Consider the following 72,089-nt stretch of genomic DNA (forward strand, 5'->3'; position numbering starts at 1 on the left):
CTGATTTGCCTTTCCAGGTTGCTTGGTTGGCCAAAAAGGGCGTATGCGTTTTTTCCTGAATATATTCAGGAAAAAACGCATACGCCCTTTTTGACCAAGGGCATCATTGTCGAGGTTTTGCCGCTTTTCCTGTGCTTTAAAGGCGATTCGAATCTACCTCCTGAAATCTGTTTCCTGCAATTCTGCCTTGCTTTCAAATCCTCTTCGTTGCCTTCCCTCAATATATTTGTGGACGAGAGTTATCATTTCTAAGTCTGCAGGTTTGTGAATTGTAGTGCCCCTGAGCTCCATTCTTCAACTCGCTTTCTTGGGAGCTGGCCGCAAAAGCGCAGGATTGCTTCAGGCCGTCTTCTGGTTCCTGGTGGCAGGCTGAGCCTGTGGTTAATTCTTCTTCCTGATGGGAAAATAGAGTGACCTGTGCCTGTCCCAACACCTAGAGCTAGTCTCTCATTGGTTCCCCCTCTTCCCGTTCATCCTCAGGACAATTAGCAACCTGTACGGAACAGGAGGATAAAGGTGCTGATTCTCCAAGGAGGGAGATTGCTAGTAAAGTGGCTGGAATGGCGAACCGGAGCACAAGGAGATGAGAAATGAGGTGCGTTTTAGAAACCTTTCCCGATCACACGGTGTACCATCTTCGGGGTTTCTCATGCATGTTTTCAATATAGGACGATGCCCTTGAACCTGGAGATTTGGGACCCATGGGATGGGTACCACGCCGTATTACTTTAAAGGGTCTGCGTTTGCTCACCCAACCTCACCAAACCTCTCAGCCCCAAGAGTGTCCACCCTTATGTCTCAATCAGCTGTGGGTCTAGATATGGTCAATCCAGGTGGCATCACAGCTCCTGAACGAATTTTGTAAGAATTTCTCTCTCTTTCACTGTCTTTGTTTCACGGGTTTTGAAAAGTAATTGATTTTTATAATGGGGTTTAGCTGCTTTTCACTGCTGTGTTTATGCCGCTTTACACCCATTTGACTCACTTACAGAGAGATATCAATACATAGGTTTGAAGATACTTACTAGTCAGATATATTCTTGGGCGGTGAATAGGGGGTGTTGAGTCCAGTTTACTGAGCAAGGAGTAGGTCTTGTCTATTACATATTGGGTTTCTGGAACGGTATCTGAGCTAATTTGAAACCCTTGTTTTATGCATCACCCCACCTCACCTTTCCCGTTAAGCAGCCATAGTGTGTTTTCTAAACGTGTGACTCTGTTCTGTTTTGTAATTCAGTTCAAGGGTAGCGGTTTTGACATTCCCTCTGTAAGTGATATCTCATGATAAGTGTCTTTTTCTGTGTGACTTATTTCACTTAGAATCGTCGTACCTAAATCCACTCATCATGCTGCTACTAGCCTTATGACGTTGATTTCATGGCTGAGTGATATTCCATTGTACATAAGGACCACAACTTCTTTATCCATTCTTCTCTTTCCTGGGATATTTAAGGTGTAACGAAGTGGAGGTTCTTGTCAACAGAGCAGCCCAAAACTTTGGGGTGCCTGTGTCTTGCTGATTTTTAGTTTTCCCAATTTATACGCCCATGAGAGGAAGTGCCCTATGGTCTCTAAGCTGAGTTTTTTAGATGTTTCAGGACACACCGTACACTTCTCCAGTGTGGCTGTTGGCAATTTACATCCCGCCCATCAGCGTAGCAAGGCTCCCATTTCTCCAAGGCCTGTCCAGCATTTCTGGTTTTGACACTTTATTCAGCATGGCCCTTTTGACCGATGGGAAGCGAGACTTCTTTGTAGCGCTGATTTGCCTTTCCAGGTTGCTTGGTTGGCCAAAAAGGGCGTATGCGTTTTTTCCTGAATATATTCAGGAAAAAACGCATACGCCCTTTTTGGCCAAGGGCATCATTGTCGAGGTTTTGCCGCTTTTCCTGTGCTTTAAAGGCGATTCGAATCTACCTCCTGAAATCTGTTTCCTGCAATTCTGCCTTGCTTTCAAATCCTCTTCGTTGCCTTCCCTCAATATATTTGTGGACGAGAGTTATCATTTCTAAGTCTGCAGGTTTGTGAATTGCAGTGCCCCTGAGCTCCATTCTTCAACTCGCTTTCTTGGGAGCTGGCCGCAAAAGCGCAGGATTGCTTCAGGCCGTATTCTGGTTCCTGGCGGCAGGCTGAGCCTGTGGTTAATTCTTCTTCCTGATGGGAAAATAGAATGACCTGTGCCTGCCCCAACACCTAGAGCTAGTCTCTCATTGGTTCCCCCTCTTCCCGTTCATCCTCAGGACAATTAGCAACCTGTACGGAACAGGAGGATAAAGGTGCTGATTCTCCAAGGAGGGAGATTGCTAGTAAAGCGGCTGGAATGGCGAACCGGAGCACAAGGAGATGAGAAATGAGGTGCGTTTTAGAAACCTTTCCCGATCACACGGTGTATCATCTTCGGGGTTTCTCATGCATGTTTTCAATGTAGGACGATGCCCTTGAACCTGGAGATTTGGGACCCATGGGATGGGTACCACGCCGTATTACTTTAAAGGGTCTGCGTTTGCTCACCCAACCTCACCAAACCTCTCAGCCCCAAGAGTGTCCACCCTTATGTCTCAATCAGCTGTGGGTCTAGATATGGTCAATCCAGGTGGCATCACAGCCCCTGAACGAATTTTGTAAGAATTTCTCTCTCTTTCACTGTCTTTGTTTCACGGGTTTTGAAACGTAATTGATTTTTATAATGGGGTTTGGCTGCTTTTCACTGCTGTGTTTATGCCGCTTTACACCCACTTGACTCACTTACAGAGATATATCAATACATAGGTTTGAAGATACTTACTAGTCAGATATATTCTTGGGCGGCGAATAGGGGGTGTTGAGTCCAGTTCACTGAGCAAGGAGTAGGTCTTGTCTATTACATATTGGGTTTATGGAACGGTATCTGAGCTAATTTGAAACCCTTGTTTTATGCATCACCCCACCTCACCTTTCCCGTTAAGCAGCCATAGTGTGTTTTCTAAACGTGTGACTCTGTTCTGTTTTGTAATTCAGTTCAAGGGTAGCGGTTTTGACATTCCCTCTATAAGTGATATCTCATGATAAGTGTCTTTTTCTGTGTGACTTATTTCACTTAGAATGGTCGTACCTAAATCCACTCATCATGCTGCTACTAGCCTTATGACGTTGATTTCATGGCTGAATGATATTCCATTGTACATAAGGACCGCAACTTCTTTATCCATTCTTCTCTTTCCTGGGATATTTAAGGTGTAACGAAGTGGAGGTTCTTGTCAACAGAGTAGCCCAAAACTTTGGGGTGCCTGTGTCTTGCTGATTTTTAGTTTTCCCAATTTATACGCCCATGAGAGGAAGTGCCCTATGGTCTCTAAGCTGAGTTTTTTAGATGTTTCAGGACACACCGTACACTTCTCCAGAGTGGCTGTTAGCAATTTACATCCCGCCCATCAGCGTAGCAAGGCTCCCATTTCTCCATGGCCTGTCCTGCATTTCTGGTTTTGACACTTTATTCAGCATGGCCCTTTTGACCGATGGGAAGCGAGACTTCTTTGTAGCGCTGATTTGCCTTTCCAGGTTGCTTGGTTGGCCAAAAAGGGCGTATGCGTTTTTTCCTGAATATATTCAGGAAAAAACGCATACGCCCTTTTTGGCCAAGGGCATCATTGTCGAGGTTTTGCCGCTTTTCCTGTGCTTTAAAGGCGATTCGAATCTACCTCCTGAAATCTGTTTCCTGCAATTCTGCCTTGCTTTCAAATCCTCTTCGTTGCCTTCCCTCAATATATTTGTGGACGAGAGTTATCATTTCTAAGTCTGCAGGTTTGTGAATTGTAGTGCCCCTGAGCTCCATTCTTCAACTCGCTTTCTTGGGAGCTGGCCGCAAAAGCGCAGGATTGCTTCAGGCCGTCTTCTGGTTCCTGGCGGCAGGCTGAGCCTGTGGTTAATTCTTCTTCCTGATGGGAAAATAGAGTGACCTGTGCCTGTCCCAACACCTAGAGCTAGTCTCTCATTGGTTCCCCCTCTTCCCGTTCATCCTCAGGACAATTAGCAACCTGTACGGAACAGGAGGATAAAGGTGCTGATTCTCCAAGGAGGGAGATTGCTAGTAAAGTGGCTGGAATGGCGACCCGGAGCACAAGGAGATGAGAAATGAGGTGCGTTTTAGAAACCTTTCCCGATCACACGGTGTACCATCTTCGGGGTTTCTCATGCATGTTTTCAATGTAGGAAGATGCCCTTGAACCTGGAGATTTGGGACCCATGGGATGGGTACCACGCCGTATTACTTTAAAGGGTCTGCGTTTGCTCACCCAACCTCACCAAACCTCTCAGCCCCAAGAGTGTCCACCCTTATGTCTCAATCAGCTGTGGGTCTAGATATGGTCAATCCAGGTGGCATCACAGCCCCTGAACGAATTTTGTAAGAATTTCTCTCTCTTTCACTGTCTTTGTTTCACGGGTTTTGAAAAGTAATTGATTTTTATAATGGGGTTTGGCTGCTTTTCACTGCTGTGTTTATGCCGCTTTACACCCACTTGACTCACTTACAGAGAGATATCAATACATAGGTTTGAAGATACTTACTAGTCAGATATATTCTTGGGTGGTGAATAGGGGGTGTTGAGTCCAGTTCACTGAGCAAGGAGTAGGTCTTGTCTATTACATATTGGGTTTATGGAACGGTATCTGAGCTAATTTGAAACCCTTGTTTTATGCATCACCCCACCTCACCTTTCCCGTTAAGCAGCCATAGTGTGTTTTCTAAACGTGTGACTCTGTTCTGTTTTGTAATTCAGTTCAAGGGTAGCGGTTTTGACATTCCCTCTATAAGTGATATCTCATGATAAGTGTCTTTTTCTGTGTGACTTATTTCACTTAGAATCGTCGTACCTAAATCCACTCATCATGCTGCTACTAGCCTTATGACGTTGATTTCATGGCTGAGTGATATTCCATTGTACATAAGGACCACAACTTCTTTATCCATTCTTCTCTTTCCTGGGATATTTAAGGTGTAACGAAGTGGAGGTTCTTGTCAACAGAGTAGCCCAAAACTTTGGGGTGCCTGTGTCTTGCTGATTTTTAGTTTTCCCAATTTATACGCCCATGAGAGGAAGTGCCCTATGGTCTCTAAGCTGAGTTTTTTAGATGTTTCAGGACACACCGTACACTTCTCCAGAGTGGCTGTTAGCAATTTACATCCCGCCCATCAGCGTAGCAAGGCTCTCATTTCTCCATGGCCTGTCCTGCATTTCTGGTTTTGACACTTTATTCAGCATGGCCCTTTTGACCGATGGGAAGCGAGACTTCTTTGTAGCGCTGATTTGCCTTTCCAGGTTGCTTGGTTGGCCAAAAAGGGCGTATGCGTTTTTTCCTGAATATATTCAGGAAAAAACGCATACGCCCTTTTTGACCAAGGGCATCATTGTCGAGGTTTTGCCGCTTTTCCTGTGCTTTAAAGGCGATTCGAATCTACCTCCTGAAATCTGTTTCCTGCAATTCTGCCTTGCTTTCAAATCCTCTTCGTTGCCTTCCCTCAATATATTTGTGGACGAGAGTTATCATTTCTAAGTCTGCAGGTTTGTGAATTGTAGTGCCCCTGAGCTCCATTCTTCAACTCGCTTTCTTGGGAGCTGGCCGCAAAAGCGCAGGATTGCTTCAGGCCGTCTTCTGGTTCCTGGTGGCAGGCTGAGCCTGTGGTTAATTCTTCTTCCTGATGGGAAAATAGAGTGACCTGTGCCTGTCCCAACACCTAGAGCTAGTCTCTCATTGGTTCCCCCTCTTCCCGTTCATCCTCAGGACAATTAGCAACCTGTACGGAACAGGAGGATAAAGGTGCTGATTCTCCAAGGAGGGAGATTGCTAGTAAAGCGGCTGGAATGGCGAACCGGAGCACAAGGAGATGAGAAATGAGGTGCGTTTTAGAAACCTTTCCCGATCACACGGTGTACCATCTTCGGGGTTTTTCATGCATGTTTTCAATATAGGACGATGCCCTTGAACCTGGAGATTTGGGACCCATGGGATGGGTACCACGCCGTATTACTTTAAAGGGTCTGCGTTTTCTCACCCAACCTCACCAAACCTCTCAGCCCCAAGAGTGTCCACCCTTATGTCTCAATCAGCTGTGGGTCTAGATATGGTCAATCCAGGTGGCATCACAGCTCCTGAACGAATTTTGTAAGAATTTCTCTCTCTTTCACTGTCTTTGTTTCACGGGTTTTGAAACGTAATTGATTTTTATAATGGGGTTTAGCTGCTTTTCACTGCTGTGTTTATGCCGCTTTACACCCATTTGACTCACTTACAGAGAGATATCAATACATAGGTTTTAAGATTCTTACTATTCAGATATATTCTTGGGCGGTGAATAGGGGGTGTTGAGTCCAGTTCACTGAGCAAGGAGTAGGTCTTGTCTATTACATATTGGGTTTCTGGAACGGTATCTGAGCTAATTTGAAACCCGTGTTTTATGCATCACCCCACCTCACCTTTCCCGTTAAGCAGCCATAGTGTGTTTTCTAAACGTGTGACTCTGTTCTGTTTTGTAATTCAGTTCAAGGGTAGCGGTTTTTACATTCCCTCTATGAGTGATATCTTATGATAAGTGTCTTTTTCTGTGTGACTTATTTCACTTAGAATCGTCATACCTAAATCCACTCATCATGCTGCTACTAGCCTTATGACATTGATTTCATGGCTGAGTGATATTCCATTGTACATAAGGACCGCAACTTCTTTATCCATTCTTCTCTTTCCTGGGATATTTAAGGTGTAGCGAAGTGGAGGTTCTTGTCAACAGAGTAGCCCAAAACTTTGAGGTGCCTGTGTCATGCTGATTTTTAGTTTTCCCACTTTATACTCCCATGAGTGGAAGTGCGCTATGCTCTCTAAGCTGAGTTTTTTAGATGTTTCAGGACACACTGTACACTTCTCCAGAGTGGCTGTTGGCAATTTACATCCCGCCCATCAGCGTAGCAAGGCTCCCATTTCTCCATGGCCTGTCCTGCATTTCTGGTTTTGACACTTTATTCAGCATGGCCCTTTTGACCGATGGGAAGCGAGACTTCTTTGTAGCGCTGATTTGCCTTTCCAGGTTGCTTGGTTGGCCAAAAAGTGCGTATGCGTTTTTTCCTGAATATATTCAGGAAAAAACGCATACGCCCTTTTTGGCCAAGGGCATCATTGTCGAGGTTTTGCCGCTTTTCCTGTGCTTTAAAGGCGATTCGAATCTACCTCCTGAAATCTGTTTCCTGCAATTCTGCCTTGCTTTCAAATCCTCTTCGTTGCCTTCCCTCAATATATTTGTGGACGAGAGTTATCATTTCTAAGACTGCAGGTTTGTGAATTGCAGTGCCCCTGAGCTCCATTCTTCAACTCGCTTTCTTGGGAGCTGGCCGCAAAAGCGCAGGATTGCTTCAGGCCGTATTCTGGTTCCTTGCGGCAGGCTGAGCCTGTGGTTAATTCTTCTTCCTGATGGGAAAATAGAATGTCCTGTGCCTGCCCCAACACCTAGAGCTAGTCTCTCATTGGTTCCCCCTCTTCCCGTTCATCCTCAGGACAATTTGCAACCTGTACGGAACAGGAGGATAAAGGTGCTGATTCTCCAAGGAGGGAGATTGCTAGTAAAGCGGCTGGAATGGCGACCCGGAGCACAAGGAGATGAGAAATGAGGTGCGTTTTAGAAACCTTTCCCGATCACACGGTGTACCATCTTCAGGGTTTCTCATGCATGTTTTCAATGTAGGACGATGCCCTTGAACCTGGAGATTTGGGACCCATGGGATGGGTACCACGCCGAATTATTTTAAAGGGTCTGCGTTAGCTCAGCCAACCTCACCAAACCTCTCAGCCCCACGAGTGTCCACCCTTATGTCTCAATCAGCTGTGGGTCTAGATATGGTCAATCCAGGTGGCATCACAGCCCCTGAACGAATTTTGTAAGAATTTCTCTCTCTTTCACTGTCTTTGTTTCATGGGTTTTTTAAAGTAATTGATTTTTATAATGGGGTTTAGCTGCTTTTCACTGCTGTGTTTATGCCGCTTTACACCCACTTGACTCACTTACAGAGAGATATCAATACATAGGTTTTAAGATTCTTACTAGTCAGATATATTCTTGGGCGGTGAATAGGGGGTGTTGAGTCCAGTTCACTGAGCAAGGAGTAGGTCTTGTCTATTACATATTGGGTTTCTGGAACGGTATCTGAGCTAATTTGAAACCCTTGTTTTATGCATCACCCCACCTCACCTTTCCCGTTAAGCAGCCATAGTGTGTTTTCTAAACGTGTGACTCTGTTCTGTTTTGTAATTCAGTTCAAGGGTAGCGGTTTTGACATTCCCTCTATAAGTGATATCTCATGATAAGTGTCTTTTTCTGTGTGACTTATTTCACTTAGAATCGTCGTACCTAAATCCACTCATCATGCTGCTACTAGCCTTATGACGTTGATTTCATGGCTGAGTGATATTCCATTGTACATAAGGACCACAACTTCTTTATCCATTCTTCTCTTTCCTGGGATATTTAAGGTGTAACGAAGTGGAGGTTCTTGTCAACAGAGCAGCCCAAAACTTTGGGGTGCCTGTGTCTTGCTGATTTTTAGTTTTCCCAATTTATACGCCCATGAGAGGAAGTGCCCTATGGTCTCTAAGCTGAGTTTTTTAGATGTTTCAGGACACACCGTACACTTCTCCAGTGTGGCTGTTGGCAATTTACATCCCGCCCATCAGCGTAGCAAGGCTCCCATTTCTCCAAGGCCTGTCCAGCATTTCTGGTTTTGACACTTTATTCATCATGGCCCTTTTGACCGATGGGAAGCGAGACTTCTTTGTAGCGCTGATTTGCCTTTCCAGGTTGCTTGGTTGGCCAAAAAGGGCGTATGCGTTTTTTCCTGAGTATATTCAGGAAAAAACGCATACGCCCTTTTTGGCCAAGGGCATCATTGTCGAGGTTTTGCCGCTTTTCCTGTGCTTTAAAGGCGATTCGAATCTACCTCCTGAAATCTGTTTCCTGCAATTCTGCCTTGCTTTCAAATCCTCTTCGTTGCCTTCCCTCAATATATTTGTGGACGAGAGTTATCATTTCTAAGTCTGCAGGTTTGTGAATTGCAGTGCCCCTGAGCTCCATTCTTCAACTCGCTTTCTTGGGAGCTGGCCACAAAAGCGCAGGATTGCTTCAGGCCGTATTCTGCTTCCTGGCGGCAGGCTGAGCCTGTGGTTAATTCTTCTTCCTGATGGGAAAATAGAATGACCTGTGCCTGCCCCAACACCTAGAGCTAGTCTCTCATTGGTTCCCCCTCTTCCCGTTCATCCTCAGGACAATTAGCAACCTGTACGGAACAGGAGGATAAAGGTGCTGATTCTCCAAGGAGGGAGATTGCTAGTAAAGCGGCTGGAATGGCGACCCGGAGCACAAGGAGATGAGAAATGAGGTGCGTTTTAGAAACCTTTCCCGATCACACGGTGTACCATCTTCGGGGTTTCTCATGCATGTTTTCAATGTAGGACGATGCCCTTGAACCTGGAGATTTGGGACCCATGGGATGGGTACCACGCCGTATTACTTTAAAGGGTCTGCGTTTTCTCACCCAACCTCACCAAACCTCTCAGCCCCAAGAGTGTCCACCCTTATGTCTCAATCAGCTGTGGGTCTAGATATGGTCAATCCAGGTGGCATCACAGCCCCTGAACGAATTTTGTAAGAATTTCTCTCTCTTTCACTGTCTTTGTTTCACGGGTTTTGAAACGTAATTGATTTTTATAATGGGGTTTAGCTGCTTTTCACTGCTGTGTTTATGCCGCTTTACACCCATTTGACTCACTTACAGAGAGATATCAATACATAGGTTTTAAGATTCTTACTAGTCAGATATATTCTTGGGCGGTGAATAGGGGGTGTTGAGTCCAGTTCACTGAGCAAGGAGTAGGTCTTGTCTATTACATATTGGGTTTCTGGAACGGTATCTGAGCTAATTTGAAACCCGTGTTTTATGCATCACCCCACCTCACCTTTCCCGTTAAGCAGCCATAGTGTGTTTTCTAAACGTGTGACTCTGTTCTGTTTTGTAATTCAGTTCAAGGGTAGCGGTTTTGACATTCCCTCTATAAGTTATATCTTATGATAAGTGTCTTTTTCTGTGTGACTTATTTCACTTAGAATCGTCATACCTAAATCCACTCATCATGCTGCTACTAGCCTTATGACATTGATTTCATGGCTGAGTGATATTCCATTGTACATAAGGACCGCAACTTCTTTATCCATTCTTCTCTTTCCTGGGATATTTAAGGTGTAGCGAAGTGGAGGTTCTTGTCAACAGAGTAGCCCAAAACTTTGAGGTGCCTGTGTCATGCTGATTTTTAGTTTTCCCACTTTATACTCCCATGAGTGGAAGTGCGCTATGCTCTCTAAGCTGAGTTTTTTAGATGTTTCAGGACACACTGTACACTTCTCCAGAGTGGCTGTTGGCAATTTACATCCCGCCCATCAGCGTAGCAAGGCTCCCATTTCTCCATGGCCTGTCCTGCATTTCTGGTTTTGACACTTTATTCAGCATGGCCCTTTTGACCGATGGGAAGCGAGACTTCTTTGTAGCGCTGATTTGCCTTTCCAGGTTGCTTGGTTGGCCAAAAAGTGCGTATGCGTTTCTTCCTGAATATATTCAGGAAAGAACGCATACGCCCTTTTTGGCCAAGGGCATCATTGTCGAGGTTTTGCCGCTTTTCCTGTGCTTTAAAGGCGATTCGAATCTACCTCCTGAAATCTGTTTCCTGCAATTCTGCCTTGCTTTCAAATCCTCTTCGTTGCCTTCCCTCAATATATTTGTGGACGAGAGTTATCATTTCTAAGACTGCAGGTTTGTGAATTGCAGTGCCTCTGAGCTCCATTCTTCAACTCGCTTTCTTGGGAGCTGGCCGCAAAAGCGCAGGATTGCTTCAGGCCGTATTCTGGTTCCTGGCGGCAGGCTGAGCCTGTGGTTAATTCTTCTTCCTGATGGGAAAATAGAATGACCTGTGCCTGCCCCAACACCTAGAGCTAGTCTCTCATTGGTTCCCCCTCTTCCCGTTCATCCTCAGGACAATTTGCAACCTGTACGGAACAGGAGGATAAAGGTGCTGATTCTCCAAGGAGGGAGATTGCTAGTAAAGCGGCTGGAATGGCGACCCGGAGCACAAGGAGATGAGAAATGAGGTGCGTTTTAGAAACCTTTCCCGATCACACGGTGTACCATCTTCAGGGTTTCTCATGCATGTTTTCAATGTAGGACGATGCCCTTCAACCTGGAGATTTGGGACCCATGGGATGGGTACCACGCCGAATTACTTTAAAGGGTCTGCGTTAGCTCAGCCAACCTCACCAAACCTCTCAGCCCCACGAGTGTCCACCCTTATGTCTCAATCAGCTGTGGGTCTAGATATGGTCAATCCAGGTGGCATCACAGCCCCTGAACGAATTTTGTAAGAATTTCTCTCTCTTTCACTGTCTTTGTTTCATGGGTTTTTTAAAGTAATTGATTTTTATAATGGGGTTTAGCTGCTTTTCACTGCTGTGTTTATGCCGCTTTACACCCACTTGACTCACTTACAGAGAGATATCAATACATAGGTTTTAAGATTCTTACTAGTCAGATATATTCTTGGGCGGTGAATAGGGGGTGTTGAGTCCAGTTCACTGAGCAAGGAGTAGGTCTTGTCTATTACATATTGGGTTTCTGGAACGGTATCTGAGCTAATTTGAAACCCTTGTTTTATGCATCACCCCACCTCACCTTTCCCGTTAAGCAGCCATAGTGTGTTTTCTAAACGTGTGACTCTGTTCTGTTTTGTAATTCAGTTCAAGGGTAGCGGTTTTGACATTCCCTCTATAAGTGATATCTCATGATAAGTGTCTTTTTCTGTGTGACTTATTTCACTTAGAATCGTCGTACCTAAATCCACTCATCATGCTGCTACTAGCCTTATGACGTTGATTTCATGGCTGAGTGATATTCCATTGTACATAAGGACCACAACTTCTTTATCCATTCTTCTCTTTCCTGGGATATTTAAGGTGTAACGAAGTGGAGGTTCTTGTCAACAGAGCAGCCCAAAACTTTGGGGTGCCTGTGTCTTGCTGATTTTTAGTTTTCCCAATTTATACGCCCATGAGAGGAAGTGCCCTATGGTCTCTAAGCTGAGTTTTTTAGATGTTTCAGGACACACCGTACACTTCTCCAGTGTGGCTGTTGGCAATTTACATCCCGCCCATCAGCGTAGCAAGGCTCCCATTTCTCCAAGGCCTGTCCAGCATTTCTGGTTTTGACACTTTATTCAGCATGGCCCTTTTGACCGATGGGAAGCGAGACTTCTTTGTAGCGCTGATTTGCCTTTCCAGGTTGCTTGGTTGGCCAAAAAGGGCGTATGCGTTTTTTCCTGAATATATTCAGGAAAAAACGCATACGCCCTTTTTGGCCAAGGGCATCATTGTCGAGGTTTTGCCGCTTTTCCTGTGCTTTAAAGGCGATTCGAATCTACCTCCTGAAATCTGTTTCCTGCAATTCTGCCTTGCTTTCAAATCCTCTTCGTTGCCTTCCCTCAATATATTTGTGGACGAGAGTTATCATTTCTAAGTCTGCAGGTTTGTGAATTGCAGTGCCCCTGAGCTCCATTCTTCAACTCGCTTTCTTGGGAGCTGGCCGCAAAAGCGCAGGATTGCTTCAGGCCGTATTCTGGTTCCTGGCGGCAGGCTGAGCCTGTGGTTAATTCTTCTTCCTGATGGGAAAATAGAATGACCTGTGCCTGCCCCAACACCTAGAGCTAGTCTCTCATTGGTTCCCCCTCTTCCCGTTCATCCTCAGGACAATTAGCAACCTGTACGGAACAGGAGGATAAAGGTGCTGATTCTCCAAGGAGGGAGATTGCTAGTAAAGCGGCTGGAATGGCGAACCGGAGCACAAGGAGATGAGAAATGAGGTGCGTTTTAGAAACCTTTCCCGATCACACGGTGTACCATCTTCGGGGTTTCTCATGCATGTTTTCAATGTAGGACGATGCCCTTGAACCTGGAGATTTGGGACCCATGGGATGGGTACCACGCCGTATTACTTTAAAGGGTCTGCGTTTGCTCACCCAACCTCACCAAACCTCTCAGCCCCAAGAGTGTCCACCCTTATGTCTCAATCAGCTGTGGGTCTAGATATGGTCAATCCAGGTGGCATCACAGCCCCTGAACGAATTTTGTAAGAATTTCTCTCTCTTTCACTGTCTTTGTTTCACGGGTTTTGAAACGTAATTGATTTTTATAATGGGGTTTGGCTGCTTTTCACTGCTGTGTTTATGCCGCTTTACACCCACTTGACTCACTTACAGAGATATATCAATACATAGGTTTGAAGATACTTACTAGTCAGATATATTCTTGGGCGGCGAATAGGGGGTGTTGAGTCCAGTTCACTGAGCAAGGAGTAGGTCTTGTCTATTACATATTGGGTTTATGGAACGGTATCTGAGCTAATTTGAAACCCTTGTTTTATGCATCACCCCACCTCACCTTTCCCGTTAAGCAGCCATAGTGTGTTTTCTAAACGTGTGACTCTGTTCTGTTTTGTAATTCAGTTCAAGGGTAGCGGTTTTGACATTCCCTCTATAAGTGATATCTCATGATAAGTGTCTTTTTCTGTGTGACTTATTTCACTTAGAATGGTCGTACCTAAATCCACTCATCATGCTGCTACTAGCCTTATGACGTTGATTTCATGGCTGAATGATATTCCATTGTACATAAGGACCGCAACTTCTTTATCCATTCTTCTCTTTCCTGGGATATTTAAGGTGTAACGAAGTGGAGGTTCTTGTCAACAGAGTAGCCCAAAACTTTGGGGTGCCTGTGTCTTGCTGATTTTTAGTTTTCCCAATTTATACGCCCATGAGAGGAAGTGCCCTATGGTCTCTAAGCTGAGTTTTTTAGATGTTTCAGGACACACCGTACACTTCTCCAGAGTGGCTGTTAGCAATTTACATCCCGCCCATCAGCGTAGCAAGGCTCCCATTTCTCCATGGCCTGTCCTGCATTTCTGGTTTTGACACTTTATTCAGCATGGCCCTTTTGACCGATGGGAAGCGAGACTTCTTTGTAGCGCTGATTTGCCTTTCCAGGTTGCTTGGTTGGCCAAAAAGTGCGTATGCGTTTCTTCCTGAATATATTCAGGAAAAAACGCATACGCCCTTTTTGGCCAAGGGCATCATTGTCGAGGTTTTGCCGCTTTTCCTGTGCTTTAAAGGCGATTCGAATCTACCTCCTGAAATCTGTTTCCTGCAATTCTGCCTTGCTTTCAAATCCTCTTCGTTGCCTTCCCTCAATATATTTGTGGACGAGAGTTATCATTTCTAAGACTGCAGGTTTGTGAATTGCAGTGCCCCTGAGCTCCATTCTTCAACTCGCTTTCTTGGGAGCTGGCCGCAAAAGCGCAGGATTGCTTCAGGCCGTATTCTGGTTCCTTGCGGCAGGCTGAGCCTGTGGTTAATTCTTCTTCCTGATGGGAAAATAGAATGACCTGTGCCTGCCCCAACACCTAGAGCTAGTCTCTCATTGGTTCCCCCTCTTCCCGTTCATCCTCAGGACAATTTGCAACCTGTACGGAACAGGAGGATAAAGGTGCTGATTCTCCAAGGAGGGAGATTGCTAGTAAAGCGGCTGGAATGGCGACCCGGAGCACAAGGAGATGAGAAATGAGGTGCGTTTTAGAAACCTTTCCCGATCACACGGTGTACCATCTTCAGGGTTTCTCATGCATGTTTTCAATGTAGGACGATGCCCTTGAACCTGGAGATTTGGGACCCATGGGATGGGTACCACGCCGAATTATTTTAAAGGGTCTGCGTTAGCTCAGCCAACCTCACCAAACCTCTCAGCCCCACGAGTGTCCACCCTTATGTCTCAATCAGCTGTGGGTCTAGATATGGTCAATCCAGGTGGCATCACAGCCCCTGAACGAATTTTGTAAGAATTTCTCTCTCTTTCACTGTCTTTGTTTCATGGGTTTTTTAAAGTAATTGATTTTTATAATGGGGTTTAGCTGCTTTTCACTGCTGTGTTTATGCCGCTTTACACCCACTTGACTCACTTACAGAGAGATATCAATACATAGGTTTTAAGATTCTTACTAGTCAGATATATTCTTGGGCGGTGAATAGGGGGTGTTGAGTCCAGTTCACTGAGCAAGGAGTAGGTCTTGTCTATTACATATTGGGTTTCTGGAACGGTATCTGAGCTAATTTGAAACCCTTGTTTTATGCATCACCCCACCTCACCTTTCCCGTTAAGCAGCCATAGTGTGTTTTCTAAACGTGTGACTCTGTTCTGTTTTGTAATTCAGTTCAAGGGTAGCGGTTTTGACATTCCCTCTATAAGTGATATCTCATGATAAGTGTCTTTTTCTGTGTGACTTATTTCACTTAGAATCGTCGTACCTAAATCCACTCATCATGCTGCTACTAGCCTTATGACGTTGATTTCATGGCTGAGTGATATTCCATTGTACATAAGGACCACAACTTCTTTATCCATTCTTCTCTTTCCTGGGATATTTAAGGTGTAACGAAGTGGAGGTTCTTGTCAACAGAGCAGCCCAAAACTTTGGGGTGCCTGTGTCTTGCTGATTTTTAGTTTTCCCAATTTATACGCCCATGAGAAGAAGTGCCCTATGGTCTCTAAGCTGAGTTTTTTAGATGTTTCAGGACACACCGTACACTTCTCCAGTGTGGCTGTTGGCAATTTACATCCCGCCCATCAGCGTAGCAAGGCTCCCATTTCTCCAAGGCCTGTCCAGCATTTCTGGTTTTGACACTTTATTCAGCATGGCCCTTTTGACCGATGGGAAGCGAGACTTCTTTGTAGCGCTGATTTGCCTTTCCAGGTTGCTTGGTTGGCCAAAAAGGGCGTATGCGTTTTTTCCTGAATATATTCAGGAAAAAACGCATACGCCCTTTTTGGCCAAGGGCATCATTGTCGAGGTTTTGCCGCTTTTCCTGTGCTTTAAAGGCGATTCGAATCTACCTCCTGAAATCTGTTTCCTGCAATTCTGCCTTGCTTTCAAATCCTCTTCGTTGCCTTCCCTCAATATATTTGTGGACGAGAGTTATCATTTCTAAGTCTGCAGGTTTGTGAATTGCAGTGCCCCTGAGCTCCATTCTTCAACTCGCTTTCTTGGGAGCTGGCCGCAAAAGCGCAGGATTGCTTCAGGCCGTATTCTGGTTCCTGGCGGCAGGCTGAGCCTGTGGTTAATTCTTCTTCCTGATGGGAAAATAGAATGACCTGTGCCTGCCCCAACACCTAGAGCTAGTCTCTCATTGGTTCCCCCTCTTCCCGTTCATCCTCAGGACAATTAGCAACCTGTACGGAACAGGAGGATAAAGGTGCTGATTCTCCAAGGAGGGAGATTGCTAGTAAAGCGGCTGGAATGGCGAACCGGAGCACAAGGAGATGAGAAATGAGGTGCGTTTTAGAAACCTTTCCCGATCACACGGTGTACCATCTTCGGGGTTTCTCATGCATGTTTTCAATGTAGGACGATGCCCTTGAACCTGGAGATTTGGGACCCATGGGATGGGTACCACGCCGTATTACTTTAAAGGGTCTGCGTTTGCTCACCCAACCTCACCAAACCTCTCAGCCCCAAGAGTGTCCACCCTTATGTCTCAATCAGCTGTGGGTCTAGATATGGTCAATCCAGGTGGCATCACAGCCCCTGAACGAATTTTGTAAGAATTTCTCTCTCTTTCACTGTCTTTGTTTCACGGGTTTTGAAACGTAATTGATTTTTATAATGGGGTTTGGCTGCTTTTCACTGCTGTGTTTATGCCGCTTTACACCCACTTGACTCACTTACAGAGATATATCAATACATAGGTTTGAAGATACTTACTAGTCAGATATATTCTTGGGCGGCGAATAGGGGGTGTTGAGTCCAGTTCACTGAGCAAGGAGTAGGTCTTGTCTATTACATATTGGGTTTCTGGAACGGTATCTGAGCTAATTTGAAACCCTTGTTTTATGCATCACCCCACCTCACCTTTCCCGTTAAGCAGCCATAGTGTGTTTTCTAAACGTGTGACTCTGTTCTGTTTTGTAATTCAGTTCAAGGGTAGCGGTTTTGACATTCCCTCTATAAGTGATATCTCATGATAAGTGTCTTTTTCTGTGTGACTTATTTCACTTAGAATGGTCGTACCTAAATCCACTCATCATGCTGCTACTAGCCTTATGACGTTGATTTCATGGCTGAATGATATTCCATTGTACATAAGGACCGCAACTTCTTTATCCATTCTTCTCTTTCCTGGGATATTTAAGGTGTAACGAAGTGGAGGTTCTTGTCAACAGAGTAGCCCAAAACTTTGGGGTGCCTGTGTCTTGCTGATTTTTAGTTTTCCCAATTTATACGCCCATGAGAGGAAGTGCCCTATGGTCTCTAAGCTGAGTTTTTTAGATGTTTCAGGACACACCGTACACTTCTCCAGAGTGGCTGTTAGCAATTTACATCCCGCCCATCAGCGTAGCAAGGCTCCCATTTCTCCATGGCCTGTCCTGCATTTCTGGTTTTGACACTTTATTCAGCATGGCCCTTTTGACCGATGGGAAGCGAGACTTCTTTGTAGCGCTGATTTGCCTTTCCAGGTTGCTTGGTTGGCCAAAAAGTGCGTATGCGTTTCTTCCTGAATATATTCAGGAAAAAACGCATACGCCCTTTTTGGCCAAGGGCATCATTGTCGAGGTTTTGCCGCTTTTCCTGTGCTTTAAAGGCGATTCGAATCTACCTCCTGAAATCTGTTTCCTGCAATTCTGCCTTGCTTTCAAATCCTCTTCGTTGCCTTCCCTCAATATATTTGTGGACGAGAGTTATCATTTCTAAGACTGCAGGTTTGTGAATTGCAGTGCCCCTGAGCTCCATTCTTCAACTCGCTTTCTTGGGAGCTGGCCGCAAAAGCGCAGGATTGCTTCAGGCCGTATTCTGGTTCCTGGCGGCAGGCTGAGCCTGTGGTTAATTCTTCTTCCTGATGGGAAAATAGAATGACCTGTGCCTGCCCCAACACCTAGAGCTAGTCTCTCATTGGTTCCCCCTCTTCCCGTTCATCCTCAGGACAATTTGCAACCTGTACGGAACAGGAGGATAAAGGTGCTGATTCTCCAAGGAGGGAGATTGCTAGTAAAGCGGCTGGAATGGCGACCCGGAGCACAAGGAGATGAGAAATGAGGTGCGTTTTAGAAACCTTTCCCGATCACACGGTGTACCATCTTCAGGGTTTCTCATGCATGTTTTCAATGTAGGACGATGCCCTTGAACCTGGAGATTTGGGACCCATGGGATGGGTACCACGCCGAATTATTTTAAAGGGTCTGCGTTAGCTCAGCCAACCTCACCAAACCTCTCAGCCCCACGAGTGTCCACCCTTATGTCTCAATCAGCTGTGGGTCTAGATATGGTCAATCCAGGTGGCATCACAGCCCCTGAACGAATTTTGTAAGAATTTCTCTCTCTTTCACTGTCTTTGTTTCATGGGTTTTTTAAAGTAATTGATTTTTATAATGGGGTTTAGCTGCTTTTCACTGCTGTGTTTATGCCGCTTTACACCCACTTGACTCACTTACAGAGAGATATCAATACATAGGTTTTAAGATTCTTACTAGTCAGATATATTCTTGGGCGGTGAATAGGGGGTGTTGAGTCCAGTTCACTGAGCAAGGAGTAGGTCTTGTCTATTACATATTGGGTTTCTGGAACGGTATCTGAGCTAATTTGAAACCCTTGTTTTATGCATCACCCCACCTCACCTTTCCCGTTAAGCAGCCATAGTGTGTTTTCTAAACGTGTGACTCTGTTCTGTTTTGTAATTCAGTTCAAGGGTAGCGGTTTTGACATTCCCTCTATAAGTGATATCTCATGATAAGTGTCTTTTTCTGTGTGACTTATTTCACTTAGAATCGTCGTACCTAAATCCACTCATCATGCTGCTACTAGCCTTATGACGTTGATTTCATGGCTGAGTGATATTCCATTGTACATAAGGACCAGAACTTCTTTATCCATTCTTCTCTTTCCTGGGATATTTAAGGTGTAACGAAGTGGAGGTTCTTGTCAACAGAGCAGCCCAAAACTTTGGGGTGCCTGTGTCTTGCTGATTTTTAGTTTTCCCAATTTATACGCCCATGAGAGGAAGTGCCCTATGGTCTCTAAGCTGAGTTTTTTAGATGTTTCAGGACACACCGTACACTTCTCCAGTGTGGCTGTTGGCAATTTACATCCCGCCCATCAGCGTAGCAAGGCTCCCATTTCTCCAAGGCCTGTCCAGCATTTCTGGTTTTGACACTTTATTCATCATGGCCCTTTTGACCGATGGGAAGCGAGACTTCTTTGTAGCGCTGATTTGCCTTTCCAGGTTGCTTGGTTGGCCAAAAAGGGCGTATGCGTTTTTTCCTGAGTATATTCAGGAAAAAACGCATACGCCCTTTTTGGCCAAGGGCATCATTGTCGAGGTTTTGCCGCTTTTCCTGTGCTTTAAAGGCGATTCGAATCTACCTCCTGAAATCTGTTTCCTGCAATTCTGCCTTGCTTTCAAATCCTCTTCGTTGCCTTCCCTCAATATATTTGTGGACGAGAGTTATCATTTCTAAGTCTGCAGGTTTGTGAATTGCAGTGCCCCTGAGCTCCATTCTTCAACTCGCTTTCTTGGGAGCTGGCCACAAAAGCGCAGGATTGCTTCAGGCCGTATTCTGCTTCCTGGCGGCAGGCTGAGCCTGTGGTTAATTCTTCTTCCTGATGGGAAAATAGAATGACCTGTGCCTGCCCCAACACCTAGAGCTAGTCTCTCATTGGTTCCCCCTCTTCCCGTTCATCCTCAGGACAATTAGCAACCTGTACGGAACAGGAGGATAAAGGTGCTGATTCTCCAAGGAGAGAGATTGCTAGTAAAGCGGCTGGAATGGCGACCCGGAGCACAAGGAGATGAGAAATGAGGTGCGTTTTAGAAACCTTTCCCGATCACACGGTGTACCATCTTCGGGGTTTCTCATGCATGTTTTCAATGTAGGACGATGCCCTTGAACCTGGAGATTTGGGACCCATGGGATGGGTACCACGCCGTATTACTTTAAAGGGTCTGCGTTTTCTCACCCAACCTCTCAGCCCCAAGAGTGTCCACCCTTATGTCTCAATCAGCTGTGGGTCTAGATATGGTCAATCCAGGTGGCATCACAGCCCCTGAACGAATTTTGTAAGAATTTCTCTCTCTTTCACTGTCTTTGTTTCACGGGTTTTGAAACGTAATTGATTTTTATAATGGGGTTTAGCTGCTTTTCACTGCTGTGTTTATGCCGCTTTACACCCATTTGACTCACTTACAGAGAGATATCAATACATAGGTTTTAAGATTCTTACTAGTCAGATATATTCTTGGGCGGTGAATAGGGGGTGTTGAGTCCAGTTCACTGAGCAAGGAGTAGGTCTTGTCTATTACATATTGGGTTTCTGGAACGGTATCTGAGCTAATTTGAAACCCGTGTTTTATGCATCACCCCACCTCACCTTTCCCGTTAAGCAGCCATAGTGTGTTTTCTAAACGTGTGACTCTGTTCTGTTTTGTAATTCAGTTCAAGGGTAGCGGTTTTGACATTCCCTCTATAAGTTATATCTTATGATAAGTGTCTTTTTCTGTGTGACTTATTTCACTTAGAATCGTCATACCTAAATCCACTCATCATGCTGCTACTAGCCTTATGACATTGATTTCATGGCTGAGTGATATTCCATTGTACATAAGGACCGCAACTTCTTTATCCATTCTTCTCTTTCCTGGGATATTTAAGGTGTAGCGAAGTGGAGGTTCTTGTCAACAGAGTAGCCCAAAACTTTGAGGTGCCTGTGTCATGCTGATTTTTAGTTTTCCCACTTTATACTCCCATGAGTGGAAGTGCGCTATGCTCTCTAAGCTGAGTTTTTTAGATGTTTCAGGACACACTGTACACTTCTCCAGAGTGGCTGTTGGCAATTTACATCCCGCCCATCAGCGTAGCAAGGCTCCCATTTCTCCATGGCCTGTCCTGCATTTCTGGTTTTGACACTTTATTCAGCATGGCCCTTTTGACCGATGGGAAGCGAGACTTCTTTGTAGCGCTGATTTGCCTTTCCAGGTTGCTTGGTTGGCCAAAAAGTGCGTATGCGTTTCTTCCTGAATATATTCAGGAAAGAACGCATACGCCCTTTTTGGCCAAGGGCATCATTGTCGAGGTTTTGCCGCTTTTCCTGTGCTTTAAAGGCGATTCGAATCTACCTCCTGAAATCTGTTTCCTGCAATTCTGCCTTGCTTTCAAATCCTCTTCGTTGCCTTCCCTCAATATATTTGTGGACGAGAGTTATCATTTCTAAGACTGCAGGTTTGTGAATTGCAGTGCCTCTGAGCTCCATTCTTCAACTCGCTTTCTTGGGAGCTGGCCGCAAAAGCGCAGGATTGCTTCAGGCCGTATTCTGGTTCCTGGCGGCAGGCTGAGCCTGTGGTTAATTCTTCTTCCTGATGGGAAAATAGAATGACCTGTGCCTGCCCCAACACCTAGAGCTAGTCTCTCATTGGTTCCCCCTCTTCCCGTTCATCCTCAGGACAATTTGCAACCTGTACGGAACAGGAGGATAAAGGTGCTGATTCTCCAAGGAGGGAGATTGCTAGTAAAGCGGCTGGAATGGCGACCCGGAGCACAAGGAGATGAGAAATGAGGTGCGTTTTAGAAACCTTTCCCGATCACACGGTGTACCATCTTCAGGGTTTCTCATGCATGTTTTCAATGTAGGACGATGCCCTTCAACCTGGAGATTTGGGACCCATGGGATGGGTACCACGCCGAATTACTTTAAAGGGTCTGCGTTAGCTCAGCCAACCTCACCAAACCTCTCAGCCCCACGAGTGTCCACCCTTATGTCTCAATCAGCTGTGGGTCTAGATATGGTCAATCCAGGTGGCATCACAGCCCCTGAACGAATTTTGTAAGAATTTCTCTCTCTTTCACTGTCTTTGTTTCATGGGTTTTTTAAAGTAATTGATTTTTATAATGGGGTTTAGCTGCTTTTCACTGCTGTGTTTATGCCGCTTTACACCCACTTGACTCACTTACAGAGAGATATCAATACATAGGTTTTAAGATTCTTACTAGTCAGATATATTCTTGGGCGGTGAATAGGGGGTGTTGAGTCCAGTTCACTGAGCAAGGAGTAGGTCTTGTCTATTACATATTGGGTTTCTGGAACGGTATCTGAGCTAATTTGAAACCCTTGTTTTATGCATCACCCCACCTCACCTTTCCCGTTAAGCAGCCATAGTGTGTTTTCTAAACGTGTGACTCTGTTCTGTTTTGTAATTCAGTTCAAGGGTAGCGGTTTTGACATTCCCTCTATAAGTGATATCTCATGATAAGTGTCTTTTTCTGTGTGACTTATTTCACTTAGAATCGTCGTACCTAAATCCACTCATCATGCTGCTACTAGCCTTATGACGTTGATTTCATGGCTGAGTGATATTCCATTGTACATAAGGACCACAACTTCTTTATCCATTCTTCTCTTTCCTGGGATATTTAAGGTGTAACGAAGTGGAGGTTCTTGTCAACAGAGCAGCCCAAAACTTTGGGGTGCCTGTGTCTTGCTGATTTTTAGTTTTCCCAATTTATACGCCCATGAGAGGAAGTGCCCTATGGTCTCTAAGCTGAGTTTTTTAGATGTTTCAGGACACACCGTACACTTCTCCAGTGTGGCTGTTGGCAATTTACATCCCGCCCATCAGCGTAGCAAGGCTCCCATTTCTCCAAGGCCTGTCCAGCATTTCTGGTTTTGACACTTTATTCAGCATGGCCCTTTTGACCGATGGGAAGCGAGACTTCTTTGTAGCGCTGATTTGCCTTTCCAGGTTGCTTGGTTGGCCAAAAAGGGCGTATGCGTTTTTTCCTGAATATATTCAGGAAAAAACGCATACGCCCTTTTTGGCCAAGGGCATCATTGTCGAGGTTTTGCCGCTTTTCCTGTGCTTTAAAGGCGATTCGAATCTACCTCCTGAAATCTGTTTCCTGCAATTCTGCCTTGCTTTCAAATCCTCTTCGTTGCCTTCCCTCAATATATTTGTGGACGAGAGTTATCATTTCTAAGTCTGCAGGTTTGTGAATTGCAGTGCCCCTGAGCTCCATTCTTCAACTCGCTTTCTTGGGAGCTGGCCGCAAAAGCGCAGGATTGCTTCAGGCCGTATTCTGGTTCCTGGCGGCAGGCTGAGCCTGTGGTTAATTCTTCTTCCTGATGGGAAAATAGAATGACCTGTGCCTGCCCCAACACCTAGAGCTAGTCTCTCATTGGTTCCCCCTCTTCCCGTTCATCCTCAGGACAATTAGCAACCTGTACGGAACAGGAGGATAAAGGTGCTGATTCTCCAAGGAGGGAGATTGCTAGTAAAGCGGCTGGAATGGCGAACCGGAGCACAAGGAGATGAGAAATGAGGTGCGTTTTAGAAACCTTTCCCGATCACACGGTGTACCATCTTCGGGGTTTCTCATGCATGTTTTCAATGTAGGACGATGCCCTTGAACCTGGAGATTTGGGACCCATGGGATGGGTACCACGCCGTATTACTTTAAAGGGTCTGCGTTTGCTCACCCAACCTCACCAAACCTCTCAGCCCCACGAGTGTCCACCCTTATGTCTCAATCAGCTGTGGGTCTAGATATGGTCAATCCAGGTGGCATCACAGCCCCTGAACGAATTTTGTAAGAATTTCTCTCTCTTTCACTGTCTTTGTTTCACGGGTTTTGAAACGTAATTGATTTTTATAATGGGGTTTGGCTGCTTTTCACTGCTGTGTTTATGCCGCTTTACACCCACTTGACTCACTTACAGAGATATATCAATACATAGGTTTGAAGATACTTACTAGTCAGATATATTCTTGGGCGGCGAATAGGGGGTGTTGAGTCCAGTTCACTGAGCAAGGAGTAGGTCTTGTCTATTACATATTGGGTTTATGGAACGGTATCTGAGCTAATTTGAAACCCTTGTTTTATGCATCACCCCACCTCACCTTTCCCGTTAAGCAGCCATAGTGTGTTTTCTAAACGTGTGACTCTGTTCTGTTTTGTAATTCAGTTCAAGGGTAGCGGTTTTTACATTCCCTCTATAAGTGATATCTCATGATAAGTGTCTTTTTCTGTGTGACTTATTTCACTTAGAATGGTCGTACCTAAATCCACTCATCATGCTGCTACTAGCCTTATGACGTTGATTTCATGGCTGAATGATATTCCATTGTACATAAGGACCGCAACTTCTTTATCCATTCTTCTCTTTCCTGGGATATTTAAGGTGTAACGAAGTGGAGGTTCTTGTCAACAGAGTAGCCCAAAACTTTGGGGTGCCTGTGTCTTGCTGATTTTTAGTTTTCCCAATTTATACGCCCATGAGAGGAAGTGCCCTATGGTCTCTAAGCTGAGTTTTTTAGATGTTTCAGGACACACCGTACACTTCTCCAGTGTGGCTGTTGGCAATTTACATCCCGCCCATCAGCGTAGCAAGGCTCCCATTTCTCCAAGGCCTGTCCAGCATTTCTGGTTTTGACACTTTATTCAGCATGGCCCTTTTGACCGATGGGAAGCGAGACTTCTTTGTAGCGCTGATTTGCCTTTCCAGGTTGCTTGGTTGGCCAAAAAGGGCGTATGCGTTTTTTCCTGAATATATTCAGGAAAAAACGCATACGCCCTTTTTGGCCAAGGGCATCATTGTCGAGGTTTTGCCGCTTTTCCTGTGCTTTAAAGGCGATTCGAATCTACCTCCTGAAATCTGTTTCCTGCAATTCTGCCTTGCTTTCAAATCCTCTTCGTTGCCTTCCCTCAATATATTTGTGGACGAGAGTTATCATTTCTAAGTCTGCAGGTTTGTGAATTGCAGTGCCCCTGAGCTCCATTCTTCAACTCGCTTTCTTGGGAGCTGGCCGCAAAAGCGCAGGATTGCTTCAGGCCGTATTCTGGTTCCTGGCGGCAGGCTGAGCCTGTGGTTAATTCTTCTTCCTGATGGGAAAATAGAATGACCTGTGCCTGCCCCAACACCTAGAGCTAGTCTCTCATTGGTTCCCCCTCTTCCCGTTCATCCTCAGGACAATTAGCAACCTGTACGGAACAGGAGGATAAAGGTGCTGATTCTCCAAGGAGGGAGATTGCTAGTAAAGCGGCTGGAATGGCTAACCGGAGCACAAGGAGATGAGAAATGAGGTGCGTTTTAGAAACCTTTCCCGATCACACGGTGTACCATCTTCGGGGTTTCTCATGCATGTTTTCAATGTAGGACGATGCCCTTGAACCTGGAGATTTGGGACCCATGGGATGGGTACCACGCCGTATTACTTTAAAGGGTCTGCGTTTGCTCACCCAACCTCACCAAACCTCTCAGCCCCAAGAGTGTCCACCCTTATGTCTCAATCAGCTGTGGGTCTAGATATGGTCAATCCAGGTGGCATCACAGCCCCTGAACGAATTTTGTAAGAATTTCTCTCTCTTTCACTGTCTTTGTTTCACGGGTTTTGAAACGTAATTGATTTTTATAATGGGGTTTGGCTGCTTTTCACTGCTGTGTTTATGCCGCTTTACACCCACTTGACTCACTTACAGAGATATATCAATACATAGGTTTGAAGATACTTACTAGTCAGATATATTCTTGGGCGGCGAATAGGGGGTGTTGAGTCCAGTTCACTGAGCAAGGAGTAGGTCTTGTCTATTACATATTGGGTTTATGGAACGGTATCTGAGCTAATTTGAAACCCTTGTTTTATGCATCACCCCACCTCACCTTTCCCGTTAAGCAGCCATAGTGTGTTTTCTAAACGTGTGACTCTGTTCTGTTTTGTAATTCAGTTCAAGGGTAGCGGTTTTTACATTCCCTCTATAAGTGATATCTCATGATAAGTGTCTTTTTCTGTGTGACTTATTTCACTTAGAATGGTCGTACCTAAATCCACTCATCATGCTGCTACTAGCCTTATGACGTTGATTTCATGGCTGAATGATATTCCATTGTACATAAGGACCGCAACTTCTTTATCCATTCTTCTCTTTCCTGGGATATTTAAGGTGTAACGAAGTGGAGGTTCTTGTCAACAGAGTAGCCCAAAACTTTGGGGTGCCTGTGTCTTGCTGATTTTTAGTTTTCCCAATTTATACGCCCATGAGAGGAAGTGCCCTATGGTCTCTAAGCTGAGTTTTTTAGATGTTTCAGGACACACCGTACACTTCTCCAGAGTGGCTGTTAGCAATTTACATCCCGCCCATCAGCGTAGCAAGGCTCCCATTTCTCCATGGCCTGTCCTGCATTTCTGGTTTTGACACTTTATTCAGCATGGCCCTTTTGACCGATGGGAAGCGAGACTTCTTTGTAGCGCTGATTTGCCTTTCCAGGTTGCTTGGTTGGCCAAAAAGGGCGTATGCGTTTTTTCCTGAATATATTCAGGAAAAAACGCATACGCCCTTTTTGGCCAAGGGCATCATTGTCGAGGTTTTGCCGCTTTTCCTGTGCTTTAAAGGCGATTCGAATCTACCTCCTGAAATCTGTTTCCTGCAATTCTGCCTTGCTTTCAAATCCTCTTCGTTGCCTTCCCTCAATATATTTGTGGACGAGAGTTATCATTTCTAAGTCTGCAGGTTTGTGAATTGCAGTGCCCCTGAGCTCCATTCTTCAACTCGCTTTCTTGGGAGCTGGCCGCAAAAGCGCAGGATTGCTTCAGGCCGTATTCTGGTTCCTGGCGGCAGGCTGAGCCTGTGGTTAATTCTTCTTCCTGATGGGAAAATAGAATGACCTGTGCCTGCCCCAACACCTAGAGCTAGTCTCTCATTGGTTCCCCCTCTTCCCGTTCATCCTCAGGACAATTAGCAACCTGTACGGAACAGGAGGATAAAGGTGCTGATTCTCCAAGGAGGGAGATTGCTAGTAAAGCGGCTGGAATGGCGAACCGGAGCACAAGGAGATGAGAAATGAGGTGCGTTTTAGAAACCTTTCCCGATCACACGGTGTACCATCTTCGGGGTTTCTCATGCATGTTTTCAATGTAGGACGATGCCCTTGAACCTGGAGATTTGGGACCCATGGGATGGGTACCACGCCGTATTACTTTAAAGGGTCTGCGTTTGCTCACCCAACCTCACCAAACCTCTCAGCCCCAAGAGTGTCCACCCTTATGTCTCAATCAGCTGTGGGTCTAGATATGGTCAATCCAGGTGGCATCACAGCCCCTGAACGAATTTTGTAAGAATTTCTCTCTCTTTCACTGTCTTTGTTTCACGGGTTTTGAAACGTAATTGATTTTTATAATGGGGTTTGGCTGCTTTTCACTGCTGTGTTTATGCCGCTTTACACCCACTTGACTCACTTACAGAGATATATCAATACATAGGTTTGAAGATACTTACTAGTCAGATATATTCTTGGGCGGCGAATAGGGGGTGTTGAGTCCAGTTCACTGAGCAAGGAGTAGGTCTTGTCTATTACATATTGGGTTTATGGAACGGTATCTGAGCTAATTTGAAACCCTTGTTTTATGCATCACCCCACCTCACCTTTCCCGTTAAGCAGCCATAGTGTGTTTTCTAAACGTGTGACTCTGTTCTGTTTTGTAATTCAGTTCAAGGGTAGCGGTTTTGACATTCCCTCTATAAGTGATATCTCATGATAAGTGTCTTTTTCTGTGTGACTTATTTCACTTAGAATGGTCGTACCTAAATCCACTCATCATGCTGCTACTAGCCTTATGACGTTGATTTCATGGCTGAATGATATTCCATTGTACATAAGGACCGCAACTTCTTTATCCATTCTTCTCTTTCCTGGGATATTTAAGGTGTAACGAAGTGGAGGTTCTTGTCAACAGAGTAGCCCAAAACTTTGGGGTGCCTGTGTCTTGCTGATTTTTAGTTTTCCCAATTTATACGCCCATGAGAGGAAGTGCCCTATGGTCTCTAAGCTGAGTTTTTTAGATGTTTCAGGACACACCGTACACTTCTCCAGAGTGGCTGTTAGCAATTTACATCCCGCCCATCAGCGTAGCAAGGCTCCCATTTCTCCATGGCCTGTCCTGCATTTCTGGTTTTGACACTTTATTCAGCATGGCCCTTTTGACCGATGGGAAGCGAGACTTCTTTGTAGCGCTGATTTGCCTTTCCAGGTTGCTTGGTTGGCCAAAAAGGGCGTATGCGTTTTTTCCTGAATATATTCAGGAAAAAACGCATACGCCCTTTTTGGCCAAGGGCATCATTGTCGAGGTTTTGCCGCTTTTCCTGTGCTTTAAAGGCGATTCGAATCTACCTCCTGAAATCTGTTTCCTGCAATTCTGCCTTGCTTTCAAATCCTCTTCGTTGCCTTCCCTCAATATATTTGTGGACGAGAGTTATCATTTCTAAGTCTGCAGGTTTGTGAATGGTAGTGCCCCTGAGCTCCATTCTTCAACTCGCTTTCTTGGGAGCTGGCCGCAAAAGCGCAGGATTGCTTCAGGCCGTCTTCTGGTTCCTGGCGGCAGGCTGAGCCTGTGGTTAATTCTTCTTCCTGATGGGAAAATAGAGTGACCTGTGCCTGTCCCAACACCTAGAGCTAGTCTCTCATTGGTTCCCCCTCTTCCCGTTCATCCTCAGGACAATTAGCAACCTGTACGGAACAGGAGGATAAAGGTGCTGATTCTCCAAGGAGGGAGATTGCTAGTAAAGCGGCTGGAATGGCGACCCGGAGCACAAGGAGATGAGAAATGAGGTGCGTTTTAGAAACCTTTCCCGATCACACGGTGTACCATCTTCGGGGTTTCTCATGCATGTTTTCAATGTAGGAAGATGCCCTTGAACCTGGAGATTTGGGACCCATGGGATGGGTACCACGCCGTATTACTTTAAAGGGTCTGCGTTTGCTCACCCAACCTCACCAAACCTCTCAGCCCCAAGAGTGTCCACCCTTATGTCTCAATCAGCTGTGGGTCTAGATATGGTCAATCCAGGTGGCATCACAGCCCCTGAACGAATTTTGTAAGAATTTCTCTCTCTTTCACTGTCTTTGTTTCACGGGTTTTGAAAAGTAATTGATTTTTATAATGGGGTTTGGCTGCTTTTCACTGCTGTGTTTATGCCGCTTTACACCCACTTGACTCACTTACAGAGAGATATCAATACATAGGTTTGAAGATACTTACTAGTCAGATATATTCTTGGGTGGTGAATAGGGGGTGTTGAGTCCAGTTCACTGAGCAAGGAGTAGGTCTTGTCTATTACATATTGGGTTTCTGGAACGGTATCTGAGCTAATTTGAAACCCTTGTTTTATGCATCACCCCACCTCACCTTTCCCGTTAAGCAGCCATAGTGTGTTTTCTAAACGTGTGACTGTTCTGTTTTGTAATTCAGTTCAAGGGTAGCGGTTTTGACATTCCCTCTATAAGTGATATCTCATGATAAGTGTCTTCTTCTGTGTGACTTATTTCACTTAGAATCGTCGTACCTAAATCCACTCATCATGCTGCTACTAGCCTTATGACGTTGATTTCATGGCTGAGTGATATTCCATTGTACATAAGGACCGCAACTTCTTTATCCATTCTTCTCTTTCCTGGGATATTTAAGGTGTAACGAAGTGGAGGTTCTTGTCAACAGAGTAGCCCAAAACTTTGGGGTGCCTGTGTCTTGCTGATTTTTAGTTTTCCCAATTTATACGCCCATGAGAGGAAGTGCCCTATGGTCTCTAAGCTGAGTTTTTTAGATGTTTCAGGACACACCGTACACTTCTCCAGAGTGGCTGTTAGCAATTTACATCCCGCCCATCAGCGTAGCAAGGCTCCCATTTCTCCATGGCCTGTCCTGCATTTCTGGTTTTGACACTTTATTCAGCATGGCCCTTTTGACCGATGGGAAGCGAGACTTCTTTGTAGCGCTGATTTGCCTTTCCAGGTTGCTTGGTTGGCCAAAAAGGGCGTATGCGTTTTTTCCTGAATATATTCAGGAAAAAACGCATACGCCCTTTTTGGCCAAGGGCATCATTGTCGAGGTTTTGCCGCTTTTCCTGTGCTTTAAAGGCGATTCGAATCTACCTCCTGAAATCTGTTTCCTGCAATTCTGCCTTGCTTTCAAATCCTCTTCGTTGCCTTCCCTCAATATATTTGTGGACGAGAGTTATCATTTCTAAGTCTGCAGGTTTGTGAATTGTAGTGCCCCTGAGCTCCATTCTTCAACTCGCTTTCTTGGGAGCTGGCCGCAAAAGCGCAGGATTGCTTCAGGCCGTCTTCTGGTTCCTGGCGGCAGGCTGAGCCTGTGGTTAATTCTTCTTCCTGATGGGAAAATAGAGTGACCTGTGCCTGTCCCAACACCTAGAGCTAGTCTCTCATTGGTTCCCCCTCTTCCCGTTCATCCTCAGGACAATTAGCAACCTGTACGGAACAGGAGGATAAAGGTGCTGATTCTCCAAGGAGGGAGATTGCTAGTAAAGCGGCTGGAATGGCGACCCGGAGCACAAGGAGATGAGAAATGAGGTGCGTTTTAGAAACCTTTCCCGATCACACGGTGTACCATCTTCGGGGTTTCTCATGCATGTTTTCAATGTAGGAAGATGCCCTTGAACCTGGAGATTTGGGACCCATGGGATGGGTACCACGCCGTATTACTTTAAAGGGTCTGCGTTTGCTCACCCAACCTCACCAAACCTCTCAGCCCCAAGAGTGTCCACCCTTATGTCTCAATCAGCTGTGGGTCTAGATATGGTCAATCCAGGTGGCATCACAGCCCCTGAACGAATTTTGTAAGAATTTCTCTCTCTTTCACTGTCTTTGTTTCATGGGTTTTTTAAAGTAATTGATTTTTATAATGGGGTTTAGCTGCTTTTCACTGCTGTGTTTATGCCGCTTTACACCCACTTGACTCACTTACAGAGAGATATCAATACATAGGTTTTAAGATTCTTACTAGTCAGATATATTCTTGGGCGGTGAATAGGGGGTGTTGAGTCCAGTTCACTGAGCAAGGAGTAGGTCTTGTCTATTACATATTGGGTTTCTGGAACGGTATCTGAGCTAATTTGAAACCCTTGTTTTATGCATCACCCCACCTCACCTTTCCCGTTAAGCAGCCATAGTGTGTTTTCTAAACGTGTGACTCTGTTCTGTTTTGTAATTCAGTTCAAGGGTAGCGGTTTTGACATTCCCTCTATAAGTGATATCTCATGATAAGTGTCTTTTTCTGTGTGACTTATTTCACTTAGAATCGTCGTACCTAAATCCACTCATCATGCTGCTACTAGCCTTATGACGTTGATTTCATGGCTGAGTGATATTCCATTGTACATAAGGACCACAACTTCTTTATCCATTCTTCTCTTTCCTGGGATATTTAAGGTGTAACGAAGTGGAGGTTCTTGTCAACAGAGCAGCCCAAAACTTTGGGGTGCCTGTGTCTTGCTGATTTTTAGTTTTCCCAATTTATACGCCCATGAGAGGAAGTGCCCTATGGTCTCTAAGCTGAGTTTTTTAGATGTTTCAGGACACACCGTACACTTCTCCAGTGTGGCTGTTGGCAATTTACATCCCGCCCATCAGCGTAGCAAGGCTCCCATTTCTCCAAGGCCTGTCCAGCATTTCTGGTTTTGACACTTTATTCAGCATGGCCCTTTTGACCGATGGGAAGCGAGACTTCTTTGTAGCGCTGATTTGCCTTTCCAGGTTGCTTGGTTGGCCAAAAAGGGCGTATGCGTTTTTTCCTGAATATATTCAGGAAAAAACGCATACGCCCTTTTTGGCCAAGGGCATCATTGTCGAGGTTTTGCCGCTTTTCCTGTGCTTTAAAGGCGATTCGAATCTACCTCCTGAAATCTGTTTCCTGCAATTCTGCCTTGCTTTCAAATCCTCTTCGTTGCCTTCCCTCAATATATTTGTGGACGAGAGTTATCATTTCTAAGTCTGCAGGTTTGTGAATTGCAGTGCCCCTGAGCTCCATTCTTCAACTCGCTTTCTTGGGAGCTGGCCGCAAAAGCGCAGGATTGCTTCAGGCCGTATTCTGGTTCCTGGCGGCAGGCTGAGCCTGTGGTTAATTCTTCTTCCTGATGGGAAAATAGAATGACCTGTGCCTGCCCCAACACCTAGAGCTAGTCTCTCATTGGTTCCCCCTCTTCCCGTTCATCCTCAGGACAATTAGCAACCTGTACGGAACAGGAGGATAAAGGTGCTGATTCTCCAAGGAGGGAGATTGCTAGTAAAGCGGCTGGAATGGCGAACCGGAGCACAAGGAGATGAGAAATGAGGTGCGTTTTAGAAACCTTTCCCGATCACACGGTGTACCATCTTCGGGGTTTCTCATGCATGTTTTCAATGTAGGACGATGCCCTTGAACCTGGAGATTTGGGACCCATGGGATGGGTACCACGCCGTATTACTTTAAAGGGTCTGCGTTTGCTCACCCAACCTCACCAAACCTCTCAGCCCCAAGAGTGTCCACCCTTATGTCTCAATCAGCTGTGGGTCTAGATATGGTCAATCCAGGTGGCATCACAGCCCCTGAACGAATTTTGTAAGAATTTCTCTCTCTTTCACTGTCTTTGTTTCACGGGTTTTGAAACGTAATTGATTTTTATAATGGGGTTTGGCTGCTTTTCACTGCTGTGTTTATGCCGCTTTACACCCACTTGACTCACTTACAGAGATATATCAATACATAGGTTTGAAGATACTTACTAGTCAGATATATTCTTGGGCGGCGAATAGGGGGTGTTGAGTCCAGTTCACTGAGCAAGGAGTAGGTCTTGTCTATTACATATTGGGTTTATGGAACGGTATCTGAGCTAATTTGAAACCCTTGTTTTATGCATCACCCCACCTCACCTTTCCCGTTAAGCAGCCATAGTGTGTTTTCTAAACGTGTGACTCTGTTCTGTTTTGTAATTCAGTTCAAGGGTAGCGGTTTTTACATTCCCTCTATAAGTGATATCTCATGATAAGTGTCTTTTTCTGTGTGACTTATTTCACTTAGAATGGTCGTACCTAAATCCACTCATCATGCTGCTACTAGCCTTATGACGTTGATTTCATGGCTGAATGATATTCCATTGTACATAAGGACCGCAACTTCTTTATCCATTCTTCTCTTTCCTGGGATATTTAAGGTGTAACGAAGTGGAGGTTCTTGTCAACAGAGTAGCCCAAAACTTTGGGGTGCCTGTGTCTTGCTGATTTTTAGTTTTCCCAATTTATACGCCCATGAGAGGAAGTGCCCTATGGTCTCTAAGCTGAGTTTTTTAGATGTTTCAGGACACACCGTACACTTCTCCAGAGTGGCTGTTAGCAATTTACATCCCGCCCATCAGCGTAGCAAGGCTCCCATTTCTCCATGGCCTGTCCTGCATTTCTGGTTTTGACACTTTATTCAGCATGGCCCTTTTGACCGATGGGAAGCGAGACTTCTTTGTAGCGCTGATTTGCCTTTCCAGGTTGCTTGGTTGGCCAAAAAGGGCGTATGCGTTTTTTCCTGAATATATTCAGGAAAAAACGCATACGCCCTTTTTGGCCAAGGGCATCATTGTCGAGGTTTTGCCGCTTTTCCTGTGCTTTAAAGGCGATTCGAATCTACCTCCTGAAATCTGTTTCCTGCAATTCTGCCTTGCTTTCAAATCCTCTTCGTTGCCTTCCCTCAATATATTTGTGGACGAGAGTTATCATTTCTAAGTCTGCAGGTTTGTGAATTGTAGTGCCCCTGAGCTCCATTCTTCAACTCGCTTTCTTGGGAGCTGGCCGCAAAAGCGCAGGATTGCTTCAGGCCGTCTTCTGGTTCCTGGCGGCAGGCTGAGCCTGTGGTTAATTCTTCTTCCTGATGGGAAAATAGAGTGACCTGTGCCTGTCCCAACACCTAGAGCTAGTCTCTCATTGGTTCCCCCTCTTCCCGTTCATCCTCAGGACAATTAGCAACCTGTACGGAACAGGAGGATAAAGGTGCTGATTCTCCAAGGAGGGAGATTGCTAGTAAAGCGGCTGGAATGGCGAACCGGAGCACAAGGAGATGAGAAATGAGGTGCGTTTTAGAAACCTTTCCCGATCACACGGTGTACCATCTTCGGGGTTTCTCATGCATGTTTTCAATGTAGGACGATGCCCTTGAACCTGGAGATTTGGGACCCATGGGATGGGTACCACGCCGTATTACTTTAAAGGGTCTGCGTTTGCTCACCCAACCTCACCAAACCTCTCAGCCCCAAGAGTGTCCACCCTTATGTCTCAATCAGCTGTGGGTCTAGATATGGTCAATCCAGGTGGCATCACAGCCCCTGAACGAATTTTGTAAGAATTTCTCTCTCTTTCACTGTCTTTGTTTCACGGGTTTTGAAACGTAATTGATTTTTATAATGGGGTTTGGCTGCTTTTCACTGCTGTGTTTATGCCGCTTTACACCCACTTGACTCACTTACAGAGATATATCAATACATAGGTTTGAAGATACTTACTAGTCAGATATATTCTTGGGCGGCGAATAGGGGGTGTTGAGTCCAGTTCACTGAGCAAGGAGTAGGTCTTGTCTATTACATATTGGGTTTATGGAACGGTATCTGAGCTAATTTGAAACCCTTGTTTTATGCATCACCCCACCTCACCTTTCCCGTTAAGCAGCCATAGTGTGTTTTCTAAACGTGTGACTCTGTTCTGTTTTGTAATTCAGTTCAAGGGTAGCGGTTTTTACATTCCCTCTATAAGTGATATCTCATGATAAGTGTCTTTTTCTGTGTGACTTATTTCACTTAGAATGGTCGTACCTAAATCCACTCATCATGCTGCTACTAGCCTTATGACGTTGATTTCATGGCTGAATGATATTCCATTGTACATAAGGACCGCAACTTCTTTATCCATTCTTCTCTTTCCTGGGATATTTAAGGTGTAACGAAGTGGAGGTTCTTGTCAACAGAGTAGCCCAAAACTTTGGGGTGCCTGTGTCTTGCTGATTTTTAGTTTTCCCAATTTATACGCCCATGAGAGGAAGTGCCCTATGGTCTCTAAGCTGAGTTTTTTAGATGTTTCAGGACACACCGTACACTTCTCCAGAGTGGCTGTTAGCAATTTACATCCCGCCCATCAGCGTAGCAAGGCTCCCATTTCTCCATGGCCTGTCCTGCATTTCTGGTTTTGACACTTTATTCAGCATGGCCCTTTTGACCGATGGGAAGCGAGACTTCTTTGTAGCGCTGATTTGCCTTTCCAGGTTGCTTGGTTGGCCAAAAAGGGCGTATGCGTTTTTTCCTGAATATATTCAGGAAAAAACGCATACGCCCTTTTTGGCCAAGGGCATCATTGTCGAGGTTTTGCCGCTTTTCCTGTGCTTTAAAGGCGATTCGAATCTACCTCCTGAAATCTGTTTCCTGCAATTCTGCCTTGCTTTCAAATCCTCTTCGTTGCCTTCCCTCAATATATTTGTGGACGAGAGTTATCATTTCTAAGTCTGCAGGTTTGTGAATTGTAGTGCCCCTGAGCTCCATTCTTCAACTCGCTTTCTTGGGAGCTGGCCGCAAAAGCGCAGGATTGCTTCAGGCCGTCTTCTGGTTCCTGGCGGCAGGCTGAGCCTGTGGTTAATTCTTCTTCCTGATGGGAAAATAGAGTGACCTGTGCCTGTCCCAACACCTAGAGCTAGTCTCTCATTGGTTCCCCCTCTTCCCGTTCATCCTCAGGACAATTAGCAACCTGTACGGAACAGGAGGATAAAGGTGCTGATTCTCCAAGGAGGGAGATTGCTAGTAAAGCGGCTGGAATGGCGACCCGGAGCACAAGGAGATGAGAAATGAGGTGCGTTTTAGAAACCTTTCCCGATCACACGGTGTACCATCTTCGGGGTTTCTCATGCATGTTTTCAATGTAGGAAGATGCCCTTGAACCTGGAGATTTGGGACCCATGGGATGGGTACCACGCCGTATTACTTTAAAGGGTCTGCGTTTGCTCACCCAACCTCACCAAACCTCTCAGCCCCAAGAGTGTCCACCCTTATGTCTCAATCAGCTGTGGGTCTAGATATGGTCAATCCAGGTGGCATCACAGCCCCTGAACGAATTTTGTAAGAATTTCTCTCTCTTTCACTGTCTTTGTTTCACGGGTTTTGAAAAGTAATTGATTTTTATAATGGGGTTTGGCTGCTTTTCACTGCTGTGTTTATGCCGCTTTACACCCACTTGACTCACTTACAGAGAGATATCAATACATAGGTTTGAAGATACTTACTAGTCAGATATATTCTTGGGTGGTGAATAGGGGGTGTTGAGTCCAGTTCACTGAGCAAGGAGTAGGTCTTGTCTATTACATATTGGGTTTATGGAACGGTATCTGAGCTAATTTGAAACCCTTGTTTTATGCATCACCCCACCTCACCTTTCCCGTTAAGCAGCCATAGTGTGTTTTCTAAACGTGTGACTCTGTTCTGTTTTGTAATTCAGTTCAAGGGTAGCGGTTTTGACATTCCCTCTATAAGTGATATCTCATGATAAGTGTCTTTTTCTGTGTGACTTATTTCACTTAGAATCGTCGTACCTAAATCCACTCATCATGCTGCTACTAGCCTTATGACGTTGATTTCATGGCTGAGTGATATTCCATTGTACATAAGGACCACAACTTCTTTATCCATTCTTCTCTTTCCTGGGATATTTAAGGTGTAACGAAGTGGGGGTTCTTGTCAACAGAGTAGCCCAAAACTTTGGGGTGCCTGTGTCATGCTGATTTTTAGTTTTCCCAATTTATACGCCCATGAGAGGAAGTGCCCTATGGTCTCTAAGCTGAGTTTTTTAGATGTTTCAGGACACACCGTACACTTCTCCAGAGTGGCTGTTAGCAATTTACATCCCGCCCATCAGCGTAGCAAGGCTCTCATTTCTCCATGGCCTGTCCTGCATTTCTGGTTTTGACACTTTATTCAGCATGGCCCTTTTGACCGATGGGAAGCGAGACTTCTTTGTAGCGCTGATTTGCCTTTCCAGGTTGCTTGGTTGGCCAAAAAGGGCGTATGCGTTTTTTCCTGAATATATTCAGGAAAAAACGCATACGCCCTTTTTGACCAAGGGCATCATTGTCGAGGTTTTGCCGCTTTTCCTGTGCTTTAAAGGCGATTCGAATCTACCTCCTGAAATCTGTTTCCTGCAATTCTGCCTTGCTTTCAAATCCTCTTCGTTGCCTTCCCTCAATATATTTGTGGACGAGAGTTATCATTTCTAAGTCTGCAGGTTTGTGAATTGTAGTGCCCCTGAGCTCCATTCTTCAACTCGCTTTCTTGGGAGCTGGCCGCAAAAGCGCAGGATTGCTTCAGGCCGTCTTCTGGTTCCTGGTGGCAGCCTGAGCCTGTGGTTAATTCTTCTTCCTGATGGGAAAATAGAGTGACCTGTGCCTGTCCCAACACCTAGAGCTAGTCTCTCATTGGTTCCCCCTCTTCCCGTTCATCCTCAGGACAATTAGCAACCTGTACGGAACAGGAGGATAAAGGTGCTGATTCTCCAAGGAGGGAGATTGCTAGTAAAGCGGCTGGAATGGCGAACCGGAGCACAAGGAGATGAGAAATGAGGTGCGTTTTAGAAACCTTTCCCGATCACACGGTGTACCATCTTCGGGGTTTCTCATGCATGTTTTCAATATAGGACGATGCCCTTGAACCTGGAGATTTGGGACCCATGGGATGGGTACCACGCCGTATTACTTTAAAGGGTCTGCGTTTTCTCACCCAACCTCACCAAACCTTTCAGCCCCAAGAGTGTCCACCCTTATGTCTCAATCAGCTGTGGGTCTAGATATGGTCAATCCAGGTGGCATCACAGCTCCTGAACGAATTTTGTAAGAATTTCTCTCTCTTTCACTGTCTTTGTTTCACGGGTTTTGAAACGTAATTGATTTTTATAATGGGGTTTAGCTGCTTTTCACTGCTGTGTTTATGCCGCTTTACACCCATTTGACTCACTTACAGAGAGATATCAATACATAGGTTTTAAGATTCTTACTAGTCAGATATATTCTTGGGCGGTGAATAGGGGGTGTTGAGTCCAGTTCACTGAGCAAGGAGTAGGTCTTGTCTATTACATATTGGGTTTCTGGAACGGTATCTGAGCTAATTTGAAACCCGTGTTTTATGCATCACCCCACCTCACCTTTCCCGTTAAGCAGCCATAGTGTGTTTTCTAAACGTGTGACTCTGTTCTGTTTTGTAATTCAGTTCAAGGGTAGCGGTTTTGACATTCCCTCTATGAGTGATATCTTATGATAAGTGTCTTTTTCTGTGTGACTTATTTCACTTAGAATCGTCATACCTAAATCCACTCATCATGCTGCTACTAGCCTTATGACATTGATTTCATGGCTGAGTGATATTCCATTGTACATAAGGACCACAACTTCTTTATCCATTCTTCTCTTTCCTGGGATATTTAAGGTGTAGCGAAGTGGAGGTTCTTGTCAACAGAGTAGCCCAAAACTTTGGGGTGCCTGTGTCATGCTGATTTTTAGTTTTCCCAATTTATACGCCCATGAGTGGAAGTGCGCTATGCTCTCTAAGCTGAGTTTTTTAGATGTTTCAGGACACACTGTACACTTCTCCAGAGTGGCTGTTGGCAATTTACATCCCGCCCATCAGCGTAGCAAGGCTCCCATTTCTCCATGGCCTGTCCTGCATTTCTGGTTTTGACACTTTATTCAGCATGGCCCTTTTGACCGATGGGAAGCGAGACTTCTTTGTAGCGCTGATTTGCCTTTCCAGGTTGCTTGGTTGGCCAAAAAGGGCGTATGCGTTTTTTCCTGAATATATTCAGGAAAAAACGCATACGCCCTTTTTGGCCAAGGGCATCATTGTCGAGGTTTTGCCGCTTTTCCTGTGCTTTAAAGGCGATTCGAATCTACCTCCTGAAATCTGTTTCCTGCAATTCTGCCTTGCTTTCAAATCCTCTTCGTTGCCTTCCCTCAATATATTTGTGGACGAGAGTTATCATTTCTAAGACTGCAGGTTTGTGAGTTGCAGTGCCCCTGAGCTCCATTCTTCAACTCGCTTTCTTGGGAGCTGGCCGCAAAAGCGCAGGATTGCTTCAGGCCGTATTCTGGTTCCTGGCGGCAGGCTGAGCCTGTGGTTAATTCTTCTTCCTGATGGGAAAATAGAATGACCTGTGCCTGCCCCAACACCTAGAGCTAGTCTCTCATTGGTTCCCCCTCTTCCCGTTCATCCTCAGGACAATTAGCAACCTGTACGGAACAGGAGGATAAAGGTGCTGATTCTCCAAGGAGGGAGATTGCTAGTAAAGCGGCTGGAATGGCGAACCGGAGCACAAGGAGATGAGAAATGAGGTGCGTTTTAGAAACCTTTCCCGATCACACGGTGTACCATCTTCGGGGTTTCTCATGCATGTTTTCAATGTAGGACGATGCCCTTGAACCTGGAGATTTCGGACCCATGGGATGGGTACCACGCCGAATTACTTTAAAGGGTCTGCGTTAGCTCAGCCAACCTCACCAAACCTCTCAGCCCCACGAGTGTCCACCCTTATGTCTCAATCAGCTGTGGGTCTAGATATGGTCAATCCAGGTGGCATCACAGCCCCTGAACGAATTTTGTAAGAATTTCTCTCTCTTTCACTGTCTTTGTTTCACGGGTTTTTAAAAGTAATTGATTTTTATAATGGGGTTTAGCTGCTTTTCACTGCTGTGTTTATGCCGCTTTACACCCACTTGACTCACTTACAGAGAGATATCAATACATAGGTTTTAAGATTCTTACTAGTCAGATATATTCTTGGGCGGTGAATAGGGGGTGTTGAGTCCAGTTCACTGAGCAAGGAGTAGGTCTTGTCTATTACATATTGGGTTTCTGGAACGGTATCTGAGCTAATTTGAAACCCTTGTTTTATGCATCACCCCACCTCACCTTTCCCGTTAAGCAGCCATAGTGTGTTTTCTAAACGTGTGACTCTGTTCTGTTTTGTAATTCAGTTCAAGGGTAGCGGTTTTGACATTCCCTCTATAAGTGATATCTCATGATAAGTGTCTTTTTCTGTGTGACTTATTTCACTTAGAATCGTCGTACCTAAATCCACTCATCATGCTGCTACTAGCCTTATGACGTTGATTTCATGGCTGAGTGATATTCCATTGTACATAAGGACCACAACTTCTTTATCCATTCTTCTCTTTCCTGGGATATTTAAGGTGTAACGAAGTGGAGGTTCTTGTCAACAGAGCAGCCCAAAACTTTGGGGTGCCTGTGTCTTGCTGATTTTTAGTTTTCCCAATTTATACGCCCATGAGAGGAAGTGCCCTATGGTCTCTAAGCTGAGTTTTTTAGATGTTTCAGGACACACCGTACACTTCTCCAGTGTGGCTGTTGGCAATTTACATCCCGCCCATCAGCGTAGCAAGGCTCCCATTTCTCCAAGGCCTGTCCAGCATTTCTGGTTTTGACACTTTATTCAGCATGGCCCTTTTGACCGATGGGAAGCGAGACTTCTTTGTAGCGCTGATTTGCCTTTCCAGGTTGCTTGGTTGGCCAAAAAGGGCGTATGCGTTTTTTCCTGAATATATTCAGGAAAAAACGCATACGCCCTTTTTGGCCAAGGGCATCATTGTCGAGGTTTTGCCGCTTTTCCTGTGCTTTAAAGGCGATTCGAATCTACCTCCTGAAATCTGTTTCCTGCAATTCTGCCTTGCTTTCAAATCCTCTTCGTTGCCTTCCCTCAATATATTTGTGGACGAGAGTTATCATTTCTAAGACTGCAGGTTTGTGAATTGCAGTGCCCCTGAGCTCCATTCTTCAACTCGCTTTCTTGGGAGCTGGCCGCAAAAGCGCAGGATTGCTTCAGGCCGTATTCTGGTTCCTGGCGGCAGGCTGAGCCTGTGGTTAATTCTTCTTCCTGATGGGAAAATAGAATGACCTGTGCCTGCCCCAACACCTAGAGCTAGTCTCTCATTGGTTCCCCCTCTTCCCGTTCATCCTCAGGACAATTTGCAACCTGTACGGAACAGGAGGATAAAGGTGCTGATTCTCCAAGGAGGGAGATTGCTAGTAAAGCGGCTGGAATGGCGACCCGGAGCACAAGGAGATGAGAAATGAGGTGCGTTTTAGAAACCTTTCCTGATCACACGGTGTACCATCTTCGGGGTTTCTCATGCATGTTTTCAATGTAGGACGATGCCCTTGAACCTGGAGATTTGGGACCCATGGGATGGGTACCACGCCGAATTACTTTAAAGGGTCTGCGTTAGCTCAGCCAACCTCACCAAACCTCTCAGCCCCACGAGTGTCCACCCTTATGTCTCAATCAGCTGTGGGTCTAGATATGGTCAATCCAGGTGGCATCACAGCCCCTGAACGAATTTTGTAAGAATTTCTCTCTCTTTCACTGTCTTTGTTTCACGGGTTTTTAAAAGTAATTGATTTTTATAATGGGGTTTAGCTGCTTTTCACTGCTGTGTTTATGCCGCTTTACACCCACTTGACTCACTTACAGAGAGATATCAATACATAGGTTTTAAGATTCTTACTAGTCAGATATATTCTTGGGCGGTGAATAGGGGGTGTTGAGTCCAGTTCACTGAGCAAGGAGTAGGTCTTGTCTATTACATATTGGGTTTCTGGAACGGTATCTGAGCTAATTTGAAACCCTTGTTTTATGCATCACCCCACCTCACCTTTCCCGTTAAGCAGCCATAGTGTGTTTTCTAAACGTGTGACTCTGTTCTGTTTTGTAATTCAGTTCAAGGGTAGCGGTTTTGACATTCCCTCTATAAGTGATATCTCATGATAAGTGTCTTTTTCTGTGTGACTTATTTCACTTAGAATCGTCGTACCTAAATCCACTCATCATGCTGCTACTAGCCTTATGACGTTGATTTCATGGCTGAGTGATATTCCATTGTACATAAGGACCACAACTTCTTTATCCATTCTTCTCTTTCCTGGGATATTTAAGGTGTAACGAAGTGGAGGTTCTTGTCAACAGAGCAGCCCAAAACTTTGGGGTGCCTGTGTCTTGCTGATTTTTAGTTTTCCCAATTTATACGCCCATGAGAGGAAGTGCCCTATGGTCTCTAAGCTGAGTTTTTTAGATGTTTCAGGACACACCGTACACTTCTCCAGTGTGGCTGTTGGCAATTTACATCCCGCCCATCAGCGTAGCAAGGCTCCCATTTCTCCAAGGCCTGTCCAGCATGTCTGGTTTTGACACTTTATTCATCATGGCCCTTTTGACCGATGGGAAGCGAGACTTCTTTGTAGCGCTGATTTGCCTTTCCAGGTTGCTTGGTTGGCCAAAAAGGGCGTATGCGTTTTTTCCTGAATATATTCAGGAAAAAACGCATACGCCCTTTTTGGCCAAGGGCATCATTGTCGAGGTTTTGCCGCTTTTCCTGTGCTTTAAAGGCGATTCGAATCTACCTCCTGAAATCTGTTTCCTGCAATTCTGCCTTGCTTTCAAATCCTCTTCGTTGCCTTCCCTCAATATATTTGTGGACGAGAGTTATCATTTCTAAGTCTGCAGGTTTGTGAATTGCAGTGCCCCTGAGCTCCATTCTTCAACTCGCTTTCTTGGGAGCTGGCCGCAAAAGCGCAGGATTGCTTCAGGCCGTATTCTGGTTCCTGGCGGCAGGCTGAGCCTGTGGTTAATTCTTCTTCCTGATGGGAAAATAGAATGACCTGTGCCTGCCCCAACACCTAGAGCTAGTCTCTCATTGGTTCCCCCTCTTCCCGTTCATCCTCAGGACAATTAGCAACCTGTACGGAACAGGAGGATAAAGGTGCTGATTCTCCAAGGAGGGAGATTGCTAGTAAAGCGGCTGGAATGGCGAACCGGAGCACAAGGAGATGAGAAATGAGGTGCGTTTTAGAAACCTTTCCCGATCACACGGTGTACCATCTTCGGGGTTTCTCATGCATGTTTTCAATGTAGGACGATGCCCTTGAACCTGGAGATTTGGGACCCATGGGATGGGTACCACGCCGTATTACTTTAAAGGGTCTGCGTTTTCTCACCCAACCTCACCAAACCTCTCAGCCCCAAGAGTGTCCACCCTTATGTCTCAATCAGCTGTGGGTCTAGATATGGTCAATCCAGGTGGCATCACAGCCCCTGAACGAATTTTGTAAGAATTTCTCTCTCTTTCACTGTCTTTGTTTCACGGGTTTTGAAACGTAATTGATTTTTATAATGGGGTTTAGCTGCTTTTCACTGCTGTGTTTATGCCGCTTTACACCCATTTGACTCACTTACAGAGAGATATCAATACATAGGTTTTAAGATTCTTACTAGTCAGATATATTCTTGGGCGGTGAATAGGGGGTGTTGAGTCCAGTTCACTGAGCAAGGAGTAGGTCTTGTCTATTACATATTGGGTTTCTGGAACGGTATCTGAGCTAATTTGAAACCCGTGTTTTATGCATCACCCCACCTCACCTTTCCCGTTAAGCAGCCATAGTGTGTTTTCTAAACGTGTGACTCTGTTCTGTTTTGTAATTCAGTTCAAGGGTAGCGGTTTTTACATTCCCTCTATAAGTTATATCTTATGATAAGTGTCTTTTTCTGTGTGACTTATTTCACTTAGAATCGTCATACCTAAATCCACTCATCATGCTGCTACTAGCCTTATGACATTGATTTCATGGCTGAGTGATATTCCATTGTACATAAGGACCGCAACTTCTTTATCCATTCTTCTCTTTCCTGGGATATTTAAGGTGTAGCGAAGTGGAGGTTCTTGTCAACAGAGTAGCCCAAAACTTTGAGGTGCCTGTGTCATGCTGATTTTTAGTTTTCCCACTTTATACTCCCATGAGTGGAAGTGCGCTATGCTCTCTAAGCTGAGTTTTTTAGATGTTTCAGGACACACTGTACACTTCTCCAGAGTGGCTGTTGGCAATTTACATCCCGCCCATCAGCGTAGCAAGGCTCCCATTTCTCCATGGCCTGTCCTGCATTTCTGGTTTTGACACTTTATTCAGCATGGCCCTTTTGACCGATGGGAAGCGAGACTTCTTTGTAGCGCTGATTTGCCTTTCCAGGTTGCTTGGTTGGCCAAAAAGTGCGTATGCGTTTCTTCCTGAATATATTCAGGAAAGAACGCATACGCCCTTTTTGGCCAAGGGCATCATTGTCGAGGTTTTGCCGCTTTTCCTGTGCTTTAAAGGCGATTCGAATCTACCTCCTGAAATCTGTTTCCTGCAATTCTGCCTTGCTTTCAAATCCTCTTCGTTGCCTTCCCTCAATATATTTGTGGACGAGAGTTATCATTTCTAAGACTGCAGGTTTGTGAATTGCAGTGCCCCTGAGCTCCATTCTTCAACTCGCTTTCTTGGGAGCTGGCCGCAAAAGCGCAGGATTGCTTCAGGCCGTATTCTGGTTCCTGGCGGCAGGCTGAGCCTGTGGTTAATTCTTCTTCCTGATGGGAAAATAGAATGACCTGTGCCTGCCCCAACACCTAGAGCTAGTCTCTCATTGGTTCCCCCTCTTCCCGTTCATCCTCAGGACAATTTGCAACCTGTACGGAACAGGAGGATAAAGGTGCTGATTCTCCAAGGAGGGAGATTGCTAGTAAAGCGGCTGGAATGGCGACCCGGAGCACAAGGAGATGAGAAATGAGGTGCGTTTTAGAAACCTTTCCCGATCACACGGTGTACCATCTTCGGGGTTTCTCATGCATGTTTTCAATATAGGACGATGCCCTTGAACCTGGAGATTTGGGACCCATGGGATGGGTACCACGCCGTATTACTTTAAAGGGTCTGCGTTTTCTCACCCAACCTCACCAAACCTTTCAGCCCCAAGAGTGTCCACCCTTATGTCTCAATCAGCTGTGGGTCTAGATATGGTCAATCCAGGTGGCATCACAGCTCCTGAACGAATTTTGTAAGAATTTCTCTCTCTTTCACTGTCTTTGTTTCACGGGTTTTGAAACGTAATTGATTTTTATAATGGGGTTTAGCTGCTTTTCACTGCTGTGTTTATGCCGCTTTACACCCATTTGACTCACTTACAGAGAGATATCAATACATAGGTTTTAAGATTCTTACTAGTCAGATATATTCTTGGGCGGTGAATAGGGGGTGTTGAGTCCAGTTCACTGAGCAAGGAGTAGGTCTTGTCTATTACATATTGGGTTTCTGGAACGGTATCTGAGCTAATTTGAAACCCGTGTTTTATGCATCACCCCACCTCACCTTTCCCGTTAAGCAGCCATAGTGTGTTTTCTAAACGTGTGACTCTGTTCTGTTTTGTAATTCAGTTCAAGGGTAGCGGTTTTTACATTCCCTCTATGAGTGATATCTTATGATAAGTGTCTTTTTCTGTGTGACTTATTTCACTTAGAATCGTCATACCTAAATCCACTCATCATGCTGCTACTAGCCTTATGACATTGATTTCATGGCTGAGTGATATTCCATTGTACATAAGGACCACAACTTCTTTATCCATTCTTCTCTTTCCTGGGATATTTAAGGTGTAGCGAAGTGGAGGTTCTTGTCAACAGAGTAGCCCAAAACTTTGGGGTGCCTGTGTCATGCTGATTTTTAGTTTTCCCAATTTATACGCCCATGAGTGGAAGTGCGCTATGCTCTCTAAGCTGAGTTTTTTAGATGTTTCAGGACACACTGTACACTTCTCCAGAGTGGCTGTTGGCAATTTACATCCCGCCCATCAGCGTAGCAAGGCTCCCATTTCTCCATGGCCTGTCCTGCATTTCTGGTTTTGACACTTTATTCAGCATGGCCCTTTTGACCGATGGGAAGCGAGACTTCTTTGTAGCGCTGATTTGCCTTTCCAGGTTGCTTGGTTGGCCAAAAAGGGCGTATGCGTTTTTTCCTGAATATATTCAGGAAAAAACGCATACGCCCTTTTTGGCCAAGGGCATCATTGTCGAGGTTTTGCCGCTTTTCCTGTGCTTTAAAGGCGATTCGAATCTACCTCCTGAAATCTGTTTCCTGCAATTCTGCCTTGCTTTCAAATCCTCTTCGTTGCCTTCCCTCAATATATTTGTGGACGAGAGTTATCATTTCTAAGACTGCAGGTTTGTGAGTTGCAGTGCCCCTGAGCTCCATTCTTCAACTCGCTTTCTTGGGAGCTGGCCGCAAAAGCGCAGGATTGCTTCAGGCCGTATTCTGGTTCCTGGCGGCAGGCTGAGCCTGTGGTTAATTCTTCTTCCTGATGGGAAAATAGAATGACCTGTGCCTGCCCCAACACCTAGAGCTAGTCTCTCATTGGTTCCCCCTCTTCCCGTTCATCCTCAGGACAATTTGCAACCTGTACGGAACAGGAGGATAAAGGTGCTGATTCTCCAAGGAGGGAGACTGCTAGTAAAGCGGCTGGAATGGCGAACCGGAGCACAAGGAGATGAGAAATGAGGTGCGTTTTAGAAACCTTTCCCGATCACACGGTGTACCATCTTCGGGGTTTCTCATGCATGTTTTCAATGTAGGACGATGCCCTTGAACCTGGAGATTTCGGACCCATGGGATGGGTACCACGCCGAATTACTTTAAAGGGTCTGCGTTAGCTCAGCCAACCTCACCAAACCTCTCAGCCCCACGAGTGTCCACCCTTATGTCTCAATCAGCTGTGGGTCTAGATATGGTCAATCCAGGTGGCATCACAGCCCCTGAACGAATTTTGTAAGAATTTCTCTCTCTTTCACTGTCTTTGTTTCACGGGTTTTTTAAAGTAATTGATTTTTATAATGGGGTTTAGCTGCTTTTCACTGCTGTGTTTATGCCGCTTTACACCCACTTGACTCACTTACAGAGAGATATCAATACATAGGTTTTAAGATTCTTACTAGTCAGATATATTCTTGGGCGGTGAATAGGGGGTGTTGAGTCCAGTTCACTGAGCAAGGAGTAGGTCTTGTCTATTACATATTGGGTTTCTGGAACGGTATCTGAGCTAATTTGAAACCCTTGTTTTATGCATCACCCCACCTCACCTTTCCCGTTAAGCAGCCATAGTGTGTTTTCTAAACGTGTGACTCTGTTCTGTTTTGTAATTCAGTTCAAGGGTAGCGGTTTTGACATTCCCTCTATAAGTGATATCTCATGATAAGTGTCTTTTTCTGTGTGACTTATTTCACTTAGAATCGTCGTACCTAAATCCACTCATCATGCTGCTACTAGCCTTATGACGTTGATTTCATGGCTGAGTGATATTCCATTGTACATAAGGACCACAACTTCTTTATCCATTCTTCTCTTTCCTGGGATATTTAAGGTGTAACGAAGTGGAGGTTCTTGTCAACAGAGCAGCCCAAAACTTTGGGGTGCCTGTGTCTTGCTGATTTTTAGTTTTCCCAATTTATACGCCCATGAGAGGAAGTGCCCTATGGTCTCTAAGCTGAGTTTTTTAGATGTTTCAGGACACACCGTACACTTCTCCAGTGTGGCTGTTGGCAATTTACATCCCGCCCATCAGCGTAGCAAGGCTCCCATTTCTCCAAGGCCTGTCCAGCATTTCTGGTTTTGACACTTTATTCAGCATGGCCCTTTTGACCGATGGGAAGCGAGACTTCTTTGTAGCGCTGATTTGCCTTTCCAGGTTGCTTGGTTGGCCAAAAAGGGCGTATGCGTTTTTTCCTGAATATATTCAGGAAAAAACGCATACGCCCTTTTTGGCCAAGGGCATCATTGTCGAGGTTTTGCCGCTTTTCCTGTGCTTTAAAGGCGATTCGAATCTACCTCCTGAAATCTGTTTCCTGCAATTCTGCCTTGCTTTCAAATCCTCTTCGTTGCCTTCCCTCAATATATTTGTGGACGAGAGTTATCATTTCTAAGACTGCAGGTTTGTGAATTGCAGTGCCCCTGAGCTCCATTCTTCAACTCGCTTTCTTGGGAGCTGGCCGCAAAAGCGCAGGATTGCTTCAGGCCGTATTCTGGTTCCTGGCGGCAGGCTGAGCCTGTGGTTAATTCTTCTTCCTGATGGGAAAATAGAATGACCTGTGCCTGCCCCAACACCTAGAGCTAGTCTCTCATTGGTTCCCCCTCTTCCCGTTCATCCTCAGGACAATTTGCAACCTGTACGGAACAGGAGGATAAAGGTGCTGATTCTCCAAGGAGGGAGATTGCTAGTAAAGCGGCTGGAATGGCGACCCGGAGCACAAGGAGATGAGAAATGAGGTGCGTTTTAGAAACCTTTCCCGATCACACGGTGTACCATCTTCGGGGTTTCTCATGCATGTTTTCAATGTAGGACGATGCCCTTGAACCTGGAGATTTGGGACCCATGGGATGGGTACCACGCCGAATTACTTTAAAGGGTCTGCGTTAGCTCAGCCAACCTCACCAAACCTCTCAGCCCCACGAGTGTCCACCCTTATGTCTCAATCAGCTGTGGGTCTAGATATGGTCAATCCAGGTGGCATCACAGCCCCTGAACGAATTTTGTAAGAATTTCTCTCTCTTTCACTGTCTTTGTTTCACGGGTTTTTTAAAGTAATTGATTTTTATAATGGGGTTTAGCTGCTTTTCACTGCTGTGTTTATGCCGCTTTACACCCACTTGACTCACTTACAGAGAGATATCAATACATAGGTTTTAAGATTCTTACTAGTCAGATATATTCTTGGGCGGTGAATAGGGGGTGTTGAGTCCAGTTCACTGAGCAAGGAGTAGGTCTTGTCTATTACATATTGGGTTTCTGGAACGGTATCTGAGCTAATTTGAAACCCTTGTTTTATGCATCACCCCACCTCACCTTTCCCGTTAAGCAGCCATAGTGTGTTTTCTAAACGTGTGACTCTGTTCTGTTTTGTAATTCAGTTCAAGGGTAGCGGTTTTGACATTCCCTCTATAAGTGATATCTCATGATAAGTGTCTTTTTCTGTGTGACTTATTTCACTTAGAATCGTCGTACCTAAATCCACTCATCATGCTGCTACTAGCCTTATGACGTTGATTTCATGGCTGAGTGATATTCCATTGTACATAAGGACCACAACTTCTTTATCCATTCTTCTCTTTCCTGGGATATTTAAGGTGTAACGAAGTGGAGGTTCTTGTCAACAGAGCAGCCCAAAACTTTGGGGTGCCTGTGTCTTGCTGATTTTTAGTTTTCCCAATTTATACGCCCATGAGAGGAAGTGCCCTATGGTCTCTAAGCTGAGTTTTTTAGATGTTTCAGGACACACCGTACACTTCTCCAGTGTGGCTGTTGGCAATTTACATCCCGCCCATCAGCGTAGCAAGGCTCCCATTTCTCCAAGGCCTGTCCAGCATGTCTGGTTTTGACACTTTATTCATCATGGCCCTTTTGACCGATGGGAAGCGAGACTTCTTTGTAGCGCTGATTTGCCTTTCCAGGTTGCTTGGTTGGCCAAAAAGGGCGTATGCGTTTTTTCCTGAATATATTCAGGAAAAAACGCATACGCCCTTTTTGGCCAAGGGCATCATTGTCGAGGTTTTGCCGCTTTTCCTGTGCTTTAAAGGCGATTCGAATCTACCTCCTGAAATCTGTTTCCTGCAATTCTGCCTTGCTTTCAAATCCTCTTCGTTGCCTTCCCTCAATATATTTGTGGACGAGAGTTATCATTTCTAAGTCTGCAGGTTTGTGAATTGCAGTGCCCCTGAGCTCCATTCTTCAAGTCGCTTTCTTGGGAGCTGGCCGCAAAAGCGCAGGATTGCTTCAGGCCGTATTCTGGTTCCTGGCGGCAGGCTGAGCCTGTGGTTAATTCTTCTTCCTGATGGGAAAATAGAATGACCTGTGCCTGCCCCAACACCTAGAGCTAGTCTCTCATTGGTTCCCCCTCTTCCCGTTCATCCTCAGGACAATTAGCAACCTGTACGGAACAGGAGGATAAAGGTGCTGATTCTCCAAGGAGGGAGATTGCTAGTAAAGCGGCTGGAATGGCGAACCGGAGCACAAGGAGATGAGAAATGAGGTGCGTTTTAGAAACCTTTCCCGATCACACGGTGTACCATCTTCGGGGTTTCTCATGCATGTTTTCAATGTAGGACGATGCCCTTGAACCTGGAGATTTGGGACCCATGGGATGGGTACCACGCCGTATTACTTTAAAGGGTCTGCGTTTTCTCACCCAACCTCACCAAACCTCTCAGCCCCAAGAGTGTCCACCCTTATGTCTCAATCAGCTGTGGGTCTAGATATGGTCAATCCAGGTGGCATCACAGCCCCTGAACGAATTTTGTAAGAATTTCTCTCTCTTTCACTGTCTTTGTTTCACGGGTTTTGAAACGTAATTGATTTTTATAATGGGGTTTAGCTGCTTTTCACTGCTGTGTTTATGCCGCTTTACACCCATTTGACTCACTTACAGAGAGATATCAATACATAGGTTTTAAGATTCTTACTAGTCAGATATATTCTTGGGCGGTGAATAGGGGGTGTTGAGTCCAGTTCACTGAGCAAGGAGTAGGTCTTGTCTATTACATATTGGGTTTCTGGAACGGTATCTGAGCTAATTTGAAACCCGTGTTTTATGCATCACCCCACCTCACCTTTCCCGTTAAGCAGCCATAGTGTGTTTTCTAAACGTGTGACTCTGTTCTGTTTTGTAATTCAGTTCAAGGGTAGCGGTTTTTACATTCCCTCTATAAGTTATATCTTATGATAAGTGTCTTTTTCTGTGTGACTTATTTCACTTAGAATCGTCATACCTAAATCCACTCATCATGCTGCTACTAGCCTTATGACATTGATTTCATGGCTGAGTGATATTCCATTGTACATAAGGACCGCAACTTCTTTATCCATTCTTCTCTTTCCTGGGATATTTAAGGTGTAGCGAAGTGGAGGTTCTTGTCAACAGAGTAGCCCAAAACTTTGAGGTGCCTGTGTCATGCTGATTTTTAGTTTTCCCACTTTATACTCCCATGAGTGGAAGTGCGCTATGCTCTCTAAGCTGAGTTTTTTAGATGTTTCAGGACACACTGTACACTTCTCCAGAGTGGCTGTTGGCAATTTACATCCCGCCCATCAGCGTAGCAAGGCTCCCATTTCTCCATGGCCTGTCCTGCATTTCTGGTTTTGACACTTTATTCAGCATGGCCCTTTTGACCGATGGGAAGCGAGACTTCTTTGTAGCGCTGATTTGCCTTTCCAGGTTGCTTGGTTGGCCAAAAAGTGCGTATGCGTTTCTTCCTGAATATATTCAGGAAAGAACGCATACGCCCTTTTTGGCCAAGGGCATCATTGTCGAGGTTTTGCCGCTTTTCCTGTGCTTTAAAGGCGATTCGAATCTACCTCCTGAAATCTGTTTCCTGCAATTCTGCCTTGCTTTCAAATCCTCTTCGTTGCCTTCCCTCAATATATTTGTGGACGAGAGTTATCATTTCTAAGACTGCAGGTTTGTGAATTGCAGTGCCTCTGAGCTCCATTCTTCAACTCGTTTTCTTGGGAGCTGGCCGCAAAAGCGCAGGATTGCTTCAGGCCGTATTCTGGTTCCTGGCGGCAGGCTGAGCCTGTGGTTAATTCTTCTTCCTGATGGGAAAATAGAATGACCTGTGCCTGCCCCAACACCTAGAGCTAGTCTCTCATTGGTTCCCCCTCTTCCCGTTCATCCTCAGGACAATTTGCAACCTGTACGGAACAGGAGGATAAAGGTGCTGATTCTCCAAGGAGGGAGATTGCTAGTAAAGCGGCTGGAATGGCGACCCGGAGCACAAGGAGATGAGAAATGAGGTGCGTTTTAGAAACCTTTCCCGATCACACGGTGTACCATCTTCAGGGTTTCTCATGCATGTTTTCAATGTAGGACGATGCCCTTCAACCTGGAGATTTGGGACCCATGGGATGGGTACCACGCCGAATTACTTTAAAGGGTCTGCGTTAGCTCAGCCAACCTCACCAAACCTCTCAGCCCCACGAGTGTCCACCCTTATGTCTCAATCAGCTGTGGGTCTAGATATGGTCAATCCAGGTGGCATCACAGCCCCTGAACGAATTTTGTAAGAATTTCTCTCTCTTTCACTGTCTTTGTTTCATGGGTTTTTTAAAGTAATTGATTTTTATAATGGGGCTTAGCTGCTTTTCACTGCTGTGTTTATGCCGCTTTACACCCACTTGACTCACTTACAGAGAGATATCAATACATAGGTTTTAAGATTCTTACTAGTCAGATATATTCTTGGGCGGTGAATAGGGGGTGTTGAGTCCAGTTCACTGAGCAAGGAGTAGGTCTTGTCTATTACATATTGGGTTTCTGGAACGGTATCTGAGCTAATTTGAAACCCTTGTTTTATGCATCACCCCACCTCACCTTTCCCGTTAAGCAGCCATAGTGTGTTTTCTAAACGTGTGACTCTGTTCTGTTTTGTAATTCAGTTCAAGGGTAGCGGTTTTGACATTCCCTCTATAAGTGATATCTCATGATAAGTGTCTTTTTCTGTGTGACTTATTTCACTTAGAATCGTCGTACCTAAATCCACTCATCATGCTGCTACTAGCCTTATGACGTTGATTTCATGGCTGAGTGATATTCCATTGTACATAAGGACCACAACTTCTTTATCCATTCTTCTCTTTCCTGGGATATTTAAGGTGTAACGAAGTGGAGGTTCTTGTCAACAGAGCAGCCCAAAACTTTGGGGTGCCTGTGTCTTGCTGATTTTTAGTTTTCCCAATTTATACGCCCATGAGAGGAAGTGCCCTATGGTCTCTAAGCTGAGTTTTTTAGATGTTTCAGGACACACCGTACACTTCTCCAGTGTGGCTGTTGGCAATTTACATCCCGCCCATCAGCGTAGCAAGGCTCCCATTTCTCCAAGGCCTGTCCAGCATTTCTGGTTTTGACACTTTATTCAGCATGGCCCTTTTGACCGATGGGAAGCGAGACTTCTTTGTAGCGCTGATTTGCCTTTCCAGGTTGCTTGGTTGGCCAAAAAGGGCGTATGCGTTTTTTCCTGAATATATTCAGGAAAAAACGCATACGCCCTTTTTGGCCAAGGGCATCATTGTCGAGGTTTTGCCGCTTTTCCTGTGCTTTAAAGGCGATTCGAATCTACCTCCTGAAATCTGTTTCCTGCAATTCTGCCTTGCTTTCAAATCCTCTTCGTTGCCTTCCCTCAATATATTTGTGGACGAGAGTTATCATTTCTAAGTCTGCAGGTTTGTGAATTGCAGTGCCCCTGAGCTCCATTCTTCAACTCGCTTTCTTGGGAGCTGGCCGCAAAAGCGCAGGATTGCTTCAGGCCGTATTCTGGTTCCTGGCGGCAGGCTGAGCCTGTGGTTAATTCTTCTTCCTGATGGGAAAATAGAATGACCTGTGCCTGCCCCAACACCTAGAGCTAGTCTCTCATTGGTTCCCCCTCTTCCCGTTCATCCTCAGGACAATTAGCAACCTGTACGGAACAGGAGGATAAAGGTGCTGATTCTCCAAGGAGGGAGATTGCTAGTAAAGCGGCTGGAATGGCGAACCGGAGCACAAGGAGATGAGAAATGAGGTGCGTTTTAGAAACCTTTCCCGATCACACGGTGTATCATCTTCGGGGTTTCTCATGCATGTTTTCAATGTAGGAAGATGCCCTTGAACCTGGAGATTTGGGACCCATGGGATGGGTACCACGCCGTATTACTTTAAAGGGTCTGCGTTTGCTCACCCAACCTCACCAAACCTCTCAGCCCCAAGAGTGTCCACCCTTATGTCTCAATCAGCTGTGGGTCTAGATATGGTCAATCCAGGTGGCATCACAGCCCCTGAACGAATTTTGTAAGAATTTCTCTCTCTTTCACTGTCTTTGTTTCACGGGTTTTGAAACGTAATTGATTTTTATAATGGGGTTTAGCTGCTTTTCACTGCTGTGTTTATGCCGCTTTACACCCACTTGACTCACTTACAGAGATATATCAATACATAGGTTTGAAGATACTTACTAGTCAGATATATTCTTGGGCGGCGAATAGGGGGTGTTGAGTCCACTTCACTGAGCAAGGAGTAGGTCTTGTCTATTACATATTGGGTTTATGGAACGGTATCTGAGCTAATTTGAAACCCTTGTTTTATGCATCACCCCACCTCACCTTTCCCGTTAAGCAGCCATAGTGTGTTTTCTAAACGTGTGACTCTGTTCTGTTTTGTAATTCAGTTCAAGGGTAGCGGTTTTTACATTCCCTCTATAAGTGATATCTCATGATAAGTGTCTTTTTCTGTGTGACTTATTTCACTTAGAATGGTCGTACCTAAATCCACTCATCATGCTGCTACTAGCCTTATGACGTTGATTTCATGGCTGAATGATATTCCATTGTACATAAGGACCGCAACTTCTTTATCCATTCTTCTCTTTCCTGGGATATTTAAGGTGTAACGAAGTGGAGGTTCTTGTCAACAGAGTAGCCCAAAACTTTGGGGTGCCTGTGTCTTGCTGATTTTTAGTTTTCCCAATTTATACGCTCATGAGAGGAAGTGCCCTATGGTCTCTAAGCTGAGTTTTTTAGATGTTTCAGGACACACCGTACACTTCTCCAGAGTGGCTATTAGCAATTTACATCCCGCCCATCAGCGTAGCAAGGCTCCCATTTCTCCATGGCCTGTCCTGCATTTCTGGTTTTGACACTTTATTCAGCATGGCCCTTTTGACCGATGGGAAGCGAGACTTCTTTGTAGCGCTGATTTGCCTTTCCAGGTTGCTTGGTTGGCCAAAAAGGGCGTATGCGTTTTTTCCTGAATATATTCAGGAAAAAACGCATACGCCCTTTTTGGCCAAGGGCATCATTGTCGAGGTTTTGCCGCTTTTCCTGTGCTTTAAAGGCGATTCGAATCTACCTCCTGAAATCTGTTTCCTGCAATTCTGCCTTGCTTTCAAATCCTCTTCGTTGCCTTCCCTCAATATATTTGTGGACGAGAGTTATCATTTCTAAGTCTGCAGGTTTGTGAATTGTAGTGCCCCTGAGCTCCATTCTTCAACTCGCTTTCTTGGGAGCTGGCCGCAAAAGCGCAGGATTGCTTCAGGCCGTCTTCTGGTTCCTGGCGGCAGGCTGAGCCTGTGGTTAATTCTTCTTCCTGATGGGAAAATAGAGTGTCCTGTGCCTGTCCCAACACCTAGAGCTAGTCTCTCATTGGTTCCCCCTCTTCCCGTTCATCCTCAGGACAATTAGCAACCTGTACGGAACAGGAGGATAAAGGTGCTGATTCTCCAAGGAGGGAGATTGCTAGTAAAGCGGCTGGAATGGCGACCCGGAGCACAAGGAGATGAGAAATGAGGTGCGTTTTAGAAACCTTTCCCGATCACACGGTGTACCATCTTCGGGGTTTCTCATGCATGTTTTCAATGTAGGAAGATGCCCTTGAACCTGGAGATTTGGGACCCATGGGATGGGTACCACGCCGTATTACTTTAAAGGGTCTGCGTTTTCTCACCCAACCTCACCAAACCTCTCAGCCCCAAGAGTGTCCACCCTTATGTCTCAATCAGCTGTGGGTCTAGATATGGTCAATCCAGGTGGCATCACAGCCCCTGAACGAATTTTGTAAGAATTTCTCTCTCTTTCACTGTCTTTGTTTCACGGGTTTTGAAAAGTAATTGATTTTTATAATGGGGTTTGGCTGCTTTTCACTGCTGTGTTTATGCCGCTTTACACCCACTTGACTCACTTACAGAGAGATATCAATACATAGGTTTGAAGATACTTACTAGTCAGATATATTCTTGGGTGGTGAATAGGGGGTGTTGAGTCCAGTTCACTGAGCAAGGAGTAGGTCTTGTCTATTACATATTGGGTTTCTGGAACGGTATCTGAGCTAATTTGAAACCCTTGTTTTATGCATCACCCCACCTCACCTTTCCCGTTAAGCAGCCATAGTGTGTTTTCTAAACGTGTGACTCTGTTCTGTTTTGTAATTCAGTTCAAGGGTAGCGGTTTTGACATTCCCTCTATAAGTGCTATCTCATGATAAGTGTCTTTTTCTGTGTGACTTATTTCACTTAGAATCGTCGTACCTAAATCCACTCATCATGCTGCTACTAGCCTTATGACGTTGATTTCATGGCTGAGTGATATTCCATTGTACATAAGGACCACAACTTCTTTATCCATTCTTCTCTTTCCTGGGATATTTAAGGTGTAACGAAGTGGAGGTTCTTGTCAACAGAGTAGCCCAAAACTTTGGGGTGCCTGTGTCTTGCTGATTTTTAGTTTTCCCAATTTATACGCCCATGAGAGGAAGTGCCCTATGGTCTCTAAGCTGAGTTTTTTAGATGTTTCAGGACACACCGTACACTTCTCCAGAGTGGCTGTTAGCAATTTACATCCCGCCCATCAGCGTAGCAAGGCTCTCATTTCTCCATGGCCTGTCCTGCATTTCTGGTTTTGACACTTTATTCAGCATGGCCCTTTTGACCGATGGGAAGCGAGACTTCTTTGTAGCGCTGATTTGCCTTTCCAGGTTGCTTGGTTGGCCAAAAAGGGCGTATGCGTTTTTTCCTGAATATATTCAGGAAAAAACGCATACGCCCTTTTTGACCAAGGGCATCATTGTCGAGGTTTTGCCGCTTTTCCTGTGCTTTAAAGGCGATTCGAATCTACCTCCTGAAATCTGTTTCCTGCAATTCTGCCTTGCTTTCAAATCCTCTTCGTTGCCTTCCCTCAATATATTTGTGGACGAGAGTTATCATTTCTAAGTCTGCAGGTTTGTGAATTGTAGTGCCCCTGAGCTCCATTCTTCAACTCGCTTTCTTGGGAGCTGGCCGCAAAAGCGCAGGATTGCTTCAGGCCGTCTTCTGGTTCCTGGTGGCAGCCTGAGCCTGTGGTTAATTCTTCTTCCTGATGGGAAAATAGAGTGACCTGTGCCTGTCCCAACACCTAGAGCTAGTCTCTCATTGGTTCCCCCTCTTCCCGTTCATCCTCAGGACAATTAGCAACCTGTACGGAACAGGAGGATAAAGGTGCTGATTCTCCAAGGAGGGAGATTGCTAGTAAAGCGGCTGGAATGGCGAACCGGAGCACAAGGAGATGAGAAATGAGGTGCGTTTTAGAAACCTTTCCCGATCACACGGTGTACCATCTTCGGGGTTTCTCATGCATGTTTTCAATATAGGACGATGCCCTTGAACCTGGAGATTTGGGACCCATGGGATGGGTACCACGCCGTATTACTTTAAAGGGTCTGCGTTTTCTCACCCAACCTCACCAAACCTTTCAGCCCCAAGAGTGTCCACCCTTATGTCTCAATCAGCTGTGGGTCTAGATATGGTCAATCCAGGTGGCATCACAGCTCCTGAACGAATTTTGTAAGAATTTCTCTCTCTTTCACTGTCTTTGTTTCACGGGTTTTGAAACGTAATTGATTTTTATAATGGGGTTTAGCTGCTTTTCACTGCTGTGTTTATGCCGCTTTACACCCATTTGACTCACTTACAGAGAGATATCAATACATAGGTTTTAAGATTCTTACTAGTCAGATATATTCTTGGGCGGTGAATAGGGCGTGTTGAGTCCAGTTCACTGAGCAAGGAGTAGGTCTTGTCTATTACATATTGGGTTTCTGGAACGGTATCTGAGCTAATTTGAAACCCGTGTTTTATGCATCACCCCACCTCACCTTTCCCGTTAAGCAGCCATAGTGTGTTTTCTAAACGTGTGACTCTGTTCTGTTTTGTAATTCAGTTCAAGGGTAGCGGTTTTTACATTCCCTCTATGAGTGATATCTTATGATAAGTGTCTTTTTCTGTGTGACTTATTTCACTTAGAATCGTCATACCTAAATCCACTCATCATGCTGCTACTAGCCTTATGACATTGATTTCATGGCTGAGTGATATTCCATTGTACATAAGGACCACAACTTCTTTATCCATTCTTCTCTTTCCTGGGATATTTAAGGTGTAGCGAAGTGGAGGTTCTTGTCAACAGAGTAGCCCAAAACTTTGGGGTGCCTGTGTCATGCTGATTTTTAGTTTTCCCAGTTTATACGCCCATGAGTGGAAGTGCGCTATGCTCTCTAAGCTGAGTTTTTTAGATGTTTCAGGACACACTGTACACTTCTCCAGAGTGGCTGTTGGCAATTTACATCCCGCCCATCAGCGTAGCAAGGCTCCCATTTCTCCATGGCCTGTCCTGCATTTCTGGTTTTGACACTTTATTCAGCATGGCCCTTTTGACCGATGGGAAGCGAGACTTCTTTGTAGCGCTGATTTGCCTTTCCAGGTTGCTTGGTTGGCCAAAAAGGGCGTATGCGTTTTTTCCTGAATATATTCAGGAAAAAACGCATACGCCCTTTTTGGCCAAGGGCATCATTGTCGAGGTTTTGCCGCTTTTCCTGTGCTTTAAAGGCGATTCGAATCTACCTCCTGAAATCTGTTTCCTGCAATTCTGCCTTGCTTTCAAATCCTCTTCGTTGCCTTCCCTCAATATATTTGTGGACGAGAGTTATCATTTCTAAGACTGCAGGTTTGTGAGTTGCAGTGCCCCTGAGCTCCATTCTTCAACTCGCTTTCTTGGGAGCTGGCCGCAAAAGCGCAGGATTGCTTCAGGCCGTATTCTGGTTCCTGGCGGCAGGCTGAGCCTGTGGTTAATTCTTCTTCCTGATGGGAAAATAGAATGACCTGTGCCTGCCCCAACACCTAGAGCTAGTCTCTCATTGGTTCCCCCTCTTCCCGTTCATCCTCAGGACAATTTGCAATCTGTACGGAACAGGAGGATAAAGGTGCTGATTCTCCAAGGAGGGAGATTGCTAGTAAAGCGGCTGGAATGGCGAACCGGAGCACAAGGAGATGAGAAATGAGGTGCGTTTTAGAAACCTTTCCCGATCACACGGTGTACCATCTTCGGGGTTTCTCATGCATGTTTTCAATGTAGGACGATGCCCTTGAACCTGGAGATTTGGGACCCATGGGATGGGTACCACGCCGAATTACTTTAAAGGGTCTGCGTTAGCTCAGCCAACCTCACCAAACCTCTCAGCCCCACGAGTGTCCACCCTTATGTCTCAATCAGCTGTGGGTCTAGATATGGTCAATCCAGGTGGCATCACAGCCCCTGAACGAATTTTGTAAGAATTTCTCTCTCTTTCACTGTCTTTGTTTCACGGGTTTTTTAAAGTAATTGATTTTTATAATGGGGTTTAGCTGCTTTTCACTGCTGTGTTTATGCCGCTTTACACCCACTTGACTCACTTACAGAGAGATATCAATACATAGGTTTTAAGATTCTTACTAGTCAGATATATTCTTGGGCGGTGAATAGGGGGTGTTGAGTCCAGTTCACTGAGCAAGGAGTAGGTCTTGTCTATTACATATTGGGTTTCTGGAACGGTATCTGAGCTAATTTGAAACCCTTGTTTTATGCATCAGCCCACCTCACCTTTCCCGTTAAGCAGCCATAGTGTGTTTTCTAAACGTGTGACTCTGTTCTGTTTTGTAATTCAGTTCAAGGGTAGCGGTTTTGACATTCCCTCTATAAGTGATATCTCATGATAAGTGTCTTTTTCTGTGTGACTTATTTCACTTAGAATCGTCGTACCTAAATCCACTCATCATGCTGCTACTAGCCTTATGACGTTGATTTCATGGCTGAGTGATATTCCATTGTACATAAGGACCACAACTTCTTTATCCATTCTTCTCTTTCCTGGGATATTTAAGGTGTAACGAAGTGGAGGTTCTTGTCAACAGAGCAGCCCAAAACTTTGGGGTGCCTGTGTCTTGCTGATTTTTAGTTTTCCCAATTTATACGCCCATGAGAGGAAGTGCCCTATGGTCTCTAAGCTGAGTTTTTTAGATGTTTCAGGACACACCGTACACTTCTCCAGTGTGGCTGTTGGCAATTTACATCCCGCCCATCAGCGTAGCAAGGCTCCCATTTCTCCAAGGCCTGTCCAGCATGTCTGGTTTTGACACTTTATTCATCATGGCCCTTTTGACCGATGGGAAGCGAGACTTCTTTGTAGCGCTGATTTGCCTTTCCAGGTTGCTTGGTTGGCCAAAAAGGGCGTATGCGTTTTTTCCTGAATATATTCAGGAAAAAACGCATACGCCCTTTTTGGCCAAGGGCATCATTGTCGAGGTTTTGCCGCTTTTCCTGTGCTTTAAAGGCGATTCGAATCTCCCTCCTGAAATCTGTTTCCTGCAATTCTGCCTTGCTTTCAAATCCTCTTCGTTGCCTTCCCTCAATATATTTGTGGACGAGAGTTATCATTTCTAAGTCTGCAGGTTTGTGAATTGCAGTGCCCCTGAGCTCCATTCTTCAACTCGCTTTCTTGGGAGCTGGCCGCAAAAGCGCAGGATTGCTTCAGGCCGTATTCTGCTTCCTGGCGGCAGGCTGAGCCTGTGGTTAATTCTTCTTCCTGATGGAAAATAGAATGACCTGTGCCTTCCCCAACACCTAGAGCTAGTCTCTCATTGGTTCCCCCTCTTCCCGTTCATCCTCAGGACAATTTGCAACCTGTACGGAACAGGAGGATAAAGGTGCTGATTCTCCAAGGAGGGAGATTGCTAGTAAAGCGGCTGGAATGGCGAACCGGAGCACAAGGAGATGAGAAATGAGGTGCGTTTTAGAAACCTTTCCCGATCACACGGTGTACCATCTTCGGGGTTTCTCATGCATGTTTTCAATGTAGGACGATGCCCTTGAACCTGGAGATTTGGGACCCATGGGATGGGTACCACGCCGTATTACTTTAAAGGGTCTGCGTTTTCTCACCCAACCTCACCAAACCTCTCAGCCCCAAGAGTGTCCACCCTTATGTCTCAATCAGCTGTGGGTCTAGATATGGTCAATCCAGGTGGCATCACAGCCCCTGAACGAATTTTGTAAGAATTTCTCTCTCTTTCACTGTCTTTGTTTCACGGGTTTTGAAACGTAATTGATTTTTATAATGGGGTTTAGCTGCTTTTCACTGCTGTGTTTATGCCGCTTTACACCCATTTGACTCACTTACAGAGAGATATCAATACATAGGTTTTAAGATTCTTACTAGTCAGATATATTCTTGGGCGGTGAATAGGGGGTGTTGAGTCCAGTTCACTGAGCAAGGAGTAGGTCTTGTCTATTACATATTGGGTTTCTGGAACGGTATCTGAGCTAATTTGAAACCCGTGTTTTATGCATCACCCCACCTCACCTTTCCCGTTAAGCAGCCATAGTGTGTTTTCTAAACGTGTGACTCTGTTCTGTTTTGTAATTCAGTTCAAGGGTAGCGGTTTTTACATTCCCTCTATAAGTTATATCTTATGATAAGTGTCTTTTTCTGTGTGACTTATTTCACTTAGAATCGTCATACCTAAATCCACTCATCATGCTGCTACTAGCCTTATGACATTGATTTCATGGCTGAGTGATATTCCATTGTACATAAGGACCACAACTTCTTTATCCATTCTTCTCTTTCCTGGGATATTTAAGGTGTAGCGAAGTGGAGGTTCTTGTCAACAGAGTAGCCCAAAACTTTGAGGTGCCTGTGTCATGCTGATTTTTAGTTTTCCCACTTTATACTCCCATGAGTGGAAGTGCGCTATGCTCTCTAAGCTGAGTTCTTTAGATGTTTCAGGACACACTGTACACTTCTCCAGAGTGGCTGTTGGCAATTTACATCCCGCCCATCAGCGTAGCAAGGCTCCCATTTCTCCATGGCCTGTCCTGCATTTCTGGTTTTGACACTTTATTCAGCATGGCCCTTTTGACCGATGGGAAGCGAGACTTCTTTGTAGCGCTGATTTGCCTTTCCAGGTTGCTTGGTTGGCCAAAAAGTGCGTATGCGTTTCTTCCTGAATATATTCAGGAAAGAACGCATACGCCCTTTTTGGCCAAGGGCATCATTGTCGAGGTTTTGCCGCTTTTCCTGTGCTTTAAAGGCGATTCGAATCTACCTCCTGAAATCTGTTTCCTGCAATTCTGCCTTGCTTTCAAATCCTCTTCGTTGCCTTCCCTCAATATATTTGTGGACGAGAGTTATCATTTCTAAGACTGCAGGTTTGTGAATTGCAGTGCCCCTGAGCTCCATTCTTCAACTCGCTTTCTTGGGAGATGGCCGCAAAAGCGCAGGATTGCTTCAGGCCGTATTCTGGTTCCTGGCGGCAGGCTGAGCCTGTGGTTAATTCTTCTTCCTGATGGGAAAATAGAATGACCTGTGCCTGCCCCAACACCTAGAGCTAGTCTCTCATTGGTTCCCCCTCTTCCCGTTCATCCTCAGGACAATTTGCAACCTGTACGGAACAGGAGGATAAAGGTGCTGATTCTCCAAGGAGGGAGATTGCTAGTAAAGCGGCTGGAATGGCGACCCGGAGCACAAGGAGATGAGAAATGAGGTGCGTTTTAGAAACCTTTCCCGATCACACGGTGTACCATCTTCAGGGTTTCTCATGCATGTTTTCAATGTAGGACGATGCCCTTCAACCTGGAGATTTGGGACCCATGGGATGGGTACCACGCCGAATTACTTTAAAGGGTCTGCGTTAGCTCAGCCAACCTCACCAAACCTCTCAGCCCCACGAGTGTCCACCCTTATGTCTCAATGAGCTGTGGGTCTAGATATGGTCAATCCAGGTGGCATCACAGCCCCTGAACGAATTTTGTAAGAATTTCTCTCTCTTTCACTGTCTTTGTTTCATGGGTTTTTTAAAGTAATTGATTTTTATAATGGGGTTTAGCTGCTTTTCACTGCTGTGTTTATGCCGCTTTACACCCACTTGACTCACTTACAGAGATATATCAATACATAGGTTTGAAGATACTTACTAGTCAGATATATTCTTGGGCGGCGAATAGGGGGTGTTGAGTCCAGTTCACTGAGCAAGGAGTAGGTCTTGTCTATTACATATTGGGTTTATGGAACGGTATCTGAGCTAATTTGAAACCCTTGTTTTATGCATCACCCCACCTCACCTTTCCCGTTAAGCAGCCATAGTGTGTTTTCTAAACGTGTGACTCTGTTCTGTTTTGTAATTCAGTTCAAGGGTAGCGGTTTTTACATTCCCTCTATAAGTGATATCTCATGATAAGTGTCTTTTTCTGTGTGACTTATTTCACTTAGAATGGTCGTACCTAAATCCACTCATCATGCTGCTACTAGCCTTATGACGTTGATTTCATGGCTGAATGATATTCCATTGTACATAAGGACCGCAACTTCTTTATCCATTCTTCTCTTTCCTGGGATATTTAAGGTGTAACGAAGTGGAGGTTCTTGTCAACAGAGTAGCCCAAAACTTTGGGGTGCCTGTGTCTTGCTGATTTTTAGTTTTCCCAATTTATACGCTCATGAGAGGAAGTGCCCTATGGTCTCTAAGCTGAGTTTTTTAGATGTTTCAGGACACACCGTACACTTCTCCAGAGTGGCTATTAGCAATTTACATCCCGCCCATCAGCGTAGCAAGGCTCCCATTTCTCCATGGCCTGTCCTGCATTTCTGGTTTTGACACTTTATTCAGCATGGCCCTTTTGACCGATGGGAAGCGAGACTTCTTTGTAGCGCTGATTTGCCTTTCCAGGTTGCTTGGTTGGCCAAAAAGGGCGTATGCGTTTTTTCCTGAATATATTCAGGAAAAAACGCATACGCCCTTTTTGGCCAAGGGCATCATTGTCGAGGTTTTGCCGCTTTTCCTGTGCTTTAAAGGCGATTCGAATCTACCTCCTGAAATCTGTTTCCTGCAATTCTGCCTTGCTTTCAAATCCTCTTCGTTGCCTTCCCTCAATATATTTGTGGACGAGAGTTATCATTTCTAAGTCTGCAGGTTTGTGAATTGTAGTGCCCCTGAGCTCCATTCTTCAACTCGCTTTCTTGGGAGCTGGCCGCAAAAGCGCAGGATTGCTTCAGGCCGTCTTCTGGTTCCTGGCGGCAGGCTGAGCCTGTGGTTAATTCTTCTTCCTGATGGGAAAATAGAGTGTCCTGTGCCTGTCCCAACACCTAGAGCTAGTCTCTCATTGGTTCCCCCTCTTCCCGTTCATCCTCAGGACAATTAGCAACCTGTACGGAACAGGAGGATAAAGGTGCTGATTCTCCAAGGAGGGAGATTGCTAGTAAAGCGGCTGGAATGGCGACCCGGAGCACAAGGAGATGAGAAATGAGGTGCGTTTTAGAAACCTTTCCCGATCACACGGTGTACCATCTTCGGGGTTTCTCATGCATGTTTTCAATGTAGGAAGATGCCCTTGAACCTGGAGATTTGGGACCCATGGGATGGGTACCACGCCGTATTACTTTAAAGGGTCTGCGTTTTCTCACCCAACCTCACCAAACCTCTCAGCCCCAAGAGTGTCCACCCTTATGTCTCAATCAGCTGTGGGTCTAGATATGGTCAATCCAGGTGGCATCACAGCCCCTGAACGAATTTTGTAAGAATTTCTCTCTCTTTCACTGTCTTTGTTTCACGGGTTTTGAAAAGTAATTGATTTTTATAATGGGGTTTGGCTGCTTTTCACTGCTGTGTTTATGCCGCTTTACACCCACTTGACTCACTTACAGAGAGATATCAATACATAGGTTTGAAGATACTTACTAGTCAGATATATTCTTGGGTGGTGAATAGGGGGTGTTGAGTCCAGTTCACTGAGCAAGGAGTAGGTCTTGTCTATTACATATTGGGTTTCTGGAACGGTATCTGAGCTAATTTGAAACCCTTGTTTTATGCATCACCCCACCTCACCTTTCCCGTTAAGCAGCCATAGTGTGTTTTCTAAACGTGTGACTCTGTTCTGTTTTGTAATTCAGTTCAAGGGTAGCGGTTTTGACATTCCCTCTATAAGTGCTATCTCATGATAAGTGTCTTTTTCTGTGTGACTTATTTCACTTAGAATCGTCGTACCTAAATCCACTCATCATGCTGCTACTAGCCTTATGACGTTGATTTCATGGCTGAGTGATATTCCATTGTACATAAGGACCACAACTTCTTTATCCATTCTTCTCTTTCCTGGGATATTTAAGGTGTAACGAAGTGGAGGTTCTTGTCAACAGAGTAGCCCAAAACTTTGGGGTGCCTGTGTCTTGCTGATTTTTAGTTTTCCCAATTTATACGCCCATGAGAGGAAGTGCCCTATGGTCTCTAAGCTGAGTTTTTTAGATGTTTCAGGACACACCGTACACTTCTCCAGAGTGGCTGTTAGCAATTTACATCCCGCCCATCAGCGTAGCAAGGCTCTCATTTCTCCATGGCCTGTCCTGCATTTCTGGTTTTGACACTTTATTCAGCATGGCCCTTTTGACCGATGGGAAGCGAGACTTCTTTGTAGCGCTGATTTGCCTTTCCAGGTTGCTTGGTTGGCCAAAAAGGGCGTATGCGTTTTTTCCTGAATATATTCAGGAAAAAACGCATACGCCCTTTTTGACCAAGGGCATCATTGTCGAGGTTTTGCCGCTTTTCCTGTGCTTTAAAGGCGATTCGAATCTACCTCCTGAAATCTGTTTCCTGCAATTCTGCCTTGCTTTCAAATCCTCTTCGTTGCCTTCCCTCAATATATTTGTGGACGAGAGTTATCATTTCTAAGTCTGCAGGTTTGTGAATTGTAGTGCCCCTGAGCTCCATTCTTCAACTCGCTTTCTTGGGAGCTGGCCGCAAAAGCGCAGGATTGCTTCAGGCCGTCTTCTGGTTCCTGGTGGCAGCCTGAGCCTGTGGTTAATTCTTCTTCCTGATGGGAAAATAGAGTGACCTGTGCCTGTCCCAACACCTAGAGCTAGTCTCTCATTGGTTCCCCCTCTTCCCGTTCATCCTCAGGACAATTAGCAACCTGTACGGAACAGGAGGATAAAGGTGCTGATTCTCCAAGGAGGGAGATTGCTAGTAAAGCGGCTGGAATGGCGAACCGGAGCACAAGGAGATGAGAAATGAGGTGCGTTTTAGAAACCTTTCCCGATCACACGGTGTACCATCTTCGGGGTTTCTCATGCATGTTTTCAATATAGGACGATGCCCTTGAACCTGGAGATTTGGGACCCATGGGATGGGTACCACGCCGTATTACTTTAAAGGGTCTGCGTTTTCTCACCCAACCTCACCAAACCTTTCAGCCCCAAGAGTGTCCACCCTTATGTCTCAATCAGCTGTGGGTCTAGATATGGTCAATCCAGGTGGCATCACAGCTCCTGAACGAATTTTGTAAGAATTTCTCTCTCTTTCACTGTCTTTGTTTCACGGGTTTTGAAACGTAATTGATTTTTATAATGGGGTTTAGCTGCTTTTCACTGCTGTGTTTATGCCGCTTTACACCCATTTGACTCACTTACAGAGAGATATCAATACATAGGTTTTAAGATTCTTACTAGTCAGATATATTCTTGGGCGGTGAATAGGGCGTGTTGAGTCCAGTTCACTGAGCAAGGAGTAGGTCTTGTCTATTACATATTGGGTTTCTGGAACGGTATCTGAGCTAATTTGAAACCCGTGTTTTATGCATCACCCCACCTCACCTTTCCCGTTAAGCAGCCATAGTGTGTTTTCTAAACGTGTGACTCTGTTCTGTTTTGTAATTCAGTTCAAGGGTAGCGGTTTTTACATTCCCTCTATGAGTGATATCTTATGATAAGTGTCTTTTTCTGTGTGACTTATTTCACTTAGAATCGTCATACCTAAATCCACTCATCATGCTGCTACTAGCCTTATGACATTGATTTCATGGCTGAGTGATATTCCATTGTACATAAGGACCACAACTTCTTTATCCATTCTTCTCTTTCCTGGGATATTTAAGGTGTAGCGAAGTGGAGGTTCTTGTCAACAGAGTAGCCCAAAACTTTGGGGTGCCTGTGTCATGCTGATTTTTAGTTTTCCCAATTTATACGCCCATGAGTGGAAGTGCGCTATGCTCTCTAAGCTGAGTTTTTTAGATGTTTCAGGACACACTGTACACTTCTCCAGAGTGGCTGTTGGCAATTTACATCCCGCCCATCAGCGTAGCAAGGCTCCCATTTCTCCATGGCCTGTCCTGCATTTCTGGTTTTGACACTTTATTCAGCATGGCCCTTTTGACCGATGGGAAGCGAGACTTCTTTGTAGCGCTGATTTGCCTTTCCAGGTTGCTTGGTTGGCCAAAAAGGGCGTATGCGTTTTTTCCTGAATATATTCAGGAAAAAACGCATACGCCCTTTTTGGCCAAGGGCATCATTGTCGAGGTTTTGCCGCTTTTCCTGTGCTTTAAAGGCGATTCGAATCTACCTCCTGAAATCTGTTTCCTGCAATTCTGCCTTGCTTTCAAATCCTCTTCGTTGCCTTCCCTCAATATATTTGTGGACGAGAGTTATCATTTCTAAGACTGCAGGTTTGTGAGTTGCAGTGCCCCTGAGCTCCATTCTTCAACTCGCTTTCTTGGGAGCTGGCCGCAAAAGCGCAGGATTGCTTCAGGCCGTATTCTGGTTCCTGGCGGCAGGCTGAGCCTGTGGTTAATTCTTCTTCCTGATGGGAAAATAGAATGACCTGTGCCTGCCCCAACACCTAGAGCTAGTCTCTCATTGGTTCCCCCTCTTCCCGTTCATCCTCAGGACAATTTGCAATCTGTACGGAACAGGAGGATAAAGGTGCTGATTCTCCAAGGAGGGAGATTGCTAGTAAAGCGGCTGGAATGGCGAACCGGAGCACAAGGAGATGAGAAATGAGGTGCGTTTTAGAAACCTTTCCCGATCACACGGTGTACCATCTTCGGGGTTTCTCATGCATGTTTTCAATGTAGGACGATGCCCTTGAACCTGGAGATTTGGGACCCATGGGATGGGTACCACGCCGAATTACTTTAAAGGGTCTGCGTTAGCTCAGCCAACCTCACCAAACCTCTCAGCCCCACGAGTGTCCACCCTTATGTCTCAATCAGCTGTGGGTCTAGATATGGTCAATCCAGGTGGCATCACAGCCCCTGAACGAATTTTGTAAGAATTTCTCTCTCTTTCACTGTCTTTGTTTCACGGGTTTTTTAAAGTAATTGATTTTTATAATGGGGTTTAGCTGCTTTTCACTGCTGTGTTTATGCCGCTTTACACCCACTTGACTCACTTACAGAGAGATATCAATACATAGGTTTTAAGATTCTTACTAGTCAGATATATTCTTGGGCGGTGAATAGGGGGTGTTGAGTCCAGTTCACTGAGCAAGGAGTAGGTCTTGTCTATTACATATTGGGTTTCTGGAACGGTATCTGAGCTAATTTGAAACCCTTGTTTTATGCATCAGCCCACCTCACCTTTCCCGTTAAGCAGCCATAGTGTGTTTTCTAAACGTGTGACTCTGTTCTGTTTTGTAATTCAGTTCAAGGGTAGCGGTTTTGACATTCCCTCTATAAGTGATATCTCATGATAAGTGTCTTTTTCTGTGTGACTTATTTCACTTAGAATCGTCGTACCTAAATCCACTCATCATGCTGCTACTAGCCTTATGACGTTGATTTCATGGCTGAGTGATATTCCATTGTACATAAGGACCACAACTTCTTTATCCATTCTTCTCTTTCCTGGGATATTTAAGGTGTAACGAAGTGGAGGTTCTTGTCAACAGAGCAGCCCAAAACTTTGGGGTGCCTGTGTCTTGCTGATTTTTAGTTTTCCCAATTTATACGCCCATGAGAGGAAGTGCCCTATGGTCTCTAAGCTGAGTTTTTTAGATGTTTCAGGACACACCGTACACTTCTCCAGTGTGGCTGTTGGCAATTTACATCCCGCCCATCAGCGTAGCAAGGCTCCCATTTCTCCAAGGCCTGTCCAGCATGTCTGGTTTTGACACTTTATTCATCATGGCCCTTTTGACCGATGGGAAGCGAGACTTCTTTGTAGCGCTGATTTGCCTTTCCAGGTTGCTTGGTTGGCCAAAAAGGGCGTATGCGTTTTTTCCTGAATATATTCAGGAAAAAACGCATACGCCCTTTTTGGCCAAGGGCATCATTGTCGAGGTTTTGCCGCTTTTCCTGTGCTTTAAAGGCGATTCGAATCTCCCTCCTGAAATCTGTTTCCTGCAATTCTGCCTTGCTTTCAAATCCTCTTCGTTGCCTTCCCTCAATATATTTGTGGACGAGAGTTATCATTTCTAAGTCTGCAGGTTTGTGAATTGCAGTGCCCCTGAGCTCCATTCTTCAACTCGCTTTCTTGGGAGCTGGCCGCAAAAGCGCAGGATTGCTTCAGGCCGTATTCTGCTTCCTGGCGGCAGGCTGAGCCTGTGGTTAATTCTTCTTCCTGATGGAAAATAGAATGACCTGTGCCTTCCCCAACACCTAGAGCTAGTCTCTCATTGGTTCCCCCTCTTCCCGTTCATCCTCAGGACAATTTGCAACCTGTACGGAACAGGAGGATAAAGGTGCTGATTCTCCAAGGAGGGAGATTGCTAGTAAAGCGGCTGGAATGGCGAACCGGAGCACAAGGAGATGAGAAATGAGGTGCGTTTTAGAAACCTTTCCCGATCACACGGTGTACCATCTTCGGGGTTTCTCATGCATGTTTTCAATGTAGGACGATGCCCTTGAACCTGGAGATTTGGGACCCATGGGATGGGTACCACGCCGTATTACTTTAAAGGGTCTGCGTTTTCTCACCCAACCTCACCAAACCTCTCAGCCCCAAGAGTGTCCACCCTTATGTCTCAATCAGCTGTGGGTCTAGATATGGTCAATCCAGGTGGCATCACAGCCCCTGAACGAATTTTGTAAGAATTTCTCTCTCTTTCACTGTCTTTGTTTCACGGGTTTTGAAACGTAATTGATTTTTATAATGGGGTTTAGCTGCTTTTCACTGCTGTGTTTATGCCGCTTTACACCCATTTGACTCACTTACAGAGAGATATCAATACATAGGTTTTAAGATTCTTACTAGTCAGATATATTCTTGGGCGGTGAATAGGGGGTGTTGAGTCCAGTTCACTGAGCAAGGAGTAGGTCTTGTCTATTACATATTGGGTTTCTGGAACGGTATCTGAGCTAATTTGAAACCCGTGTTTTATGCATCACCCCACCTCACCTTTCCCGTTAAGCAGCCATAGTGTGTTTTCTAAACGTGTGACTCTGTTCTGTTTTGTAATTCAGTTCAAGGGTAGCGGTTTTGACATTCCCTCTATAAGTTATATCTTATGATAAGTGTCTTTTTCTGTGTGACTTATTTCACTTAGAATCGTCATACCTAAATCCACTCATCATGCTGCTACTAGCCTTATGACATTGATTTCATGGCTGAGTGATATTCCATTGTACATAAGGACCACAACTTCTTTATCCATTCTTCTCTTTCCTGGGATATTTAAGGTGTAGCGAAGTGGAGGTTCTTGTCAACAGAGTAGCCCAAAACTTTGAGGTGCCTGTGTCATGCTGATTTTTAGTTTTCCCACTTTATACTCCCATGAGTGGAAGTGCGCTATGCTCTCTAAGCTGAGTTCTTTAGATGTTTCAGGACACACTGTACACTTCTCCAGAGTGGCTGTTGGCAATTTACATCCCGCCCATCAGCGTAGCAAGGCTCCCATTTCTCCATGGCCTGTCCTGCATTTCTGGTTTTGACACTTTATTCAGCATGGCCCTTTTGACCGATGGGAAGCGAGACTTCTTTGTAGCGCTGATTTGCCTTTCCAGGTTGCTTGGTTGGCCAAAAAGTGCGTATGCGTTTCTTCCTGAATATATTCAGGAAAGAACGCATACGCCCTTTTTGGCCAAGGGCATCATTGTCGAGGTTTTGCCGCTTTTCCTGTGCTTTAAAGGCGATTCGAATCTACCTCCTGAAATCTGTTTCCTGCAATTCTGCCTTGCTTTCAAATCCTCTTCGTTGCCTTCCCTCAATATATTTGTGGACGAGAGTTATCATTTCTAAGACTGCAGGTTTGTGAATTGCAGTGCCCCTGAGCTCCATTCTTCAACTCGCTTTCTTGGGAGATGGCCGCAAAAGCGCAGGATTGCTTCAGGCCGTATTCTGGTTCCTGGCGGCAGGCTGAGCCTGTGGTTAATTCTTCTTCCTGATGGGAAAATAGAATGACCTGTGCCTGCCCCAACACCTAGAGCTAGTCTCTCATTGGTTCCCCCTCTTCCCGTTCATCCTCAGGACAATTTGCAACCTGTACGGAACAGGAGGATAAAGGTGCTGATTCTCCAAGGAGGGAGATTGCTAGTAAAGCGGCTGGAATGGCGACCCGGAGCACAAGGAGATGAGAAATGAGGTGCGTTTTAGAAACCTTTCCCGATCACACGGTGTACCATCTTCGGGGTTTCTCATGCATGTTTTCAATGTAGGACGATGCCCTTCAACCTGGAGATTTGGGACCCATGGGATGGGTACCACGCCGAATTACTTTAAAGGGTCTGCGTTAGCTCAGCCAACCTCACCAAACCTCTCAGCCCCACGAGTGTCCACCCTTATGTCTCAATGAGCTGTGGGTCTAGATATGGTCAATCCAGGTGGCATCACAGCCCCTGAACGAATTTTGTAAGAATTTCTCTCTCTTTCACTGTCTTTGTTTCATGGGTTTTTTAAAGTAATTGAGTTTTATAATGGGGTTTAGCTGCTTTTCACTGCTGTGTTTATGCCGCTTTACACCCACTTGACTCACTTACAGAGAGATATCAATACATAGGTTTTAAGATTCTTACTAGTCAGATATATTCTTGGGCGGTGAATAGGGGGTGTTGAGTCCAGTTCACTGAGCAAGGAGTAGGTCTTGTCTATTACATATTGGGTTTCTGGAACGGTATCTGAGCTAATTTGAAACCCTTGTTTTATGCATCACCCCACCTCACCTTTCCCGTTAAGCAGCCATAGTGTGTTTTCTAAACGTGTGACTCTGTTCTGTTTTGTAATTCAGTTCAAGGGTAGCGGTTTTGACATTCCCTCTATAAGTGATATCTCATGATAAGTGTCTTTTTCTGTGTGACTTATTTCACTTAGAATCGTCGTACCTAAATCCACTCATCATGCTGCTACTAGCCTTATGACGTTGATTTCATGGCTGAGTGATATTCCATTGTACATAAGGACCACAACTTCTTTATCCATTCTTCTCTTTCCTGGGATATTTAAGGTGTAACGAAGTGGAGGTTCTTGTCAACAGAGCAGCCCAAAACTTTGGGGTGCCTGTGTCTTGCTGATTTTTAGTTTTCCCAATTTATACGCCCATGAGAGGAAGTGCCCTATGGTCTCTAAGCTGAGTTTTTTAGATGTTTCAGGACACACCGTACACTTCTCCAGTGTGGCTGTTGGCAATTTACATCCCGCCCATCAGCGTAGCAAGGCTCCCATTTCTCCAAGGCCTGTCCAGCATGTCTGGTTTT

The sequence above is a fragment of the Balaenoptera borealis genome, assembly GCF_965194805.1.
Source record: "Balaenoptera borealis genome assembly, chromosome: 9".
Classification (NCBI taxonomy): Eukaryota; Metazoa; Chordata; class Mammalia; order Artiodactyla; family Balaenopteridae; genus Balaenoptera; species Balaenoptera borealis.